The 69,764-nt window shown below is 40.1% G+C and overlaps 5 protein-coding genes and 1 long non-coding RNA gene across 14 annotated transcripts in view; 5 read left to right on the forward strand and 1 right to left on the reverse strand.

Moving 5' to 3' along the window:
* Window positions 1-4,169: 4,169 nt before the first annotated feature.
* Window positions 4,170-21,895, forward strand: LOC135109214 (low-density lipoprotein receptor-related protein 1B-like). Of its 4 annotated transcripts, none has more exons than XM_064020423.1 (17): window positions 4,170-4,683; window positions 4,803-4,985; window positions 8,252-8,450; window positions 8,786-8,890; window positions 10,119-10,292; window positions 11,636-11,755; window positions 12,216-12,329; window positions 13,474-13,593; window positions 14,195-14,314; window positions 14,744-14,866; window positions 15,173-15,295; window positions 15,741-15,857; window positions 16,313-16,423; window positions 18,873-18,995; window positions 19,633-19,749; window positions 20,026-20,146; window positions 20,527-21,895. In XM_064020423.1, exons 2-17 carry the CDS (start codon window positions 4,905-4,907, stop codon window positions 20,534-20,536), a joined length of 1,878 nt encoding a protein of 625 aa, XP_063876493.1. In that variant the 5' UTR covers window positions 4,170-4,683; window positions 4,803-4,904; the 3' UTR covers window positions 20,537-21,895. The 4 variants fall into 4 exon arrangements, with proteins under 4 accessions (XP_063876493.1, XP_063876494.1, XP_063876495.1 ...); XM_064020424.1 differs by having other exon boundaries at window positions 4,806-4,985; XM_064020425.1 differs by lacking the exon at window positions 8,786-8,890 and having other exon boundaries at window positions 4,174-4,683.
* Window positions 21,896-25,330: 3,435 nt separating this feature from the next.
* Window positions 25,331-28,736, forward strand: LOC135109221 (very low-density lipoprotein receptor-like). Its single transcript, XM_064020436.1, has 6 exons — window positions 25,331-25,588; window positions 26,186-26,312; window positions 26,655-26,780; window positions 26,981-27,091; window positions 27,726-27,848; window positions 28,247-28,736. Exons 1-6 carry the CDS (start codon window positions 25,526-25,528, stop codon window positions 28,258-28,260), a joined length of 564 nt encoding a protein of 187 aa, XP_063876506.1. The 5' UTR covers window positions 25,331-25,525; the 3' UTR covers window positions 28,261-28,736.
* A 263-nt stretch (window positions 28,737-28,999) lies between these two features.
* Window positions 29,000-38,166, forward strand: LOC135109220 (snurportin-1-like). 3 transcript variants are annotated; one of them, XM_064020433.1, is made up of 9 exons: window positions 29,000-29,333; window positions 32,482-32,643; window positions 32,869-32,959; window positions 33,115-33,261; window positions 34,171-34,359; window positions 35,162-35,247; window positions 35,520-35,701; window positions 35,997-36,109; window positions 36,452-38,166. In XM_064020433.1, the coding sequence occupies exons 2-9, from the start codon at window positions 32,489-32,491 to the stop codon at window positions 36,545-36,547; spliced, it is 1,059 nt and encodes a 352-aa protein (XP_063876503.1). In that variant the 5' UTR covers window positions 29,000-29,333; window positions 32,482-32,488; the 3' UTR covers window positions 36,548-38,166. The 3 variants fall into 3 exon arrangements, with proteins under 3 accessions (XP_063876503.1, XP_063876505.1, XP_063876504.1); XM_064020435.1 differs by lacking the exon at window positions 29,000-29,333 and adding an exon at window positions 29,340-29,495; XM_064020434.1 differs by lacking the exon at window positions 29,000-29,333 and adding an exon at window positions 29,346-29,665.
* A 473-nt stretch (window positions 38,167-38,639) lies between these two features.
* Window positions 38,640-51,168, reverse strand: LOC135109219 (ruvB-like 2). Of its 3 annotated transcripts, none has more exons than XM_064020432.1 (12): window positions 51,108-51,168; window positions 48,549-48,697; window positions 46,326-46,463; window positions 45,735-45,910; window positions 45,209-45,437; window positions 44,519-44,628; window positions 44,283-44,401; window positions 43,812-43,924; window positions 42,963-43,183; window positions 41,302-41,440; window positions 40,901-41,003; window positions 38,640-39,091 (listed from the first exon to the last, which is right to left on the reverse strand). In XM_064020432.1, exons 2-12 carry the CDS (start codon window positions 48,555-48,557, stop codon window positions 39,063-39,065), a joined length of 1,386 nt encoding a protein of 461 aa, XP_063876502.1. In that variant the 5' UTR covers window positions 48,558-48,697; window positions 51,108-51,168; the 3' UTR covers window positions 38,640-39,062. The 3 variants fall into 3 exon arrangements, with proteins under 3 accessions (XP_063876502.1, XP_063876501.1, XP_063876500.1); XM_064020431.1 differs by lacking the exon at window positions 51,108-51,168 and adding an exon at window positions 48,879-49,044 and having other exon boundaries at window positions 48,549-48,694; XM_064020430.1 differs by lacking the exon at window positions 51,108-51,168 and adding an exon at window positions 48,879-49,044.
* Window positions 48,734-59,273, forward strand: LOC135109218 (intraflagellar transport protein 81 homolog). Of its 2 annotated transcripts, none has more exons than XM_064020429.1 (15): window positions 48,734-49,099; window positions 49,750-49,897; window positions 50,730-50,863; window positions 50,993-51,173; window positions 51,314-51,469; window positions 51,677-51,872; window positions 52,303-52,466; window positions 53,106-53,189; window positions 53,590-53,709; window positions 54,573-54,779; window positions 55,022-55,211; window positions 55,975-56,099; window positions 56,692-56,840; window positions 57,246-57,374; window positions 58,768-59,273. In XM_064020429.1, the coding sequence occupies exons 2-15, from the start codon at window positions 49,790-49,792 to the stop codon at window positions 58,862-58,864; spliced, it is 2,040 nt and encodes a 679-aa protein (XP_063876499.1). In that variant the 5' UTR covers window positions 48,734-49,099; window positions 49,750-49,789; the 3' UTR covers window positions 58,865-59,273. The 2 variants fall into 2 exon arrangements, with proteins under 2 accessions (XP_063876499.1, XP_063876497.1); XM_064020427.1 differs by having other exon boundaries at window positions 49,753-49,897.
* An 8,676-nt stretch (window positions 59,274-67,949) lies between these two features.
* LOC135109216 (uncharacterized) overlaps window positions 67,950-69,764 on the forward strand; it is a 4,280-nt gene continuing 2,465 nt past the window's right edge. The window contains exon 1 of the long non-coding RNA XR_010272612.1: window positions 67,950-68,053. This is a non-coding gene — a long non-coding RNA (uncharacterized LOC135109216). The remainder of the gene's footprint in view (window positions 68,054-69,764) is intronic.

A 69,764-nucleotide genomic window follows, 5' to 3' on the forward strand; every position in this document is an offset into this window, starting at 1 on the left:
AAACTAAATATATTAAGTATAAAACTTGCTATATTAATGTTTCTTATAATTCTCATGTTTTAAAATTTTATTTTGAAAAGTTTTCTTAATTGCAAAATATTGTTGCATTTTTTTTTCAGGTCCAGACTGAAAAAAAAAAAAAAGCCCATATTCAGAAAGATTTTGGACTCAAACACTATTTTCAGAGGCCATACAGATAATAAGCCAGGTTCTCAAAAGTGTTTTTCGTGTTAAAAAAAAAAAAAAAAACTATAAAACTTCAACTTCAACTAGATTCAATAATTTCACTGAATAAAGTTCCCATCCACCGCCACAGTCTTGTTATGGTTTTGTTGCTGCTTCTTGTTCTTACTGTTTTGATATTACACTATACTTGATCCACAACTTCTTTATCAGTGACTACCTGGAGACCTTATGTGGTTGCTTCATCTTTACTTATCTTCGTAATCCCAGGTATAAAATGTATCAGTATTCTTAGCCTTTTCACTCCTGCGGTCTTTTTTATTAACATTGACAGCATTTCAGAAACTGTTTGAATGGGTACAGGAAGAAACAGAGTATGGGGGATTAATTTTGTCTTTTCTAGGCTACAAAAGTATTTAAGAGACTGCAGCACATAAGGCGGTGTCTAACAAGTCATAGGTAGATGCAGGGAAATATTTGTCTATCAGTGAAAGGGTTAAAATGAAGCTCGGCATTTTTTTCCTTACCGCTATTTTTTTACTTTTTTTTTTCCTCGTCGAACATTTGATATTTAAAATGAGAGATCAGCGTACAGCGGCAAGGGAAAAAATGTCAAGCTTCATTTATATTTTCTGAGGCATGATTTCAGCTCCAGTGAATAATTCTTGGTGCGTTATGATATGTAAGAAACGTCCTGAAAACATCTCCATTCACATCCGCTTCTGTATTTTTTATTTATTTATTGATTGATTTTTTTCTGAATGCAGGTGTTTCCAGGACATTTGTTGCATACCGCAATGAAGAATTTCTCAGTGGTGCTTCGGGTGACTCAACACACTCCCCCGCATCACTGAGGACGTGATAAGGAGGCTAATGGAGTGACGTCATTTATTTATTAATTTGCTGGTGATATTCTAATTTTGTTACCGCACATCTCTACAACCCACCGCTCCGCCTTGCCCCTGGAGGGTACAACGATGATTTGGCCAGGAGCACCTTTTGGTGTACATCGCATATAAAAATTGCGATTTCAGTCTCGGAAACACCTGGACATGGGTAACTTTTGACGGCGCATCTTTCTTATTTTATGACATTTCTTCGTCAGACTCACTGTTTTGTCGTATTTTGCATATTTAAACTTATCAGCATATGAACGAAGGTTTCTGCCTCGCAACTCTCGCAACTATCGCCTCATCACTACAGCTCGAGCTCGAGTGTGCAAAATGCGCGAATTATATGCCATAACTCACTTCATATACGGGATAGCCAGTTTTGGTTGACACCACCAGACTCTGCAGTGACTGTAGAATCAAGACAAGATGTATTGTAAAAAAAACTTGACGAAACAAAAAAGAAAATGATATTACGACGAGTTGAACTGTGAAGATATTAAAAAAAATGTTTATGACATGTTTTACTGATCGCTATTTTCAGCAGTTAATCATTGAATGTTGAAATATATCACACGATAGTGTGATCAGAATGCAGATAACGCTCCACATATTGAAAACATAGAGTCACTTACAGCAACATGTCATTCGCCGCAACCATCACGGCGGCGCGGCAATTAGCGTGGCGTGTGCAGGCCGGCTCCATATGACTAGATCTGCGACATTGGGGGAAGGTCCTTTAAGTTGCTCCGCAGCTTGAAGTACCCGTTGCCTGGTTCATTTACTTTCATCTTTTTTTGGTCTTCGTTTATACATTCACCTCCTCTTTCTGTGGGGTAAGAATACAAAAGTATATTCTATCACAAACACGAATACGGATACAGGCTTTGAAATTATGCGGATATTGCCCCATGCCGATGCGGATGCGGATATCCAGTGCATTTCCTATTTATTACCAGTGTTATACTTGACTTTTGTGTTTAGTCTTCACAAACAGATCAGTGGGCAGCGAAGCTTGAGGTAACTCACATTTGATGAGTGTCAGAGCTGAACGCTGTACCCTTCATTAACTGATTACGCCACTGATAGGCACTGTACAGGAAGGAAACACACACACACACACACACACACACAAATTCCTTATTATGCTTCTTATCAGGTGCTGTCTTAACCATGTCCTGTATGTGTCGGGGGGCGATGATGCATGTCAAATTAGATTGCACAAGTCAGGGATGAGTCACACCAGAAGGTAATGAGAGAGGAGTGAGACTGGAATGTGTGTTACAACGCCAAATTTCTTCCCGCCACTTGAAGTAATGTTTCTTCAGCGCTTCTCTCTCTCTCTCTCTCTCTCTCTCTCTCTCTCTCTCTCTCTCTCTCTCTCTCTCTCTTTTTCACTTTTTTTCTTCACATTTATGGATATCACCTTCAAGTTCTGGCATCTTAAGCGAACTCTTTTTTTTTTCACAATTTCTATTTCCATTGGCCAGAGTCATTTCTACATAAAAGGGGATCGTTCTTTGCTTCGTTGAATTCTGCACTTTTATTTAATGATTTCTTTGTCTTTCCCAGCATCTTTTTGTCCTTGTTTTCGTTCCTGTGAGGTTCTCACAGTTTCATCATAGTCTCACCATTTCAGTTTCATTATACGGTTTAATTATCATGTAGTAACCGGAAGTATAAAGACCTGTAAAATTATCATGGGGCCTGGCGATTATTTATGGCCCTGCTAGGGTCTTAGCTGTTGTGCTTTGTGCCTCAGTGTCAGGGATCCGATCTCCAGGTAGAGCGCCTCTGCTGGATAAGAATTTATCCTGTCGTTGGAACAATATTTTTGACGCTCCGAAAGGGAAACACGACACTGGTGGCAGCGGTAGAATCCTCAGGTGTAGTAGTTTGTCAGCCTGTGTTGGGAAGGAATCAGTCTGGCACAGCAAACTCATGATTCGACGACAGAATTTTGCTGAAGCTAGATGAAAGTGTAATCTCACCTTCCTCATCCACTACTATCATTAAGCGTTTTCCCTCTTCCTTGCGTCAGCTTCCCCTAGTCCTCCTCCCTATTTCCTCAAAGATTGTACTTTCGTGTGTAGCATACAGAGTGGCTCAGTCGCGTTGATAAAGAAAATGGAAGAGGCTGTTCTGGAACGGGAAACTGAAACGCTTAAGTTCCTGAAATCGAGGAAAAGTTGTGTTGAAACTGGAGGTACTCGTGCAGTTTATCATACATCTCCGTTTTTGTTCCCCCCCCCACTCTCTCTCTCTCTCTCTCTCTCTCTCTCTCTCTCTCTCTCTCTCTCTCTCTCTCTCTCTCTCTCTCTCTCTCTCTCAAGCAGTTTCATCCTTTTTTCTTTCCTGTACATTACCTCTTCTTCATGGTTTTCATCCTCCGTGAAATTTTTGTACAAGTTCATTTTCTTTTGTACTGAATTATTCTTGTTTTAGGGAGCCGCCGTGGTACAGTGGTACCGCACGCGCTTTGAGGGTAAAGTGGTCATTAGGTGCACGGGTTCGAATCCTGGCTACGGTCCGAGGGTAGGAAGGGTATCCACTCAGGGTAACGGTTTCTAAATGCCAAATCCTAAAGTCCTTTAACTACTACTGCTTTTACTACTCCATCACCACCACTACTACTACTACTAGTAGTAGTAGTAGTAGTAGTACTACTACTACTAGTAGTAGTAGTAGTAGTAGCAGCAGTAGTAGTTAATCCTAATGCTAGGATTAACTACTACTACTACTACTACTACTACTAATTATTATTAGCATTAGGATTAACTACTACTGCTTTTACTACTGCTACTACTACTACTACTACAACAACTACTACTACTACTACTACTACTACTGTCTCAGCCCTGAGAGACTAGGGAAAACCAGACAAAAGAAAAAGAAAAACCAATTATTCTTGTTTTACATGGGATTCGCAGATTTTTTGGTCCCGAGAAGCCAATCTTCTTCTGGTTCTGGAAAATCTTCATTGTGACCGTCGAATAATTCCGTTTGCTGTTGTGAAATCGAACGCCTGTGTGAGATGGTACATCAGACCAAAGGTAAGGCGTGTCTCTAGTGCAGAGGAGCCACCTTACGGAGGCTAGCATTACCTTTTCTACATCTCCGCCTTGGTGTTGAAGAGCCATACAACACATAACGTACCTTCCACTCCACCTAATCGAGGTCTGTTCAGGCGCCACAAGTCAGTAAGTGTCGAGATAGCGGTTAATGAGTACAATCTCACGGCATCGGACGCGTGTGGCACCCTCCACTGCTGCGACACACGGGTGAAGGCCTCGCCCTACATGCTGACCTGCTGCTGCAGCATATATGCGTCTGTCACAAACAGATAAAGTGACTTTTCCATCGTTTATAGGATTTGGTGTCAAGGTTTCAGTACGTCACAATAAATCTCTTTCCCTGAATGTTAGAATCAGACGATCAACAAGTGAGAGGCAAAGATGCAACATCCGTGACACCGTTAGGAGCGACAGCAAAAGAAGTCTATAAAGAGAGAAGCGTTGAGGTGCACTACTGGTCGCCCGCTGTCCGCAGTCCTGCAGCTCGCCGAGGCATTGGACGGCCGCCTGATGGTGCGTCACAAGGCGCGCGAAACGTAGGTAGAAGTATTAATTTTCTATATCACGAATGTTTTTACACCCACATGATTTCTGTAATCCACCAGATTTTATGCGTCACTGCAGTGGAGTTTCGTGGAATGTATGTACTTGGCAGCAGTGTTGAGCGGCGCACTAGGTGCGAGGGAGCGTGGCGGCGCGGGAGTGAGTCTGTTGGCTGCCACGACACCACCACCGCCATTACCACCACCACTGGGCCATGGCGACGCTGCCCGCCACTAGTAAACGGCTGCTGCTGGTGGCACTCTTCATAGCCACGGTCACCCAAGCTGTTGTTAAGGTAAATATGCGTTCACGCCTTACTTACCCTCGCTCCATAGCCGCGTGCGGGACTAGACTGTGTGTGCAGCAGCGTGAAAAGTTTTGCGTCAGGGAAGTCTTGAGATTACTTCGAAACATTTCTCTCAAATTTCCCATTTATAAGCATCACCACACAGTGGAAATACCAATCGCATTACCAGTTTTCATGCTGACAAGCGGGACTGAAATGATAGGAACATTCATCAAGCAGCAGAAAAGAGCCTTGGTGGCGAGTGTGGCAGGCGTGGCGTGTTGTCTTGCTCCAATGTGTGTGTGGCTCTGCACTTATCGCTTTCACGTGCTGGTTCACGTGACTCTCTTCCATGGTGGTGCCAGAGACGCCGTCGTTCATACCAAGGCCACTGATGCATTGCAAATAGTGGGACAGCGTAAGCAGCGACCATATCGAAGGTGCTGCAGAAGGAGGGCGAAGAAGCAGAGGGTCGGGGAACTGCTGCCTCAGGAGGCTTGTATATCCGAAACACCAGTTGCCACCACTTATGTTCCGGACTCGCCACTTAAGTACCGTGCCGTCTCTGCTACCACTTGTGTACCATGCCGTCTTTGGTATCACTTGTGTACCGTGCACCTGCAAGTTCCACTTATGTAACGGGCTGGTACGTCGTCCTCCAGTCTTGCCTCTTACAGAATGGGGATATTGGGTGAAGGAGTCACATCTTGAAGTATGGCCCTTTTGTTTTGATACAGAGAATATACGAGTACAAGCTTCTCTCGCCTCCGAAGAGTAATACTGATCTCGAATGTCCTTTGCCTCTCTCGAACCCTTAATTTATTTACCCCGGGTCGAGAGGCGTCCACCAATCACATACAGGTTACAAGTCACGTAGTTAATGAGAAAAGGAAATAGGAGGCGATAATTCGCGAATGGTGCGAGTCCATGTGTTTCCACACGGGACCGACACACCCGGGGAAATCAGGTGAGGTGCGAATGAACGATTAACGCGTTCCCACGTGACGATGCGGTCCACGTGGTCGTGTGCATAAAGTACATAAGATAATATATGCAACACCACCCTTTCTAGGTACTTTATGAGAATACTTTAGAAAACGCAATTAATGTTTTATTCTCGTATACCTTTATAAGTTCAACCTTCAGGCTAAACACATTGCACTCTGTACACTTGTGCTACTTCTGAAAGGAGAACAACATTGGCCCGCATCTTCAAACTTCTCGGCGTCTTATCTCAAATACTTTCAGCAAAGTTTAGCGGATGTCCAAAGATGTTCTCATTACTCTAATGATATTCTGCAAGGATTCTACAGTTAATGAGAAAAAACATTCATGAGAACTCGATGGGTAATATTCTGTGATCTTTGGAAATGTGAGAGAACAAAGTCTTTAGAAATACAGACTAGCTTCGCATACTTGCCAGAATGACACCGCGTTACTTCTTGCTCTATCACTGCGCACCACTTCTTCCTTTTGTTACCAAAATGAAGATGGTATATTTTTAAACAAAACCTCTTGTGGATATTCTCCTCGATATGGTTGCCTGCTGTTCCTGGCCCATCATGCCTTGTTCATTTCGCTCATTGCATGAAATAGGTTTAGATCCTCGATAAGAGAATTATCAAAAAGTGTCTGGCTGATAAGGATAAAGTGCTCCAGATTTACTGATAAAAGGTGTGAATTTTTAAGAGATTTCTTCACGTAAGGCTTATTCCGCTTGGATAAGATTTCCTGTCTGTTACTTCGCGGTCTGGTTTAGTCACGAGGCAGAACCCGTATTTGTAAACGCTTCTGGTTCCCATAAAAAAACTATTTTCAAAGACCACAGAAATGATTAGTCAGGTTCTCGTAGCTCTTTTTTTTTTCTTTTTTTTTTCTCTCCATTTCCGATAGAGAATCTTTGCTAAGCTACCTAGAATCGCAAAACTAGAATCGCAAAACCACCCTTGAAAACTTACAATGAAGTCCAGTAGACCAGAACTGGTTAACCTATTCATTCACTGCTGCTTCACACTCCTTGATCGCAAAACACTGTGAGAAATTTCTTTTATATCCTACAACCATCTCTACTCGTAAATATCATACTGGTTAACCATTGCAAAACCTCTCCCATTAATCCCATTTTCCTCTTTGTGGGCTCTTGTAAAGATTGTGCACTGCTCTTAGTGTCGTGACTTGTTGCATATCGCAGTGAGTTGAAAGTAGTCAAGATAAGAGTCCGAAACGTCTGGGAATGCGGTGCCACGTGTGACTTCTGTGCCTACCTGTCATTTCATCGTTTTTAAGAGTCTATCACCTGACTAATTTTATGGTATTATCGTCATCGTACGCTCCGTGAGACCTCAAAATATCGCATTCGTGTTCTCTTGCACCAATAATTTCAGTGTTGACGGTACAAAAACATATTAGAACCTCGTATACAAAACCTTATGGAAAGAGCAATAGCTTGAAAGTGGAGTGGCTTGTCCAAAGAATGTTAGCTTGAGGGTGGACGCTGAATGGCTTATCCCAGGAATGTCAACAACTGATAAAGTGAGAGGGGCGGATGGGATGGAGCCGAGATGCGTGGTAACAGTCTTATCGCTCACTTCGCGAAATGAGAGGAAGTCCCTGCCTTGACTGAATACTTGAACTTTGAACGTCTTGGTGATGGACATTGACACATGACCAAGTTGAGTTTTTATATGGATAATGTTGAAATTTTTTTAATGGTTCATTGGAGTGTAGGTATTGCTAACTACAATTCTTATGAGGACCTTGAACGTTATGATGATTTATGTGAAATGTACTCTTGGTGATATTTGGCTACATTGCTCTTCATGGGTTTTACAAAGACAGTAATACGACAAATTACTCTTACCGTTTTGCTGTCACTCACCACCCATTGTGCATTTGACGCTTGCATTGCCCTTAGCCAGGAATACATGTTCAGATTTTTGTTCCGTCCACGCGTTTAGGGCGACGAAGACTTGACGGTCGAAAGTGAGCTGGGAATACATACGTTTTCTCTCTTTTCTTCTTTTTACCCGCGTTTTTAGGATGACGAGGACTTGCCGGCCGAGAGTGAGCTGGGAATAAATAACTTAATTTTTTTCGTCCATGTTTTAAGCTTGACAAACACGTGAGGATTGCGAGCAAGCTTGGAAAACGTGCTATGATTTTTTTTTTAAGGCGATGAAGACGTGACGTGGAGAGCTGGGAATACATGTTCAGATTTACTTTTCTCTTCTCTTTTTTTCTTTCTTTCTTTCTTTCTTTTTCATCCACGTGAGTAGGGTGACGAAGACCTGACGTTCGAGGGGGAGGATGTGCTGAGGGCCAACGTGGAGCCTGAGGTGCCTGCGGTGGGGCTCCTGCAGAAGTCCGGTGTGGCATTGGTGCGGAATCGGCGGTACCTGTGGCCGTGGAGCATCGACGACGAGGACTATGGGAACGCGGCATTGGAGGACGAGGAAGGATCTGGCCTGTATCATGGTGAGCTGGTTGTCCTTGCTGTCATCACCATTTCTCCTCCCTCCTCCTTTCCCTCCTCTTCCTCCTCCTCCTCCTCTTAACGTTCTCACAGTTTTTCATTTTACTGGCTTGTCCATTATTATTTTTTTTTAATATTTTTATTCCATTTCCGAGGCAATTTTTTTTTCCCTCTCTTTTATCGGAACGAAACTGCTTTTGGCTTATGACTCATTCCTTTGTGTGTGTGTGTCTGTCTGTGTGTGTGTGTGTGTGTGTGTGTGTGTGTGTGTGTGTGTGTGTGTGTGTGTGTGTGTGTGTGTGAACGCGCAAGAAGTCCCTCGCCTTGCCCCCCTCAGAGTGCCGTGTGGGGTTCCCGTGTGATGGTGTGCGATGCATTCCCGCAAGCCAGGTGTGTGACAGGAAGCAGGACTGTGTGGACGGCGCAGACGAGGCCAAATGCGGTGAGTGTTCTGAGAGAGTGCTGGTGTCCGGGCCGGGCCTCGTGTTGTACCTTGACATGGGAGGCCGAAGGAAACCACATTTTCAAAAGTTTCTTCATTTATTCTAGTCTACTTTTCGTCTAGTTTCAACAGAGTCTAGTGAAATTTATAGGGTTTTCTGGGATACTTTTATGATTCAAGTGGTAGTTTAGTAAAGAATCGGCACAAGCAATGAGCCAAATTCCCGACTGATGAGGATGATAGGTGGAAATAGGTAGGTGTATTTCGTGCTGGAACTGCCGCGTGTAGGTGTGATGGCTTCATGCATCTTCCCTTATTTTCTTGTGTTTTTATATTCTTTTGGTCATCCCTGTGGCTCTTAAATCTTTCGCTGCTCTTCTATATTCTTACTTTGTAGCTTTTATGTTACGTTAGGTTAGGTTTGGGTTGTGTTAGGTTAGGTTAAGTAATGTTAGGTTAGGCTAGTTTATATTAGTAATTGTGATGAGTAGATGAATGTTTTTGTGATGTATGTATGAAAAGAATGAGTAATTGTAATGACAGGATTCGATTTCACTACAGCATGCTTTTGAGTTAGAGAATATTGAAGATTAAATTAGATTAGTTTATTTATTTATTTATTTATTTATTTATTTATTTATTATCATTAACTTTTTTTTAATAAGTATACGCATATTATATTAATGTATATTCCAACCGGTTATGTTTGATCTAATTCTACTTTGCTCTCCAGTCTTCCTATGCCAGAAGGGCTCCGCCGCTGCTTTGGTGGACGGCTGTGTTGTTAATGTGCTCATTGTATTCATTTTGTGCTCAGCCATCGCCTGCTTCCTTGGCGCTCTCACTCACGACTCACGCACACACCCACTACATCACCCTTCCTCATACTGGTGACATTACTGATACTACTACTACTGCTGCTACTACTACTGCTGCTGCTACTACTACTGCTGCTACTATTATTACTGTTGCTGCTACTACTATTACTACTGCTGCTACTACTGTTACTACTACTACTACTACTACTACTACTACTACTACTACTACTACTACTACTACTACTACTACTACTATCACCACAACGACCATCAGCATTACCGCTAGTACCACCACTACCACCACCACCACCACCACTACTACTACTACTACTACTACTACTACTACTACTACTACTACTACTACTACTACTACTACTACTACTACTGTCATTCTCCCTGCGCACCATCAGTTATTCCCACCCCTACCACCACCACCACCACGACCACCACCACCACTCCCAGGCGTCGAGTGTGCGGTGACAAGAAGCGGCCGAAGCTGTGTAGGGACGGCGTGACCAGGGCGTGTTTCTGTGACTCCGTGCGTGAATGTCCGGGAGGGGAGGACGAGGCTAAGTGCTCTAAAAGTAAGACATCATTACCATCACATTATCATCACTATCATCGTCATCGTCACTATCGTCGTTATGCATCTTGCTAGTTTATTTTCTTCCAATTCAGCAAAACTTCATTCCTTAGGTATGTCTCCTTCTGTCCATCTTCTCCATTTTAGTCCTCTGTCTCTGTTTCTCTTCTCTTTTAACTACTTTCCTATCTATTCTATTTGTCTGTTTCCGTCTACTTCAGCAAAACTTCCTTCATTATCTTTTCCCTGTCTAGTTTTCTCTCTGTCCTATCTTCTCTCTATCTATTCCTCTGTTTTGTCTTCTTTTCTCTCCATCTACTTCCCTGTCTATCCTGCTTTCTCTCCAATATTCTGCCTATGCTCCTCTTTCCGTCATTTAGTTCTCTTTGTCTTTCTTTTCAACATTCCGTTATCTTTTTCTCTTCTCCTTTCCACTATCTAGTCCTTTGTCTACGTTTCCTTCTGTCTATCTAATTTGTCTACTTTGCTTTCCCCATTCAGTTCTTTGCTGCTGTATTTCTATCTAGTTCTTTGTCTGCTTTGTAGTTATCCTGTCTTCTTTCCATCTACTTCTATCTACCTTATCTTTTCTTTATCTAGTCTGCCCTTTCTCCTCCATCTCGTTTTCCTTTATACCTTATCTTCTCTCCGTATCTCTCTATCTGCCTCATCTCATCTCATTTTTTTTATTTTTTTTTCATTTGCGGTGCCTGCTTCCACCATCCCTAACTTGCCCTTCCGTCCATCTTGCCCACCTGTTACCTGTCCAGCGCATGACTTGCCCTGCCCCTGTCCACAGTTTTCTTTTCTTTGTGGTCAAAACGCCTTTATCTCTGCTCCCTCTCTACCAAACTTTGTTCAAGATTCAAGACTCAAGTGTGCAGACAGGGACCCAGTGAATTTGCTGGTTATGTGAGAGATTTTATTGATTTATTTACTTATTTTATTTATTTATTTATTTATTTTTGTGTGTGAAGTTTGATGCTTATTTTATTTTATTTTTTTTTTTTGGGGGGGGTTCAAGTGTAGTGGAACGAATTCTGTTTTTCGATGTGTTGTAATGGACAAGCCAGTAATTAAGTACTTTTTTCTTGACTGGTTAGTATTGGACACACACACACACACACACACACACACACACACGTCATTCTGCCTGATCTTTTACGTTTACAGGCAAGATATGTTCAATCATTCACTCACTCACTCATTCACTCACTCACTCACTCTGTCCATCTCACTAATGCAAGAGTAGACTAGCATCTTTCGTCTGCTCAGCTGGTGAACTCTGGAACTCCCTGCCTGCTTGTGTGTGGTGCTAATGCGAAGTGTTTTGGTGTCCTTGAGGGTGTCGGAAAGGGATGTGGAGGTGCCGAGACGGAGGCTGCGTGAAGAATGCTGCGAGGTGTGACGGGTTCTGGGACTGTCAGGATGGCTCCGACGAGAGTAACTGCCCTGCTATATATAGTAAGAGAGAGAGAGAGAGAGAGAGAGAGAGAGAGAGTCTATATAGTGTGATTGAAAAATAATGCACAGTTTGCTAGGGACTGAAAAGAGATTTGATATAAATTGAATTGATATGAATTAAAGTAAGTGAATCATTTGCAAGTTCAGTTCCAGTGTTTGTTTTAGCGCGATATTCTGTTTATTTTATTTATTCACCTATTTATTCATTTACTTATTTATATTCTTATTAATTTATTCATTATTATTTTTGTGTGTATGTGTGTTATACGTAGTAGATCAGCCTCATGTTGAAAAAAAATAATAATAAATAAATAATCTGAACACGAGTCAGACACATACAGAAAAAATCTCATTTCGCTTGATTAGAAAATACATAGATAAAAGAATAAATAAAAACACAAGTAATATATGAATTACTTTTGGAATGACTGACAAGAAACACAACCAATTTTACTTCCAGGATGCAGGCAGGACGAGTGGACGTGTGGCGACGGCTACTGCCTCAGCCTGGAGTGCCGCTGTGACGGAACCAAGCAGTGTTTGGACGGTACGGACGAGGAGAACTGCCCGTCGAGTAAGTGACAAGATACCACTCTCTCCTTGCGTTCATTATACTATTACAGTTTGTGACTCAGTGTAAATGCAGTATTAACAGGAAGATACTTTCCATCCATCTTTTATTACACGCATGGCATCGGAACTTGTTGCTTCTTGCTAATCCTCGTAAATCTTTGTTAATCCTTTCACCGCTTGTCAATATTTCCCATAAGAATCTACAACCTTTAAAAGACTTGTCAACTTTGTACCTTAAAAAAATAATTTCTGTAGCGTAGATTGCATTAACCTCATATTCTTCTTTTCTTTATGTCCATCCAAATAATTTATTACAGCGATCTCAGTGTAAACAAAAGCCAGCAATAGTAGTAAGTGTTTGAAACTCCCATTATGATAACAGAAACACTCTTGAAGATGCCCATCAACCTGCAGTGCAGTCAAAAGTAGTTGAAATAAGTCGCTCAAAATCCCAAAGCAACTTGTATTAGAGTCTGATGAAAGTCGTTCCGTCAACTTTATCACCGCCATGTGCAACAATTTACAGCACCGAAATCTTTATTAGCACCGATATAAAAAGAAAAAATGAAAATAAAAGAATGGATTTAGCAATTTCTAGCCAGTGCCATGCTTGGAGGTAACTGAGGAGCTGGAAGAAATGTCTGAGAGTGGTTACTCATTAGGGAGAAAGCATGGCAGATAGCAGGAAAAGTGTTAAAGCAGCGAAACGTTTGAGGGTGTGGTGGTGTGGACTATATTCTGAAACACCTGTGCCGCACCTCCACTATTTCAAAATGCTCTAATTGAAGTTACACAACTATATAACGGCTCTTTAACGATTCTAGTAACATATTAACAAGATTTCTACATTGTTAAAAGGGAAAACAGTCTTGAGAACCCGACTAATTATCTCTGTAGCCTGTGGAAATAGTCGTGGTGAGAGAACAAAGTGTTTCTGAATAGTGGGCAGTGTCTCATGCTGGTGTGTTTGTGTCTGGAGCCAGAGAAGTGTCGGTTTCGGGTGTTCACGTGTCGGGACGGGTCATGCGTGGCGAAACACCTCAGTTGTGAAGGTCGTCGGGACTGTAGTGACGGCTGGGCGAGGTCAGCTGTTCCTCAGGTGTGTCACGGGACTTCTCATGAATGGTCATCTCTCCTCCTTACAGTTTGCAAGGCCGGGGAGTTTCAGTGCTGGAGTGATAAGTCCTGTGTCTCGGAGGCGTGTCGCTGCAATGGATACTGGGATTGTGCTGACGGCTCAGACGAAAGAGGCTGTAAAACAGCAGGTGAGAAATAGTTTTGATGTGCATCTTGGAACGTCACAGGAACGCTGGGAAGCTGATCTGAAGACGGGACAAATTTTTAGCCCGGAGAGGCGCCCTGGCCAGGGATTGGCATGGAGGTATAGAGCACAGCGCCTTATTAACGATCGTCAGCCCCTATATCATTTTCTGGGCCTTTACATTTCCGGCCACTTCCCTTATAGTCGCCCTTACCTGTGCGTTTATTAGTTAAGGTGGAGTTTCCCACGTCCAGGAACTGTTGGCGTGTTATCAGTGTTTTAAAGAAGGTTCTCTTTTCTGGAGTGTTGGTGCATTGTTGAGGAACCATCGCCATGGTTGTCCTGCAATTCACTTTACTTTAGACGGTGCACCTTATCGCAAACAACCTTGGATGTCTGCTGCTGTTTGTTACTTGTTCATATTCTTTTTGCCAGCGGTGTTAAGTAGACGTAGAGACAGATTGACTATGAAGTGCGTAATAAAGATCCAGTGGGTCCATCTGTCCAGTGCCACGCTGAACACATTTAACTTAGAACTGTTATTCTCTACTAGCGGTTAAGATGATTTTTTTTCCTTTTAATGTGTTCATCTCCCCTTCTTACAGTGTGCAAGGCTGGGGAGTTCCAGTGCTGGAATAACAAGTCCTGCGTCCCGGAGGCGTGTCGCTGTAATGGATATTGGGATTGTGCTGACGGCTCAGACGAAAGAGGCTGCAGGGCGCCAGGTGAGAGTTGTGTAGCCTTGTTGTGCGTGTCTTGCCCCTCGGCGCCTCACAGGAACAAACTGATTTGAAGGCAGGATAAGATTTTATTTACAGCAACGAAAGGCGCTCTGGCCAGGCACTGAACTCCGGACAGGGAGGTATTAAGTACAGCGCCTCAGACGGAGGTACTATTAGCGATCGTCTGGTCCCAAGATGGTTTTCCAGTCTTTGTAGTACATTCGGTCAATACCCTTGTTTAGAATGATGTTCCTTTACCAGTGTCTGCACGTGCATTAAGTTTAAGGAAAATAGGACTTGATCGCATTGTGGAACTGTTGAAATGTCATCAGTGTTGTAAGGGAGTTTTGCTGATATTGCTTTTTTCGCAGTCTGTTTCCTACCAACGATTATGTTTTAGTTATTCAGCCCCCCCTCCCTCCCGCCTTACAGTATGTCAGGCCGGGGAGTTCCAGTGCTGGAGTGACAAATCCTGTGTCTCGGAGGCGTGTCGCTGCAATGGATACTGGGATTGTGCTGACGGCTCGGACGAAAGCGGATGCAGGAGTACGCCGGGTGAGAAACAGTCTTGTTGTGTGTGTGTGTGTGTGTGTGTGTCTTGCCCCTTGGAGCGTCACAGGAACACTGGGAAACTGATCTGAAGAATACATTTTTAGCCTATGCTGTGCCGTGTCTATTTTGATCGATTGATAAAGATTTACTCAATAGGAGTAAAATGTGTACATTAGTCCATTATTGTACAGCTTTTCTCGAAACTGTTACTTGAAACTTACCTTGAAGCTCACCAATCGATACTTCTCGAAGCTTATATATCCCTTATGGTAACTTATTTTTTAATGTGTTCATCTCCCTTCATTATAGTTTGTAAGACTGACGAGTTCCAGTGCCAGAGTGACAAGTCCTGCGTCTCCGAGGCGTGTCGCTGCAATGGATACTGGGATTGTGCTGACGGCTCGGACGAAAGAGGTTGCAAAAGTACGCCAGGTGAGAAATGTGTAAACTTGTGCGTGTGTCTTGTCACAGGAACACTGAGAAGCTAAACCGAGCACGGAATCAATTCCTAGCCACGAAAGGCGCTCCGTACGGGAATTGCACCTTGCCACAAAAGTGTAGAGCACAGCACCTCAGATGTCGGAGCTATAAGCGACCGTCAGAACCTAAAATGATGTTCAGAGCTTTTTCCGGTCATAATACATATTTATGATTACTTGTACTTGTGTCTGCACGGTTATTGGTTAAGGGAAATACGAGTTGCTCACACCTTGGGAACGTTTAAATGTTGTCAGTGAATCCACAGTTGTCGTGTCGCTGCAGTGTTGAGGATCCGTTGCCTCTACTATCCTCCATCCCTTACTTTAAGCTCTTCCTTACCTAAGAGTATGATAAATATCTTTCAATATGTTCATGTCCCCTTCTTCCCTTTATACAGTGTGCCAGGCCGAGGAGTTCCAGTGCTGGAGTGACAAATCCTGTGTCTCGGAGGCGTGTCGCTGCAATGGATACTGGGATTGTGCTGACGGCTCGGACGAAAGAGGTTGTGCAAAAGGTGAGACGTTCATTGTCTTGTGTTTGTCTGGAATGTTCAATTGTTACCTGTACTTGTGACTACACCTCTTTAGGGGTAAATTTGTTGTTGCCTTGTCGAATTTGTCTGTAATGTTCAATTGTTACCTGTACTTGTGTCTACACCTCTTTAGGGGTAAATTTGTTGTTGCCTTGTCGAATTATGTGTAGCTTATATGAAAATTTGCTAATTAAAGTTGCCTTCGAATGTCCCTTTTTAACTAAGTAACTGGCAAACTAATTAAATAACTAACATACTAATTAAGTATGTACTAACGGGAAATCTATGCCCCTCTTAACTGACAGACTGACTAGCTAACTAACTAACTAGCTAACAGACTAACTATCGGATTACCGTACTAACACTTCACTTTTTATTTATTTATTCATTTATTCATTTTTCTTTTTCATGTGCTCGTCTGCCTTCCTTCTGCACAGTTTGTCAGGCCGGAGAGTTCCAGTGCAGTGACGGGTCTTGCATCGCTGGCGAGTGTCGCTGCAATGGGTTCTGGGACTGTGCTGACGGCTCGGACGAACAAGGGTGTGCAGGTGCGTGTTTTTGGTAACTCTGGGACTGCTGCAGCGCCTCCCGAAGCTGAATAAAATGGTCTGGTGCAAGCATAGAGTATAATTTCCCACAACACTGGTGACAAGAAAAGGAGTGATCGAGTGGCACAGAGATTGTAGTGCTTGTTGTAGAATTTTGCTCAGTGAAGTCGTTCTCTGTCATCCTACTTTTAGAGATGAAGTAAGGAATGTTGTACGTTGATGTTCTTAAATTATTTGTTTTCTGATGAGGACTAGGTTAGGTGAGGTTAGAATTATTTTCAACGGCTGCTGAGATTATTTTGTCGTTCTCATTTTTTTTTTTTTCGAGTGGTCAGAATTCTTTTCCTGTTACTGACACACACACACACACACACACACACACACATTTGAAAATCCTCATAACCTCCACACACACACACACACACACACACACACACACACACACACACACACACACATTTGAAAATCCTCATAACCTCCGCGAGAATGTTTTAAAAGTCATCCAGATGAAACACGAAGATGTTTTCTTAGTGTGCCATAGTACCGTTTTCTTTAACGCTTTGAGTCTTATTCACAACCACCTTTAATTATGGGAAAAAATTTTCAATCTCAAAATTACTATCTGATAATAAGGATTTGTTTTTTACTTAAAGAAGAACCATTGTAGAATTGTAAAATATTCTTTCGAGTTCGTAAGAGTGATGCGGAGATTATTTCACTTTTAAACGAAATAGACATTAAGAAAAAAAAAAACTGATTTTCATATTAATATTTTTCTAGTTTTGCTTTTACTTTTAATGATTGTCATTTGTAATGTTAGAGAAAAAATTTTAATTGCATAAATCTTTGAACTTTTCATAGCCGAAGCAATTGCTGTTTTCAAGAGTTTTCGTGGTTGTGCCTAGGTTCTGCCTAAAGTAATTTGGGATTTCAGAGGTGTTTTCATGGTTTTAATGGAAGTAGTGTTTTCAAGGCTGTTTTCTTCGTTCTAATGGAAGTAAATAAGGTTTCCAAGGGTGTTTTAATGGTTCTAGTGGAAGTAAAAAGGGTTTTCAAGAGTGTTTTCATGGTTCTAGTGGAAGTAATTAAGATTTTCAAGAGTGTTTTAATGGTTCTATAGATGGCTGAGCAACAATTCTGCACCGTCAATGGGAAACATATTCACGAGGACTTGACTAATCCTTATGAGAGAAAAATGAGTGTAAGAATTCAGGGCCTAGTATATCACTGGGAGCCAAAGTTGTCTTATGAAGTGCAAAGGAATACCATATATATTTTGTTCCAGATTATTGAAAACGACACTTAATCAGATTGGCAGAAATTTTTCCCCTTCTTTTTCAGTGTTATGTAAACTACAAGCGAAGAAGGAAGAAAAATGTAAATTACAAGCGAAGGAAGAAAATTAATGCCCCCGAATCTTTAGGTCCCATAAAACCTAGCGAAGAAGAAAACCCATTTCCCCGAGTCTTTAGGTCCCATAAAACCAAGCGAGACAGGAAGAAAATCAATCTCTCGAGTCTTTAGATCCCATAAGACATGATTCCACTCCCATGGCCATGATATGCATCGATGTGTAGGCAGCAGGTACTGTGCAGTGTCTGCTTACTTACCCGGCACGAAAAATCTATGTAAATAAAGATAAATAAATAAAATCGGAAAATATGCGCCAATTAGCCACAAGAAAAAAAAAAAATAAATAAATAAAAATAGCCACAAAGCCACGAGTAAAGAACAGGCACCTTGCAATTTGAACAGATATGCAATGTTGGAAACTTACGCCGTGGAATTAGCCTTCAGGAGACCCGTCTTTCATACCACACTGCCTGAAGAGCCTTGTCGCGTGAGGAGCTACAGCACATGATCCGTATCTCGAGACTCTTTGGCTTCTAGAGAACAATTTTCAAAGGCCACGGAGATGAGTAGTCGCATGAATGTTTTCCCCCCCTTATGATACAGAAGGCTTGTCAAACTAACGCTGGAGTCATGCAAACCTCCTTCAAAATCGCAATAACTTCCACTAGAGCATGTTGAAAGTCGCCAAGTTGAGACAGATTACAGAAAATGCAACTTTTGGTGTAAGATTCACGGTATATCTCCCTCTTTTACTCCTTTCTTCCTGTTGTGTAAGTTAAATTTCTAAGAGCAAAAAAAAAAAGAAAAAAAAAAAAAACCTTATCTATGTTATACTACGCCGTAAGGTTTAAGAATGCTTCCCTTATTCAGCAGCTCTTAAAGGTGATTGCAGATTCATACTATCTATTTTACTCCTTTACTGTTTTGCAAGTTGAATGTTCTTCGTAAAAACAAGAAAAGGAAAAAAAACAACAACTATAAATACTACGCCAAAAGGTTTGAGAATGCTTGCTTAATTCAGAAACTCATAATTGTTGCTTGGAAGAGTGATTGAGTGTTTGATAATCCGACTCATGTTCGTGTCCCCTTCGTACAGTGTGCCGGGCCGGGGAGTTCCAGTGCTGGAGTGACAAGTCCTGCGTCTCAGAGGCGTATCGCTGCAATGGACACTGGGATTGTGCTGACGGGTCGGACGAAAGCGGATGCAAGAGTACGCCAGGTGAGAAACAATCTTGTTGTCTTGCCCCTTGGAACGTCACAGGAACACTAGGAAGTTGATCTGAAGGCGCCCTGGCCTTGGATCGAATCTTTGGCATGGAGGTATAGACAGCACAGCACCTCAGAGGTCAGTATCATTAACAATCGTCAGTCACAATATAAATTTTCTGGGCCTTTGCACTTCCGGCCACTTCCCTTGTAGTCACCCGTACCTGTGCATGTATTAGTTACGGTGGAGTTACCCACGTCCAGGAACTATTGAAGTGTTATTACTGTTTAATTTAAGGATGGTTCTCTTACTGTGCTGTTGGTGCATTGTTGAGGAACCTTCGCCGTGATTGTCCTGCATCTCTCACTTTACATTAGACGGTGCAGCTTATCGCAAACAATCTCGGATGTCTGCTGCTGTTTGTTACTTGATCCTATTCCTTTGTGTTGCCAGTAAGTAGACGTAGACAGATTAACTATGAAGTGCATAATGGAGGTCAAGTGAGTCCATCTGTCCAGTGCTGCGCTGAACACGTGGGACTTACTGAGAACTACCTTTCGATTCCCTAATGGATATTTCTTGCACCCTGTTCCCTAATAAAAGTTATGATGAATCTTTCTATTAATAAGACCGCCTCCGCTTCGTTCAGTGTGCCAGACCGGGGAGTTCCAGTGCTGGAGTGACAAGTCCTGCGTCTCGGAGGCGTGTCGCTGCGATGGATTCTGGGATTGTGCTGACGGCTCGGACGAAAGCGGATGTATAAAAGGTGAGACATTCATTGTCTTCTGTCTATTTGAAATGTAGTTGTCCATACCTGTGTTTGCTACTTCAGTTGTACTTCAATCTTTTATCAATATTATCTTGATTTTTCACTTTTACTTTACTTGTTATTATTTCTGTTACATATTTACTTCACATTTCCTCATCTACTCATTTCATTATGTTGTTACTGATAGTTCGGATTGGCTGTGATTTTTAGTTAGTATCAGTAAATAAATGGATTGAATTTCACACACACACACACACACACACACACACAAAGCCCAAGCACCGGTGTGTATGAAAGGGGAGTGGCAGTGCGCGGACCTCTGCTGCATCCCTGAGTCGGGGCGCTGTGACGGCGTGTGCCAGTGTGAAGACAACTCCGACGAAGCCAACTGCCCGTACGTTTCCTCCCCACCCCTCTCTCTCTCTCTCTCTCTCTCTCTCTCTCTCTCTCTCTCGTATACCCATAAATCTTTGCAAACTTCCCTAAGTAAAGTATCAAGCAATAGCTTATCAAATTACTTATGAAAATTAGCCAAAGTTAATCATCATTGCCCATATTTCTTCCATCTCAGGGATCATTTCGAGACGGTGACTATTTGTTTCTGGGCAAAGATGTGATGCTTGTTCAAATCGTGATCTACACAGTGAAGGAATGAACGGTGAAATTAAGGAACTGAATTACTTTAAATTTAATCTAATCTAACCGCGGATGAAAACGCTAATGTTATTTCAATATGATCTGCATCTCATCCTCCTACTTCTTTTCCACTTGAAGCTACGGGTAAAACCTGGTGGTCGTGGCAGCGCTGCAGGGAAGCCTCATCGCGGACACCACGTGTGACGACTTCCATGAGTGTTGTACTCATGGTTGCAACTAACAATTCTGTACTAATCCATAGACGACGAACAATGCTGTACTGAATTATAGATGAAGAAGAATTATGTACTAAATTATAGACGACGAACAGTGATGTACTGAATTATAGACGACGAACAATGCTGTACTGAATTATAGATGAAGAAGAATTATGTACTAAATTATAGACGACGAACAATGATGTACTGAATTATAGACGACGAACAATGCTGTACTGAATTATAGACGACGAACAAAGCTGTACTGAATTATAGACGACGAACAAAGCTGTACTGAATTATAGACGACGAACAATGCTGTACTGAATTATAGACGACGAACAATGCTGTACTGAATTATAGACGACGAACAATGCTGTACTGAATTATAGACGACGAACAATGCTGTACTGAATTATAGACGACGAACAAAGCTGTACTGAATTATAGACGACGAACAATGCTGTGCTGAATTATAGACGACGAACAATGCTGTACTGAATTATAGACGACGAACAAAGCTGTACTGAATTATAGACGACGAACAATGCTGTGCTGAATTATAGACGACGAACAATGCTGTACTGAATTATAGACGAACAATGCTGTACTGAATTATAGACGACGAACAAAGCTGTACTGAATTATAGATGACGAACAAAGCTGTGCTGAATTATAGACGACGAACAATGCTGTACTGAATTATAGATGATAAATTCCCTACTAAATGATAGACAATAGGTTAAATGCAGCAAAAAGAGCGCAGACTCCTCCTCAGATTCAAATTCAATTGTTTTATTAGCCATATGAGCATGCTGTAAGTATATGTCTGATCCTATACAGCAGTTCATTACAATGATAATCACATTTATCTATTCTTATTTATCTATTTTTTTTTTTATTGACTTGCGATGCACAAGAGTTACATTTTATTGTAGTAGCTGATACACAATTATATACTCCTCGTCCTTGTCCTCGTCCTTGCCCTCATCCCATAAGAGCAGAGACGCACTGGTTGCCTGAAGTAGAAGAGGCGGTGAAGCAGGATTCTTGAGTAATACTGGGGCTGTTTCAATTTATATGATAAAGACAGCAAATTGAAATAAGAGTTGTTCTCGTCCTCGTTCTCACTCAACAACAAATGAGCATTGGTTTCCTGAAGCAGAAGTGACACTTAAAGAATTTTAGAAAGGTTTATGCCAATTATAAACGTCCCTGTGCAGGACGAAGGGAGGGAGGAAGGTGAGGGCAAGTTAAACATTTCTTGTTTATTATTTAGTCGATGTATTTCTCTTCACCAAACATTGTGATATATATATATATATATATATATATATATATATATATATATATATATATATATATATATATATATATATATATATATATATATATATATATATATATAATTTTTTTTCCTAAATGTAAGTATGGAAAAAATCGCATTAAATAATTGCTGTTAAGATCTTTTTATTATGTCGTTGAAGTGTGTGTGTGTGTATGTGTGTGTGTGTGTATGTGTGTGTGTGTGTGTGTGTGTGCATAGAGGCACGGTGCGAAATTCATTTGTTACAGGAGCAGGCCTGCGTGTGTATGGCAGGCTTGAGAGTTCACCCGTGCGTAACACTCCTGTGGAACCCTGGCCCGCGGATAAAGACGGCTAGATGCAAAACTAAGGATTTCGGGTTCTCATGGTGTTTTCTCCAATGATGTTGCAGAATGTTTGTTAAATCGTGACTAATATAATGAAAACAGGCTTGAAAACACCGATAATTTTCACTGCAGCCGATAAACAGTACTGGAGACATTAAAGGCATTAAAGGCAGCAGATGGGAGGTGGTTAGTTCTGGCGAGGAGATTAGTAAAATTCTGAATGAGTATTTTTTAACTGTCTTCATCCAGGAAAAACATGCAGGATATGCCAAATAGTGAACAGATGTTTAGAGCAAATGAGAATGAGAAGCTGACAGATATTTCCATAACAAAGGAGATAGTGAGACAGGAGATAGATAGGCTTAAAAAGTTCAAGACACCAAGGACCAGATGAAATATATCCCAGACTACTTACGGAATGCAAAGATGTTATTAGTAAGCCGTTAGTTTCTGTCTTTAGGAAATCACTTGAGTCAGGCGGAGGCAGGCTAATGTAGTAACCATCTTTAAGAAAGGAGATAAAATTTTAGCGTCTAATTATAGACCTGTCAGCTTAACTTCAATGGTAAGTAAAATACTGGAGTCAATAATAGCGAGGAACATTAGGGAGCATTTAGACAAACATAACTTGATAGATCAGTCACAGCATGACTTCACGAAGGGGAAGTCTTGCCTGACGAACTTGTTAAGTTTTTACAGTAAAGTGTACGAGGCAATAGATAATGGTGATAATTATGACATCTTATATCTGGACTTTAGTAAAGCTTTTGACAAGGTACCCCATCAGAGGCTCCTGAGAAAGGTTAGGGCACACGGGATAGATGGGAAAGTATTAGGCTGGTAAAGGTCATGGCTAAGCGACAAAGAGTTGTAATAAGCAGCTCTAAATCCGAGTGGGTTCATGTAATAAGTGGGGTGCCACAGGGATCAGTATTAGGGCCATTATTGTTTTTAATATATATCAATGACTTGGATAGTGGAATTAATAGTGATGTTAGTAAATTTGCGGATGACACAAAAATAGGTAGATTAATTAGGTCAGAATCGGATTCCATCGCCTTGCAGGCAGATTTAGATAGGATGAATGAATGGACGGACAGATGGTGAATGTAGTTTAATATCAACAGATGCAAAGTACTTAGTGCAAGTAGAGGAAGCCCACACAGTAGGTACACAATAAACATCGAAACACAATAAACATCGAAAAAGATTTAGGAGTTATAGTTAGCTCTGAACTCCGTCTAGGAAAGCATTGCATAGATGCCAGAAACAGTGCAAATAGGGTATTAGGATTAATTTTTAAGAGCGTTAAAAGTAAAAGGCCCGAAGTAATATTAAAGTTATATTTGGCGCTGGTCAGACCTCCTCTAGACTACCCATTTCTGTGCATTTCTGGTCCCCACTTTACAGGAAAGATATAGGTCTATTAGAATTAGTACATAAGAGAATGACTAAAAGGATACAGGAGATGAGGAGTATTCCTTACGAGGCGAGACTGAAGCTGTTAAATTTACATTCTTTAGAGAGACGTAGGTTAAGAGGGGACCTGATAGAAGTCTTTAATGGTTATAACAAGGGGGATGTTAGCAAAATTCTTAGGTCAGCAAACAGGATAGAACAAGAAATAACGGGTTCAAGTTTGAAAAATTTAGGTTTAAGAAAGAGATAGGAAGAAATTGGTTCTCAAATAGAGTGGTAGATGAGTGAAACGGACTCAGTAATCATGTTGTTAGTGCTAAGACATTAAGGAGCTTTAAGAGAAGATTAGACGGGTTTATGGATGGGGATGATAGGTGGAAATAGGTAGACGTGTAAGCCTGGTTGCTTCTTGCAGCTTCCCTTATTTCTTATGTTCTTATGTAGACCCCTGAATATTTAAGGATACGAACCATATACTAATTGTGACATCACGGGAGGCGGATAATTGTGATTAGTGGATCTAATACTAATATACTCAGCGTGATGGAAATGCAATACACGTGATGGAATATTCTATCGCACCTATCAATTTATTCATTACGGGATATATTTACCACCACCGGAACGCTGACACGAGTATTTGCAATATATTACAAAGATCTTGTTCCTGTTGAGATAACGAGGCACAATGATCGCTTTTATAAGGCAAAAGAATCAAACTTGATTAATTTGTGTGCTTTGAAATTCAGAGAGAGAGAGAGAGAGACAGAGAGAGAGAGAGAGAGAAATTACCGAATAGCTCTCCTTATCCTTAATCATCCTTATCTAAACATTGGATTTTCATTAGGTCTTAACCAGTTTCATTCGTCTAAACTCAAGTATTCCTTATTTTCCTCCATTTAACTTCCGCGAAGTTACCGATAAGTCTGGTCAAGCCATGAATTCGTCAACTGTCAACTGTCAACAAACTCGTACCCTCCCTCTAACCTTAACTCTTTTACTGCTGTAGTCATCCTTGTTAATTCTTAGATCATTGACTCTTGATTATCTGCTTACGTTCTCCACTATTCTGTCCACCTCACCAATGCAAGAGTTGACTAGTACCTTCACTCTTTCATCCCTTTTACTGACAAACTAGAATGCTCTACCTGTTTCTGTTTTTCCTCCTTCCTACGACTTGAACTGTTTTACGCGAGGAGTATCAAGACACCTCAAACTGAATTGGCGAAGTCTCTTTTTTTCTTTTCATTCTTTTCCAGCTGCTGTCCTTTTGGGAGTAGTATTACAAGCCGGATGCATATATATTTTCCTTCTGTGCCCTTGATCGGATTCCTTAACACGTAAAAAAAAATAAATAAATAAATAAAAAAGAAACATAATAAGTAGATAAAATGGATACGTATTGAGTCATGTGGTGCATATCAGTCACATTCACTGCACACGTGTTCTCACCTAAATATTTACGTTAAGGTTCGTGTTTTGCGTTCACTGATAAGATTTTTCTTCGTTATTTACACCCTCCTTGCCTCCTTGCCTCCTCCCTCCTTTCCCTTCTGTCCACGCCTCCCTCCGTCCCTCCTCTCTGCTGGGCGGGGGAAGGAAGGGGGTAGGAGTGACGTCAGGACTTTAGTGAGCGCTGATTGGCTGACGGAAGTGCTTTGAGGCAAGTAGCTTAGTGAACTGGTGTGTGATTGTGTGTGTACGTATATACTGTATGTTGAAGTAATGGTAGTGGTGATGAGTACTGTTAAAAGGTTTGTTAGTCGTTATTCGCACACCGCCTCAACAACCGCCACCACCACCACCACTGTCAGTAACAAGGATAACTACACCAGCCAGCCACAGCCATGAGGTTCCTGCTGCTGCTGCCCACACTCATCACCGCCCTGCTCACCCACGCCATGCCGAAGGTAAACCCACGCCTCTCCTGTACACACATTATATTTACTCTATTCTACAGTCTCAGATCTTCCCTTTTCCTTCTTTGCGTGATTGCTGCCATTCTTTCCACTGCATTTCTTTATCTTTACAGTGTTCAACCTCTTCGTGTGCGATTCGTGTCGTTGCTTACATTCTTTATCCCATCGTTGTTGTTGTTGTTGTTGTTGTTTTTCTATCTGACGAATTTTCTCTATCACCTTCTTCTCACACCTTCTCTTTCTCTTGTCCATCCTCCTCCTCCTTCTCCTCCTGTCTTTCATGATCTTCTTATATAGGATTCCAGTCATTCTCCTCCATGATCTATCCTTTTATTTTCTGTGCAGTGTTCCATTGTCCTGTTGCTCGGGTGGGACTCGATACATGGTTACGTGGAGTAGCCAACAGTCAGGCAGCTTAGCAAGTAGATGTGGACTCGCTGTATCTTAAATGGTACAGTTAAATAGTACACTTTTTTTTTTATGTCCACATCTCAAACATTCACGAAGCTGTCTCGCTACTACTGTCCGTCGGAGCAATGCAAGAGTTCAACATCGTGTATTCTTAATGTTTTTTTTTTTTATCTGCAGCTTGTCGACGATTTTACGTTAAAGGACGAGGATGCGTTCGAGAAGATCTTTGAGTCTGAGGTGGCGCCCCTTCAAGAGAACTCACCGCAGCAACAAGAGAAGGGAAGGAAAGAAGACAGGAATGTTGGTGAGTTGAGATGATACTGAAATAACATTATCATTTCCGTCCAAGACCTAGGTTATGTTCTGATAGATAGATGGGACTGGCACCTCTATGGGCCCACCCTCTCATTCACTCAAGCAACATCAGGTTTTGTCCAGAACTAAACAGTCACCGTTTTTTTTAATTAATACGCTAAAGTGATTTCTATAAAATCCACAAATTGAGTGTATAGACTATATAGAGTTAACACTAAACAGTATCCAGTCCTCCTTCCCCACCTTTGCGGTGCCTTCCCCTTTTTAATAAACCAGTCAGTCAATCTTTTCCCTCCTTCCTCTCCTTACGCCACTCGCCTCGTGCCTGCAGGTGGAGGAGCTAGGAAGTGTGCCAGCGACCATGTGTTCATCTGCGCAGGAGGAAAGGAGGTGTGCGAGGTGCAGCGGTGTGACGGTGTGATGGATTGCCCCATGGGGGACGATGAGGAGGACTGCGGTGTGTGTGTGTGTGTGTTGCAACATGTTATATTATTTCCCTTTTCATACATAAGACGCTGTTCGTGTTTTGTGATCATATGACAAGAACAACAATTACTACTACTGTTCCTCTTATTATTACCAACAACAACAACAACTACTACTACTACTACTACTACTACTAACGCAACCTCTCCTGCTGCTCCTCGCCATACCCAGACTGCATGGCGGGTCAGTTTCTGTGTGATGACGTCCGCTGCTTACCGGGGGAGTTATGGTGCAACGGCGTATTTGACTGCCAGGACGGGACGGACGAGGCCAAATGCGGCGGTGAGTGAGAGAAACAGTGCACAGCATTCTTAAACTTTTCCGCGTCTTACCTCTTCAACTTCTACCTGGTTATCTAGGAAGCTCCAGGGGCTTTCAAGAGTGTGTTCATGTTCCTAACAATAATTTAGTACGGATTTTGTATTATCAATGGGAAAAGCGTTCATAAAAACACGATTTAACTTTCTCCTCCCTCCCTCCTTCTCTCCTTCCTTCCCTCCCTCGCATTCCACTGCACGAACAGCCGAGTCCAGATCATCTTATCAGGTTATCGGAAATTACGCTACGAAACTGTAAGAACGAAACGTGTATGTGTGTGTGTGTGTGTGTGTGTGTGTGTGTGTGTGATGTAGCCAGACATTCTTTATTGCCTTTTTCCTTCTTTCCTTTCTTCCTTCTTTCCTTCCTCCCTCTTCGTTGTCCACCTTGCACCATTCTGGAATCATGAAAACTCCATTGAGAATCCATATATCTCTCACTGCGGCCTGCTAAACGTAGTGGAGATGGGACGTCAAGATGTTTGAAAATGCGCTCCCAGGTTTTAAGAGTCGTCTGTACCACTTCCTAACCATGCCACTGCTTCCACCCCTCACTTCACTCTCGCCTCCTTGAACAGTAACAGTTCGTCTGCCTACAGGTGATGGAGGAGGTTGCAATGGCGACCACAGTTTCATCTGCGCCAGCGGAAACGAAATATGTGACGTGCAAGTGTGTGATGGTGTGGTGGACTGCCCCACGATGGACGACGAGACAGGCTGCTGTGAGTAAGCTTGTGTGTGTGTGTGTGTGTGTGTGTGTGTGTTCGCTTGTGACATTAGTTTTTGTATTCTTGTTTTTTTTTTTTAGTTCACGTTGGAATTGCCTTTTTCTTATAAACTATCTGTGTGTGTGTGTGTGAGTGTGTGTGTGTGTGTTACAGTAGTATTAGTAATAGTAACAGTAGTAGTAGTAGTAGTAGTAGTAGTAGTAGTAGTAGTAGTAGTAGTAGTAGTAGTAGTGGCTTTGCTTTGACGTAGGACATACAGCGATATGCATACATTCATTATAATGTATGTGTCCTCTTCTCTTCCTATATCTTCCTTGTATCCTTGTCAAACTTCATCACTTCCCTCTCTCTAATGTCTCCTTTCCGTTCCTCCTCTACATGTTCGGGTTTAGATTGGGGATCGTAGTGGTTGGCGTGCTGGAGACTGGATGGAAGCAATTATTCATCAGGAGGAAATCGTGTGAGACGCATGACGCTGTATCATCCCTGCCAGAGACTTCTCCGCTCCAACCCGCAACTCTCAGCAAAATGCACAACAGCCGCTGACTCGCACATAATTATGTTCTTCGTAGTAGGCCCGTATTCTGAAACACTTCTGAAACATCCTTAGAAACCCGTGTAAGTTCTGCGCCGCCAATAAACTCAATACTCTCTATACTTGAAGTTGCACAGGTTTTTAAGGGAGTTTTACGGTTCTAGTGGCAGAAAAGATTTATGCATTATAAACAGGAAAAACTCTCTTGAGAACCCGACTTATAATCTCTGTGGCCTTTGAAAATAGTCGTGGTGAGAGAGCAAAGCGTTTCTGAATGGTAGTTTTGAAGAATCCTTAGCAGTGTTCGTGTCCTCAAGTGATATAATAATTATTGTACTATACCACTTCTTAAGTGTGACATTAAGAAAAAAAAAAAAAAAAAAAAAAAAAAATAATATATATATATATATATATATATATATATATATATATATATATATATATATATATATATATATATATATATATATATATATATATATATATATATATATATATATATATATATATATATATATATATATATATATATATATATATATATATATATATATATATAACGTTTGAGGTGCCTGATTATTCTAACCACGAGGATTTAATCCCTATCTTAGACTTGTAATAAATCGTTTTTACCAGCCGCGAGGCGAGGTACTGTGGTTCCACTCTCTATAAGTGAATAGTAGTATATATAGATGAGCGAATGGTGAGAGCAAGAAGTGTGTGACGTGAGAGTGAGCGAAAGAAACAAAAGAACAGATCAACAGGAAAAAAAACAAACAAACAAGCAAACAAAAAAAAACATACTAGATCGCGCGAGAGAGGTACCGTTGTAATATCTAACCTTCTACGGTCCACCAGGCCCAGAGCAATTCAGGATCACGCCTGTGCGGCAGTGCTTATCTCCCTGTGATCCCAAGTCACTTATAGCGCTGTGGGATTTCTGTGTAAGTATATTTATTCATACAATAATGTGGTCAACAGCATAGCATTAATGTTGTGTTCGCTCCTCACGACGACTCGCTGTCATTCGCCTCACACGTGCCTTTCTGAAGACAAAACAACTGCCACGCCTGTCAGACTCGCCAGGGCCCTTTGGATCGTCCCAGGTCTGAAAACACGGAGACTCAAGACCATACATTAACTTCTCTGAGTTTCCAGAAAGAATTGATCATCGTGGAGTATACTGGTAGAAAGCTAACAGATGCAAGGGAAGCTGTGAGGCGTGTGAAGAGCCACCAGCTCCAGCAATAGTGTTTCAGTGTGTTGTGGTGGCGAGGTGTGTTGTGTCTTGAGTTCTTGTCGAATCTTACCTGCTTTGGCTTATGTGTGCAATTGCAGTGCTGCTATGTACCGGTTCCTATGTATTCCTTTTTTGTCCCACACAAGGGTATTATTGTATCAACTCCCAGGATGGGAGATAAAATTAAATAAGATATTTTTCATCGGTCTTTATTAGTAAAGTGGCTGGAGTTATTGTCTTGAAGTTAGTTATTGTCCTGAAGTTAGTTATTGAATTTAGTTATTATCTTGAAGTTAGTTATTATCTTAAGTAAGAGTTAGTTGAGATCCTTAGAGTCATACTGTACCAAGCACTGTAAAAAAAAAGATAATAATAATAAATAAAAACGAGAAAATTGTCTCCAGAGTTTGGCAACATTTAATCACACATATCAGGAACTAAAACAGATATTCCATTAAATTTTTGTAACGTCTCTGCTATCATATTCTGTCATGGTCATTACAATAATGACGACAGTAATAATGTAGTGATGATTAATTTGAATATGGTGATATTGAGAATTTCAACATCGAAAGTAAAAATATTAATATAAAGTTTATTAAAGTTAAAGAAACAAAAGGAAAATAGAGTTGTATTGCATTATTATTTTGCATCAGTGGATAGTTGTTCTGAGTCATGGTCGGTGTCTTAATCCATGGATGTGTTGGGGTTATTGGTGTCAATGTTAATGTCAACCTTAGCAGCTGCGGCACCTGCTTCTCATCCTGAGTTTGGTGAAGATCTCCTCCCCTTCACCACTCATAACTCATGGCAATCACATTTCAATGGTAAAATAGTACAGAAATGATAATGCTTGCATCTCCACCCGAATATAAACAGTCTGTCACCAGTGACAGAATTGTGAATGCTGATTGGCCTGGAGGATGTCTCCTGCATTCTCATAAGCTTAGAAGTGCTTGATGGCAATATGCAGCCTGCATAGCTAGCTGTCAATGGCTGAGAGTTCTTTACACTATGTGAGTCCTTTAAAGAAATGCTTGGTATCTTATACATCCAAGCTGTGGGCTCAGCTCGAGGCTGTGCAGTGCAGGGGTTAAAGTTAAGCCTAATTAATGGGAATTTTTACTTTATTGTTAAATGCATTCTGTACCTCTGACTTATTTGCCAGATAGAGGAATGTTTGGGGAACACAGTTCTATACTTGTACTTAAGTCATTTTTGGGGTTCTATGGTGCCTCAGTTATTATCTTGAAGTTAGAGTTATTGTCTTAGATTTGGTGAAGTTAGGTGTGGTGAAGTTAAGTTAAGGTTAGATTTGGTTATCTTAGGTTAGGTTAAGTTCAGTATGTGAGGTAAATTTAGTCAGTTAGATTATATTAGGTTATGTTAGGTTGCATTAGACTATGTTATATTAGGTTAGTTTAGGTTGAGTTAGATTAGGTCAGGTTGAGTTAGGTTACATCTACTTAGGTGAAGTTGAGAGAGAGAGAGAGAGAGAGAGAGAGAGAGAATTATGAAAGTTGCTATTTTGGAGTATTTTCATGTTTTGTCATTTATCATATAATCTGATAACATCTGTGTTTTTGTTTTTTATAAAAAATGTGCTCATTAAAATCTGTAGACTTGAAAATGAAGCTGTGTTGATGTGTGCCACTGAGTGACTAGAAACTTTGCCAAACTACTTTTTGCTTTTACCATTAATTTCTGAGCAAATAGAAGAAAATAAAAAAAAAATGGCCAGCACTATGGATGGTTTTCTTTGCTGTGCAAACCAAACAGTTACAACATTTCCTCCTATGCATCTTTCATTATCCTTGACCTTTAGGCACTATTCACATACCGCCAGGATTGGCTGCCACTAATTACCTCCCATAATTTGCAATGGAACCTTTCATAAGAGCACCATAGTGGTAACCACCACCTAAGTGGCACACTCCTTGCAACCAGTGTCCTCCACTCTTGGTGGCTGCTACTCTGTTGAACATTGTTTCAAATGGGAGCTTTCACATGAAGCCACAACTATTGTTGTCCATCACTTTTCATGTTAAGCCAGAATTTGAAAGGACCAGACATTTGCGATGGAGGGGGAAAGATAGTGGAGAAAGTGAACACAGATCTTATTTTTGAAGTAGAAAACAGCAATTTGGCATCTACCCACTGAAGATTATAGCAATGAGACTGAGAGGAGAAATGCATCCTTATGAAGCTGAAAAGCTCCTCAAATAAAAGCTTGCTCAAATCAAAGATATTAACCCTAGATCACTAAACTTGTTTCCCAGTTACACTATCACTAAACTCGGGTTTCACACACCCATTTTGGAAAATTGAAAATGGTCATTTATGGAAAGAACCGGTGCGTGCAGCGGAGAAATGTGACTTGCCTTTGTCTGAGCTTGTGAAACACTGAAGGTACTGAAAAGTACAGGTCCGTTGTCACATGGGAACATCATGTGATCAATGTGACCACTAGCCCCAGGTGTCTCACACCCAAGATTAGTTCTCTAGAGTTAAGTAATTTTTTTCTCATCGGCATGTAATTCACTGTAAAGTGTATGATGTTTACCTCTGTCCTTTCTAGATTATAGAATCTGATGCACATGTATTTTCCTGGTCAACAAAGCAAAGAGAAACAGCTCCTTCACTGATGCCATTCTTTTGACTGACAAGCATGAGAAGGGATAGCATGAGTCATTGGTGGTCACTTGTAGCTTGCGGTTACCCTGACCTTTCACTCTTGGGTGACCAGTGGCTGCCATGGTGTCATGTGAAAGGAACCTTGAAACTGAAATCTTTTAAATTGCCTTATAAGACAAAAGCCATAATTATAGATAATTTAATTCCATTCTTTATAGATCCACCATGGAAGACTTACTGTCAAATTTTGGGGGTGTTGAGGTCACACCTCGGCCCAACAACCCCCATGCTGAGCACCCTCACTTTGCCCTCTACAAGAACAAGACGACTGGTTCATCTCAGGAGGAGCGGCGCAAGATGGTGCTGCATGCCAGGAAAGAGTGAGTCCTGATCACACCTCATTAGAACCAAACTGTATAGCCATTTTAATGCTATTGAAATTACGTATAACCAAAGTCTATCTGCCACACAGCTGACCTTTTGCCAAACAAGTGGAATGCCACATGAGAAAAACTGGAATAGCCAAAATACTTATTTAGAATAGTTTACAAATTTTTACTAATGCTTGACTGGATATTGACAGTTAACATTGTTTTTACCCTCAGCGCCCGCTATGACTTGCTGTCCCTGGTGCGAAACCTTGAAGGGGAGAGTGAAGTGACTGATGACTCTGAAGGTGATATGGAGTATGAAGAGGTAAGTTGAATTTGCTTATGTTGATGAAATTATTGATAACTAGTGTATTGTGATAATTTTACTTATCTTGGGTGTGGAATTGGCAATCAGCTAAACAAAAGATATTATGTTAGTCATACAAGATTGCTGGTTATTGGTGGGAAAATTCTCCTCAGGTGCGCACATGTTATGCACGTCCCAAGAAATTCAGGAACTTCTTGATGCTGAGTGAGTGGCTGGTGGACGTGCCTGAGGATTTTGCCTCTACCTACCTGGCTGTGCCCTGCCCTGTGGGGAAGAGGTGCCTTGTAATGTCCTCTAAGGTGAGATGAATGTTCTTTTCTCAGTCTTTGCTAAAATATCATCATCATTTTTTAATGTCAATATTTTTACTTATGAGATTCTCTCACTTTTTGCAGTTTTAGGCAGTCTCTTCTTTGGTGTTCATTCTCCTCATGTGATCCTCCACTCACCATCTCTAGATCTTCTTTGATCCAGGGCAGCTTGGATGTGTTTACTCATTATTATTCAGTCTTTTCTTTTGGACATTTGAAGTTCCTCTATGTGAAATTAAATAATATGTATAATTAATAATAGAAATGCCTTTTTTTGATTCTTCATTGTTTTATAAGAAGCACAAGTTCATGGCAAGGGTTTGTAGTCTTTAGAGTTTTCTCCTGTGTAGGAACAGATGCATAGATATCTTTGGGAATTGTTTAACTTGCTGTTAGGACAGGACAATCTTAATCATAAGCCTCCATTTTAAAATCTGAACTTTAAGAATGATGATAATGTTAAATTGTACAAGTTCTGTGTCATGAAGATACTAATAGATTGATACCATGTTCTTTATTGAGGCCTCACATTTATTTTCTGGTCTGTATCATGTGGCAAGTCAGCACCATGTGTGCTAATCATGACTTGGAATATTTGAAATTGTTAAGGTCTTGTCACATGATCAGTGAGTGAGTGTGGTGGCCAAGAATACTTATCAGCAGTCTCACTGATGAGTGTGATTCATTTGGAGTTTTGTATTATTGACAAACCTGCTCAAGCATGGATGATGCTTCAATTCCACTATCTACATTATCAGTTTCCAAACATTCTCCACTCCTATATGGAATCACCACACTTGTCCACTGATCTTGCAACAGTGATTTTACTGATGTGGTGGTGGTGGTGGTGGTGGTGACGGTGGTGATAATGGTAAGCTGAGTGTACCATTCTGTCAGGGCAGGACTCGAGTATATGCCAAGTCAGGTGTGATGGTGAAGGAGTTTCCATCCATGCTGCCAGGAGGGAACCGTCGTATCTGTTCCCGAGGCTTTGCTCTGCTGGACTGCATCTGGTCTGAGGTGAACAAGATTTACTACATCCTAGATCTCGTCATGTGGCTGAACCAGTCCATCATAGAGTGTGAGGTGAGGAGCTGTCTGATCTCTTATGTTACCTGCTGGTTGTAATTATGTAAACAACTGATTGACTGAGGAATAGACTGTGGGGATGGTGGAATAGATAGAAGGGAAGAAGAATAGTTGGGTGGATATAAATGATGTTGATGAATGGTTACAGAATTTGGATTGAATGTTTGTATGATGTTGGGAATGAGAATGTTAATGGAATGTTTGGTGGTGGTGTTAGTGTGGGATGGATGTTGGGCCTGGAAGAAATTAAAGAAGAGAAAGAATGATGGGATTATGTATTGAGCAGAGAGATGATGACTGGGAAGATCTTGAGGATAAAGATGCTTATAAATGGGTGAGATAAGAGATAGAGAGGTAGAACATTGATACACTAACAGATGATGGGCGTCCAGAAATATAAAGGGAACATTGTTAAATACCCGTGTTTTTAAATGAAAGATAAGATATTTGACTGTTGCATTGCAGGAGTAAAGTTATGAATGATTATATGGTGGATGAGAGCCAGATGAACTGTATGTGACAAACTTGACTGTTGCATTGCAGGAGGAAAGTTATGAATGATTATATGGTGGATGAGAGCCAGGTGAACTGTATGTGACAAACAAGTTATTGGTGAGTTGGGTAAAGAAGGTGATTGTATTAATAAAAACTGGGTATTTAGAATGCAATGAAATAACAAATGTGTTAAGGTTTATAAAATTTAACTTAATTTTCGTATGCATGTACCCATTTAGTTCATCTGATCCTCATTTGGTTTTCATTTCACAGATCTTCCTCTTCATCTTTTGACTTCTTGCAGACATTGTTCCGGTTTGAGTGGCTGCGGTCCAGGATAGAGGAGGAGGGCCAGGAGGTGCAGGAAATATCAAATCTCAACCCAGTAAAGTAAGCTGAGGATGAGCCCAGTTTGGGGACATCTCTTACATTTAGTGCTGCAGATGGGGTCATCAACTTGCACACAGCATATATAGGAGCAAATTTGTCTTGCATAGAGAGAATTGTTACATTTTGAAGTTGTACATAATGAGATCTTAGTGTATCATTTAGTCTATTTATATCTTTATTCCTTATTAAATCTTCACCATAATGCATGGAAGGACATTACATCTTAATTTTATTAATGTAATGAAGGCATGCATAGGCTTTTTGCATTGCAGGTTCCAGAGAGTGCCTTATTATGACTGTTCCCCGGAGAGCTTACAGAGGCTGATGGCAGAGGAGCTTCCCTTCTCAGTGCCGCTGGATGGCGTCCTTTTCTACCACAAGGAGAGTCACTACACACATGGCAACACTCCCCTGGTGGGCTGGCTCAAGGGATACATGTTCCCTGAAATTCTGGGTAAGTTGTTGCTTTTGAGAAAGTAATTCTCTCTCTCTCTCTCTCTCTCTCTCTCTCTCTCTCTCTCTCTCTCTCTCTCTCTCTCTCTCTCTCTCTCTCTCTCTCTCTCTCTCTCTCTCTCTCTCTCTCTCTCTCTCTCTCTCTCTCTCTCTCTCTCTCTCTCTCTCTCTCTCTCTCTCTCTCTCTCTCTCTCTCTCTCTCTCTAAAAAAAAAAAAAAAAAAAAAGGATGATCATTTAGGATGAATTTAGATCCCTGAGACCAAGTGTTGATGTCTTCTTCATCTTCCTCCTCAGGTATTCCTGTCCCAGACTCTGTTCTTCAGGAGAAGCCACTCAAGTATGTCAACCTTCCGTCTCACATCCAGTATGGGCAGCAGAAAAGAAGTGCCAAGAAAAGTGAGGAAAAGGTGGGTGTTCAGCTTTATTGCAAAAGTTAGACTTGAAGTGAAAAATTGTAACTAAGAGCCATTTCAAACATATCTTATTGCGAGTACTGTTGTGCTCTAAGTTTGTCATAGAGACCAAACATATTTTGCTGAAACTGTCATTACACACTGTTTTCCTCTTGATGCAAATTTTATGTTCATAAATGTGGCAAGTTTGTATAGTGTTTGTATATATGATTCGTATTACAACTTTCATCTTCAGTAATCAGGGGCCTGAATTGCATCGTGTCTGTTCAATTAAGATGCTAATACCTTTCAAGTATAATCATCATTTTAATTATTCTCTTAATTGTTGCCTTATAGATGGAGGTTGCCTCAACTAAGTCCCCAAAGAAAAATACAAAGAAAGCTGGAAAGAATAAATCCCAAGAAAATGAGATGGAGGTGTCTGGCACTTAGGTTAGTATTTGTTGGCAGAAGATTTCTTCATCTCATCATCATCATAATAATCGCCACCATTGTATCCTGTTGTTGTTGCTGCTGCTGCTGCTGCTGCTGGTTTTCCATTGGTGCCAGTCTCATATTTATACATAGTGTAAATCAGTCAGTCTGTTGTCTGTAAGGGCTCTATGGAGTACACCTCAAATCCCACTGAGGTTTTGCATTGTACCTTGAAGTTTGAGTGTGTTGGGTTCGGTAATACCAGACCTTGTTTATTTAAAGTGTAATTATATTTATACCATGAAAGAAATTCCCAAATTTTCACATCTTTTTTGTAACAGTATTGGATAGAATCAGGCTTGGATAGAATCATCAACCTCCCACTGTCAGCTGTCACCTAGTACAGACACAGTTGAAGTTTATTTCTTTTGTTAGGCTCCCTAGTTTGCCTCTTAATGAGTTTTCTCCTGGTTATATGTGATATTCAGACAGTGACATATTAAGGATGTTAGGATACTCATATAGAAGTTAAGATGGTCTGCCTGAAAAATGACTTATTTGTTATTTTAATTCATAAACAATTTTTCAACTTTTTGTCATATGTCACACAAGCCATTTTCATTTAATAGTGACTAAATTTTAGATGGAAAAGGAAAACTTATTTTATCATTGGTTAGTTGGTGCATTCATTCATTTAGAAATTATTCTAACTGACATTGTTTCATTCATCATGTTTGGAAAATGGCTTGTTGCATAATGGATATATGAATGTAAGAATTCTTAATTCCTTGATTCCTCTGTTTCTAAAGTTGTTACTACCTCTTGTGTTGTATGAATTGCTGTGGGTTCATGAGGTTAGTACTGTTGATGTTATTTTATATGACAGAGAGAGTGGAGTCCTGCTCTTTCCCTGTTGTTGCCACCTATGCTCAGACATTGCTTTGGATTGGTCAGATAGAAAGGACTGACACTCGTTTACCTTGAATCCTTCCACTTGAAGTAATTCACTTTGTTTTTCAAAATTTAGTAATGCCACAGTTGGCAGATCCAGATGTTTTTAATCAATCATGTTTTTAAAGCTTTTGGTTAAGTAGAGTATGTAGACTTGGGTTACATCTTTGTGGAATTAAGTTGGATTTGAAGTCTTCCTTTCAACTTGGCAGTAATACTCATGCGAGTTGCAATCTCAAAGTTGAGACAATCATTGAAGAAAATGGGAAGAAAGAAAAAAAAATTATATTCCAGATGCTTTTTGACTGGGAGAAATGATGCTATATGATCTGTGAGAACTTTTGAAAAAAACATGAATGAGAATATAAATTACTCATGTGAATAGTCCAGAAACTTTGCGATTGCATCTTGTTACATCCTGAGATTGGGGTTCACGACTCTTGAGAACTAAATATCTTGAAGTATTTCTTCTTTTGTATACTTTACTGTGTTTACCAGTGCAAAATACAACTTTTTGCCAGATATCAGGTATCCTTGTGGTACTGGGTAGAGGTGTACTAGTGGATTCTGATGCTATTGAGGTGAGTGTCTAACATCCCACTTTATATAATTAATTTCCAGATGCCTCCAGATGTATTGTGGTTGAATCATTATTTAGGAAGCATGTTGAATAAAGTAGCTTCTTACTGAGACACTAATTGATCCTATAATATATCCTAATGTAAGAAGGTTGCTGCAAATCCAAGGGTTAGTGTAATTTTTTTTGCAGCTTGCCTTTCCATACAGGCTGCTTAGTGAATGTAATGTGGAGGCATGTGAAAATTAAAGGGTAATTAGAGTATCTGCTGTGTTCCTTGTTAAAAGGCCAGTCATGTTATCCTAAAAAACAACTTGGCTTTTTGCTATAATCCATGGTAAACACCTTCAAACTATTACTGATCAGTCTCACTCTTGGTGGATATCCTTGATTAGTTTCTAGTAAGGGACAGATCAGTAAGTAATGATTAGTCCAGTAGAATGGGACATTGTTGAGTAGTGGGTTTGTAGTATCATGGATAATGCCTGTAAATACTTTCTTATTCTTGAACTTAATCAGAAACCTCATTCACTGCTTTTTAAATCTGTAATAAGCTCCAACCACAGAGATAAGGAAGAAACCTTAAATTGTAATTTGTTTATTTAATTCTGTACTGAGTAGTGACTTACAGCACTGCTATTCACAGTCAACATGTGTGACACAGGGAGTTCACTGACACAAACAAGGCAATGTTGCTCAAGAGGTTTTATGATTCAGACAGAGATAGGCTGGGTATGAATCCTGCTGCTGCAAAAGAAAAATGTAGCATTATAGGACTTTTATAGTTTCCAGAATTGTTTGCAGTTTCCTTCTTGAATGTTACCTTGCATGTGCAGGAAGTGATGAATAGTAAAGTAAAAAAAATATGAAAGAAATAATCTCATAAATACTATCAGGTATGCTTTATTAATAATGAATGAATGCAGGTTTGGTTGATGGCCAACTCCCATGGGGAGCCACACAGCCTCTCCAGGTAATTCCTGCTGGTCCACTCATGTTGTAGACTCAGCTTGTTTCCATCATTGTATCCGTTCCTGAAAACAACAAACATTAATGATGACAACACACACAAGGTAAGAATTAATTATAGAGAGGTGGAAGACTAGGAGGGGGTGGGGGAAATAGAGGGAAGAGTGGGGAGGAGGGGGTGGGAAATACAGGGAAGAGTAGGGAGGAGGGGGGAACAGAAGGAAGAGTAGAGGAGGGGGGAAATAAAGGGAAGAGTAGAGGGGAGGGGGAATAAAGGAAAGAGAAGAGGGGGAAATAGAGAGGGGAGGGGATGGGAAGAGGGAAGAGTAGGGAGGAGGGGGGGAAAGAGGAAAGAGTAAGGAAGAGGGGGTAGGAAAAGGGAAGAGTAGGGGGGGAGGGGGGAATAGAGGGAAGAATAAGGAGGGGGGTAATAGGGGGAAGAATAAGGTAGGGGCGAATAGGGGAGAGTAGGGAGGGGGAGAATAAAGAGAAGAGTAGGAAGGAGGGAAAATAGAGGGAAGAGTAGGAAGGGAGGAAAATAGAGAGGAGTATGAGAGGGGGGAATAGAAGGAAGAGAAGGGGGGTTAGAGAGAAAAGCAGGGAGGGTCTCGTCATAAGTGTTGGACTGGGGGATCCAACACTTACGGTGAAAAAGGCATGGTCCTTCAGCTTCACATCTCTGATTCATAGCATCCCCTCAGCATGCCTTGGGGCGTGTTAGAAAGCAGGAACCTGCCACAACTTTTTCTGCATCCTGCTGTATTATTGCGCAATAATTGTTTATTAATGTGGCTAAAATGAAAGAGTATTCATCTGAGACTATTGTGCAGATCATGGGCCTCAAGGAAGCAGGTCATTCAGTTTGAGAAATAACTGAACAGTAGGCAGCATCCAGGACAAGTCAAATGTTGTCACTGCAGTTCAGGGAAGAAGGGAATCATGATTATGCCTGAACCTAAAAAACAGTCTGGGAGCCCCAGAAAGACAACTAAGAGGGATGTTACTGTCTAACATGTGCAGTCGAGTCTGATATCAAGACCACTGGACGCTTTAAGACAGTAACAGCTCTGGGGCTCCCAGAACGTTTTTAAGATTCAGGCATTATCACAATTCCCTTCCTCCCTGAACTGCAGTGACCAACACTTGATTTGTTCTGGATGCTGCCAACTGTCCAGTTATTTCTCTAACTGAATGACCTGCTTCCTTGAGGCCCATGATCTGCATAGTAGCATCAGGAGAATACTCTTTCATTTTAGCCAAACAGAATGAATTATCACAATACATTATTGTGCAATAATAGGCCAGGATGTGGAAAAAGTCACAGCAGGTTACTGCTCTCCAACACGCCACGAGGCACACTGAGGGGAAGCTATGAGTCAGAGGCGTGAAGCTGAGGGATGTGGTGATGTCCTGGCAAGGGCTGATACTCTTGGCTAAAATGATTCACTCTAATGAGGACCATGCTTTTTTTGCTATAAGTATTGGACTCCCCAGCCAGGGGGTCCAATACTTATGACTAGCACTGTATACATTCAACACCAAGCAAATTCTGTTGAGTCACAATCAAGATAATTCATGACGCATCATGAATTGCCACTCCAGTTTAACACTGACTTGTATGGGTCTCAAACTAAGCTGATTAGTTCTAGCAGTATATTTGAAGACAACAGCAGACTTGCTGTGATTGACATCAAAAATAGGTCCAGCTGTGTGTGACATGTGAAAATGCATCTAATGTAAACATTTTTTTCAGGCACATACAAATCAATGTTAAACTGGAGTGGTGATTCATGATGCATCATGAATTATCGTGACAATTTGACTTGCTTCATGTGACTCACTTGGTGTGAACACACCCTTAAGCTATATTTTACCTTCATCAAACATAAATTCATCCTCATATTCTTTCAGGAATTTCTGGGATCTTTGTTCATCAATGAAAAGCTGATAAACTTTCTTCACATCAGGTATTGTTATCTGAAATAAAGATCTCATTTGTAATAACAACCTTCCTTGTTCATATATTGTGTTATTTAGTCAGTTTATTATTACCAGTTCTAGTTGAATAAATTTTATACACAGCAAGCCAATAATTAGCAATAACATGGAATTATGTTCCACTTAAATGTTCTGATCATTATAGCTTTGAGGTCTTTAAAATATCCTGTTTTGTACTGAAATTTGCAATCCATAATTCAACAAAAATAATTTAACAAGTGTGTATGGAATGGAATGTGTTTCATTCTGATTATTAGAAGGCACCACCCAATATCACCTGTTTCTCTTTCCTCTTAATAGCAACAAGATTTGCCAATGTGATCAACTGGATGGCGTATCGCAGGGATGTCTCCACACCAATTTTGGTCAGCACAACCAATGCTTCATCTTGAATTTCACAGTCTTCCTCTTCACATCTGAAAAGAACACTTTTGACTGAAATTCCCTTTGTGGATTCTAATACGGAGGAACCTCGGTTACCAAACGTCTCTCTTTCTGTACAACTCTGTTTTAGAACAAAAATTTTAACTCATAATTGCTTCAGTTGCCGTACCATAATTTGGTTTTCGAACAGTTACCTGATTTCAAATGCTACAAGATATAGCAAAAGCTGCCATTTATTATAATTCATAAATATTATATTATAATCTATAAATATTTTCTTAATTTTTATATATTTGGAGGAGAGACACACACAGTAACACAGTAATTCAATCTTTGAAATAAATTAAAAGTGATCCTGTTCAAGAACCAGGGTTACCATATCATGGAATTTCGTCTGCTAGTGTGGATATATTGTGACATTTGGCAGATGAGCATGGAATAAATTTCTGTGTTCACATCTTCCAAGAAACTCTGTGAATATGAAAAGAAATATGTACTAAAATTATGCAAAATTTGTGTTAACATATATTATCATAAGTGTATATATATAACTGTCAAAGTAATGTTAACTTCCTGAAATTAGCATACATTTCTCCTTTTATAATTAGTAGTGGATTCCATGTAGGTGTAGAAAAACAGACATCACTGAACTGGCAACACTCAACATTCCACACAGTGTTGTGTAGAAATACGGTAACCCTGTGAAAAACCTCGATGTAAACAAACAAGGTTTGGCGCTCAAGAGTAATCCCGAGCCTCCTGTGGCTCTCTCTATGACCTGCAAAGCCATCACTACTGCACAACTGCATTTTCCCAGCAGCAATATGTCTAAATGTTATGATTACCTTCATTTTGGCAGAGAGTGAGTTACTCCTGTGTTGCTCTGTAAAGATTCCATCACTTGATTGACAGAGAATGCCTGCATGGTCTAAACAATATCTTGTGATGAGTTCTGTCACTAAGTTCATTCAATGCATCCTTTCTGGATAAAAAATTTCTAAGCTGATGTTGTGGAGCAGCCATCTTAGCAGCGGGAACATCAGTCATTAACCGCTAAGATATAGTGAACCAGTGTCTAAGGATGGATTAATCTATTTTACATTGATTCCTATGGGAAAAATAGTTTTGCTTTTCAAAATTTCAAATTTCGAATGGCATTCAGGAATGAATTAAGTTCGAAAACCAAGGTTCCACTGTGTATTTTATTATTAAGAGAATATGAATCTCTACTCATGTCTGTCTTTTCCTTGTCTGAACCACGTAGAGATAAAGAGGTTGTAAATTAGGGAGTGGAACAGCTGAAAGAAGAAAGTGGCTACAAGTTAATATTCTACACAATTCAAAATTCATTCTACAATGCAAATACATATTTAAACCTTGCTGTATTTCATTATCTTCAAAGCCCTTAATAGACTAGGCATTTCTAATGCACTTAAACAATACACATATGTACCTGTATGCATAAATAGATCCAGTACTTACTCAAAACAAACATAAAACACAAAATTTCTACACTGAAGTGGAAAATAAATACAAACATCACAAGATACTGACCGGATTTTTAAGATTTCTTTGATTTCCTTCTCCTGGTATGGAACCGTCTTGATGATGATCATCCTGTCCAGCATGTCAATGGGTATGCCATGGGGGGACATGTTCTGGGTGCCTCGGATGCGGGTGATGCCTCGGTTGGTGGCCACAATCACTACAGGGGCCATGTCGTCTTCCAGGGCTCGGTTCAGGAAGGAGAAACACTCAATGTCCAGCATGTGTACCTGAAAAAATGATGGTCTTGTTTAGATAAAGTGCAATTTGCTGGACAAAAAGAAGAGGAAGAAGAGATGGTACACAATAAGTAAATCAGTTACATCACTCAAATCAACCATTATACCTCTAGTAACATATGTTGACTTTTACTAGCAACAAAACAGATTATGAAATTACTACTTACATCACACATTCTTATTTTGCAAATGGGTAAATGATAGGAAACAAGTCCTGCTACATTATGCCACTTTTAGCTATAGTGAAATGGCAATACTGATATCATAATGCAATATTATTTTGCCAGCATATTTCACATATAGCTAAAAACATCTACAATTCCAGCTCTAAACTAATTCACAGTTGAATTATTTGCCTGAAGGTCTGTATTTATTGCCAATATAACTAAATAATCCTGTAAGACACACTAGTTATGGAGGAAAAGGTGTATACTTCACTTAGTTCTGCCTTGAGTAAGCTATGAAGTGATAAAAGATGACTCAGAGGCATAAATGCACATAGAAATGTAACAATGACAGCAACTAAGTGTAGTCTTCAGACATATATAAAGATATGTACAACATAAAGACAACAGCAAACCCACATGAACAATGCTGTGGTTAGCAGCATGGCACTCACCTCATCCACAAAGAGAACACCGGGGACCAGCTCTGCCTTGCCTTCTTCCCGCCACTCTGCTACTTTGGCATTGATCTGCTGCCGCACCTCTCCCTTGATCTCACCAGTGTCCCCTGTGGATTCATCAATGAAGACTAAGTACAACAAACACTGAAAGGCTGCATGTTCGTGGAAAGCTACCTGTGAATAACCCAAGTTTGATGATCAAAGGAAAATTTTAAGAAGTGCAATTCCAGATAGTGAATGGAAACAGAGATGCAGATTACAAGAGAAGTTAAAAGCTTGCAGAGTAGCATTAAAAAATAATTATAAAATTCTGCTGCAGCCTATTCTTACAAAAAATGAGAAATGTGTCATATTGGGGTCCATGAAGTTGAAGATCCACAACACTATGTTCCATCTAAACAGCACCCAACCAAGAGCTAATCTGGGTCGTGTCTACTTGCAGTTCACACACACACATACACACACCTGAGAAGAGTGCCAGGAAGCCTTGAGTTCTGTTGTTAATGACATCTATCTCGTGCAGTGTGACAGTGTGTACCACTTCCTTCCTCTTCTGTAATTCTCCTTCTGGACACTGAACAAACCTATCAACAGAATTAATCTTCAGGCTCTGGATATATCTTTAAGGCCAGAGATGTTTAAATTCACATTAACATGGCACAAAAAATCTGCACATAACAGATTGAACATGAATGCCTCACCTGGTCTGGGGTCCTGTGGCATCATAGTCACGCGCCCGTGTGAATGAACGACCCAGCTTGGTGATCTTGCCAGTAGCCTTATCAATGGTTATCACATCACCAGCCTGGACCTGTGGAGAGAAATGGAGTCATGTCAGCTACTTGCAGGTCATGATGGCATTTGTTGGCCTAGTTACATTTTACATTCACCTATGGCAAGCAACATACCATTTATCTAACAATACTGATTTCTTGATCATCATCATCAGCGGTGTTTTGGCAGGTGAACACTATTGGCAACCATTTTCAAAGGCACAAAGGCACATCACTTGATTTATCTTTATATCAGTCAATCTCATAAAACTGCAACTATTAGTACATATACTATATCTTTATTCTTATAACAAGATAATGCCTCCACCATTCTTTCAAGTAGACTACATTCTTTCATATTGGTTGATAAATACTTGCTCTTTTTTTTTTTTTCAAGATATACACGAGAAGACTGCTTATTGATAGAAAACCTGAAAAGCATTGTTCATTAAAAGAAAAGTAAGAAATTAAATCATAAAGCACATTAGTTCCCAGCTATCCTGATACTTGTATTTACTCCTTACTTCCTTCCCTTTACCAGCTTGCATATCACTCCAACCCACACTCACTTCCTTACTCCAGCTCCTATCCCCCACATCACTACACCCTTGTCCTTACCTTCTCCTTTGTCAGGGACTCTATCAACTTGTTCCCAAGGTCATAGATTGTCTCCATCTCTGTGGTCTTGAGTGTTAACTTGCCCACCTTGGCGCCAGTACCTGTGGCAGGCCGGTCAATCTGCACCTCCACCACCTCACCCTCAATGATCTCCGTCTCCTCCTTGATGCGCACACCAATGGATCGCCTGAAGGCTTGTGTCAGCACCTCAGTCTTGGACATACCCAGACTGGTGTGGTGGATGTAGCAAAGGTCACACATAGGTTATGGTGGTAAACACACACACACACACACACACACACACACAGATTACTTGAGGAAGTAGAGAGTGCAAAGAATATTTAAAGAAAAAAAAATAAATGATAGTATTAAAAATGGGAAAATGAACTTCACTTGGTCTTGTAAAAATCTAAATAAGTAAAAACAGGCAAATACACGCACACAGTATGGCCACAAACACTCAAACCTAACACACATAACCCTTCACTATGTACACAACACACCTGCATACCCCCCTGGATCTCACCTGTATATTTCTGAGGCAGAGATAGCTGTGAAGGGAGTGTCGGAGCCGAGAGACTGAGCCAGACCCAGAGCAATGGCTGTTTTGCCTGTCCCTGGCTGGCCGGCTATCAGTACTGCCTGTCCTGCCAGCTTGCCCTCCTTGATCATGTTCTGTACTACTCCTGCTGCACGCCGGGCCTGCCAATAGTGAAATAATGATGTAAATTTGGTTAATAACATACAATATGTTATTAAGAGTACTTTCTTCAGATACTGGGAATGTAGTTGAGAAAGTTACACCTATATCTTCCATGAAAGTAATATCCTCAGTAAATATTGATTGATAGTATGTATTTTGTGCTTGTCCAGTTGCTTTCTCTCTCTGGCCCATATTCAGAAACAATTCGCTCTCTCATCACAACATTTCAAAGGCCACAGAGATGATTAGTCAGGTTTTCAAGCGTTTCTCCTGTTCTTGGTGTAGAAATCTTGTTAATTTCTCACTACAACCATAGAAACACTTTTAAAACCTGTCACTTCAACTAGAGCCTTTTAAATGTAGTGAAGGTGAAGTGCAAAAATGTTTCAGAATATGGTCTCTCTCTCTCCTCACCTTGATCTGGCCCACCATGCCCTGTGCCGAGGCCTTGGGAGTGAGGTCATCGGTCAGTCCCAGGCCCCGGATGTGGGAGTGAGCCCCAATGCGCTCGATCTTGGTCATCTCATGCTCCTCACTGGCTGCTAAGCTTACCTGTGGAAGGGAATGTACAGTAATGAAGAACATGATGATACCACCCTGCATTTTTCCACATCTTTCATAGACGTCCAACCCTTCAGGAAGTAAACATTTCACGCAAGGAAGCTACAGAATGCCTGACTTCTGATCTTTCTAAAATTTCTGATTGGGGCAGAGCAAACTTGGCATTGTTCAATGCCTCAAAAAACTTAATTCCTCCATCTATCAACTCGACACAATCTTCCAGACTACTATCCCCTCTTCTTTAATGACACTCAACTGTCCCCCTCTTCTACAATGAACATCCTCAGTCTGTCCTTTACTTATAATCTGAACTGGAAACTTCACATCTCATCTCTAGCTAAAACAGCTTCTATGAAGTTAGGTGTTCTGAGACGTCTCCACCAGTTTTTCTCACCCCCCCAGCTGCTAATTCTGTACAAGGGCCTTATCCGTCCATGTATGGAGTATGCTTCACATTTTCAGAGGGGTTCCACTCATACTGCTCTTCTAGACAGAGTGGAATCAAAAGCTTTTTGTCTCATCAACTCCTCTCTTCTAACTGACTGTCTTCAGCCTCTCTCTCTCTCTCATCGGCGAAGTTGCATCTCTAGCTGTCTTCTACCGCTATTTTTATGCTAACTGCTCTTCTGATCTTGCTAACTGCATGCCTCCCCTCCTCCCGCAGCCTCACTGCACAAGACTTTCTTCTTTCTCTCACCCCTATTCTGTCCATCTCTCTAATGCAAGAGTTAACCAGTATTCTCAATCATTCATCCCTTTCTCTGGTAAACTCTGGAACTCTCTGCCTGCTTCTGTATTTCCACCTTCCTATGACGAATTCCTTCTAAGAGGGAGGTTTCAAGACACTTATCCTTCAATTTTTGACTACTGCTTTGGACCCTTTTATGGGACTGGCATCTCAGTGGGCCTTTTTTATTTATTGAATTTTTGTTCCCTTTGGCCAGTGTCCTTCCAACATAAAAAAAAAAAAAGATGTATGTTATTGTTCACATACATACATTTGAGGGCTGGTTGCTTCCCTGTGTCTGAAATTTTGATATGAAGAATCTATATATATATATATATATATATATATATATATATATATATATATATATATATATATATATATATATATATATATATAAAGTGAAACAAAAGATTTAAAACAATAAAATTCATGCATCCAAGAAACTGTTTGCAATTCATTATTAACAAACTTAAAATTACAAAGACCTAAAAAAAAAAAGTTCAGAAATTATAGTAGAATGCACTAGTTGAAAACAAAAGTATAGAAGCTCTGAAACAATAAAATTCATGCAAAATGTTAGGACAATAATATTCACGCATTTACGGCAATGTAATGAGAAACTGCCTTCAGTAAGTGTTTAGCTGATCTGTGGTCATTAGAACATTGGTCCCAAAGTTTTACAAATTGTCCATGTTGCTGGCATATCTTGTTTTTTTTGGTGACGTCCCGTCAAATTAAGTCCATACTGCCAACCTTCAACATCATTATTTGTTGTGACACTCCTTGCAAACGCACACCAAGCGGTGGGAGGCCACACCTCACATCTCAGCTACGTAGTAGTAGTGGCAATAAAAATGGCCAGAGTTGGTCGTTCAGAATGATCAAAATTGGTATTTCAGAATTATTCAAGATGACAGTTCGTGTTGGTATTTCAGAATGGTCCGAGTTGGACCTACCCTAAGACAAAGACCCTTCTACTACGACCACAAAGCATACCCTCTTGCTCCAGGCAAGACACACGCCTACCACAGCCACATGACAGACCCTCCTACTACTAAGGGAAACTACAGGGCACGTGGCAGTCCATACATAACAGTTTCCTTCTACTATCCCTTCCCATGAATTTGTCTTACCACTTACAAGCCTCTAGATAATAATAAAAAAAAAAAAAATGCCCGATTGCTAATTCCACATGGAGCAATTGGGCAGTCGGCACATTTAAGACAGTACTCAAGGCTACCCAGTTTCTGTTTGTGCTGCACCGGTCCCTGGTTCACCTTACTACTGCAAACGACCTCAGGGTTTGATATACTAACGTAAAAGGACAAAAATTAAGAGTAACTCACCCCCGCCATGGTGCCGCGTGCCACTCCTGTGTTGTGAAGGCGGACTGAGCGCTGATTGGCTGCAGCACCGGGACGCTGTCCGCTTATTGGCTCACATTGGGTCTCGATCTTGGTCGGTCTTTGCAACGGCTTGCTACATTTGTGTCCTACTAACATAATAGAAAAAGCTGGTAGTTATTTGGATTAATATAAAAAAAAGTCCGTAAAAAAAGCGCGTTAAATATCGCACAATATCATGAAAAGTAACACTAATAACCCAACAGAACAATTTTTTTTAGTTAGCTTTACACATGGCACTAAAAACAATACTAATTACTCTGAATACCTTACGTTTCATGTTTCGAGGATTTTTAACTTCCAAAGCAATCAGTTGGGTGCACATATAACCATTCCGTAGATTAGTTCTTATGAAGCTGAAAACACAGGGAGGAAGCTGGGCGTCACCGTCACCATGACAACGGTACACAACAGAGCGACACATTGTAACATTCCAGTGCGCAGAGACAACGAAGTTGGGCAACCTTTACTGCAATAACTTCAAAACTACAATAGTGAGAATGTCTCGACTGCCATGAGAGAGAGAGAGAGAGAGAGAGAGAGAGAGAGAGAGAGAGAGAGAGAGAGAGAGAGTCGCAGATTAAAATAACTTAATCACCTTCACGAGCCACCAATATTTTACAAACTGAAAGAGTGCATCCTATTTTGTGTATGGAATACTTTAAGCAGAAATAAATCTCTCAAATTATCAAAAGTAATGGTGTACACTCATATATGCCCCTATTACCTTTACAACATAAAGAGAAGAGCTGTGGTCTTATTTTTTATTGTTTCAAGGAGAATGACTTTGCTGCATCCTTCTTTACTTTTAAAAGGAGATAAAAAAAATGCCTTATTTTTTTTTTCAAACAAGACATTATTACCGCCTCATTTTCAGTTGTCATTTGTCTGGTGTGTAAAAAAAATTCGCCTGATCTCTTAGACTTGAACATTAAAATTTCACTCACTGGAGAAATGTATAGAAACTTTGCCTAATCTTTCAAACAGATCATTAGCAGAATTTCCATCTCATTTTCAACTGTCAGATTCTGGTGCTGTATTTTACCTTCATTCAAGCAGGAGAAAATGTAAAGAAAACGTGCCTTATCTTTAAAACTAAACACTTATCTCATGTTCATCTATTACACATAACTCTCGCATCTAGCAGATTTGAAGTGCTGGAAACAGGTGACTGACAAGCAACCATGAGTGAGGAAATCAAGTTTATAGTGGGTGAGCTGAACAAGCCGCCCTACAGTCGCAACTACAACCTCATCTCCTTTGACAGCCTGAATGCAGAGTCTTTGCTGCAGGTGGGTGGGCGGGTCATTGGTTCTCCCTTCTGTTATGTCATGTAATGCTGGTGATGCTCTTGTGTCTTCCCCAAACTTCATTAACAGAATTTCCATTTAATTTTCCGTTGTCAGATTCCGGTGCTGCAGTTTCCTCTTCTATTGTTTACCGTACTGCTACTGATTCCCTACTCCTTCCCCACTTTCCTTTTCTATTTTCATGTGCTCCTGTGATTGTCGTATGCCTTCCCGTCCCCTCCTGAAGGAAAAGGAGGAGGAGGAAGAGGATTAAGAGGAGAAAGAGGAGGAAAAATATATTATATAAATTGCTTGATATGTAGATTACAAGGAGAAGAAGGAAAAGAAGAAAACTATGTATTAAGATGCGCTTTTTTACCTATTGATTATGCATTTTCTTTTTCTTTCTCTTTTATCTGTCTTTCAATTGTTTCAGTCTTCTTGTCACTCTCTGCTTCTGTTTCTGTTTCTGTCTACATCAATCAATCTGCCAGTCAGTCAGTCAGTCAGTCAGTCAGTCAATCTGTCTCTCAACTCACATGTAAATGTAAATTTGAGCTGTAGCCTTTGCAATGGCAACTCTAAGAAACTTGTATCCTTTACAGGCTTTCTTGGTCTTTCTGTTTCTTCTCCCCCATCTTCCAAATGTGCAGTACTTCTTTGCTTTCTTCTATTTCAGTTTGGGTGGTGGTGAATGTGCAGTCCCTGAGTGTTTTGTTCGCACATTTCAGGTCCTCAACAAATGTATTCACCAAGATCAACTCCAAGAATAAGCTGGAGGTGGTGGTGAACAGGAAGTCCCAGAGTGTTTTGTTTCCACACACATACATTTCAGGTTCTCAATGATGTATTCGCTGAGATTGACTCCAAGAACAAGTTGGACATTCGGGAGGAGGAGCCAGAGCAGATGGCCGTCAGGATGCTGGGGATGCTGCGGATTCTCAAGTACAAACCTCCAGATGAAGCAATGTGAGTGTGTGCAGTGTAGCCTGAATCTCTCCCAAGGTCTCTTATGTTTACACTTAACATATGAACCACTACAGCTCACCAGCCTGGGAATTGTGGCTGTAGCATGCACTGTTTACCATGACATTTCAGGAACAATTTCCGTCAAGGGTTGGTATCTGGGGACAAGCACGTCATCTACCCCATCCTGATGTGGCTGCTGCAGAGGATGGACGAGCTGAAGAAGAGAGCATACCTGGCCAAGTACCTCGTGAAGCTAGATGTTCCTGCGGAGATGCTTGGTGATGCAGACGTGGCTGATGTGCATGCTAAGGTATGGCTAATGACTTCTGGGGGCAGAGAATTGATGATATATAAGTCTATAATTTAACATTGCTTTATAAATTACCTTAAAAACTGTGAATGATTTTTAAGAGTATTGAGATATTAATTCAGTCTTCACCTTTGTTTCAGTACGAGGAACTCATTGACCAGTTCAAGAATGTGCACCGGGAGTATGAGGCACTGCGGACAAGTGGGTTCTCTACGGCAGAACTGCGGCGGGACATCACAGCCATGGAGGAGGAGCGGGACCTGGTGTTGCGCAGGATTGAGAGGATGAAGCAGAAGGTCAGCCACTAGACCAGCCACCTGAATTGAATTATAACTTACAATGAATCCTTGTTAAAACTCACACTGAATCCTTATTAAAATACAATGAATTATTATTACAACACACTGAATCCTTATAAGTAAATAGATATTTATAAATCTATGCATAAGTTGTATGTGAGACCCCAGGCAAATAACCTCACCCTCTCCACATCCCTGGTACAGGTTGAAGGAACCCCAAACAATGATGCTATGTTGATATCAGCACGAGGTTTGCGACAGGAGAGGGAGAAACAGAAGGAGATGGTCCAACAGAAAGCCAACCTTCAGGCAGCCAGTCAGTTGCTGGAGCAGAGAATATCCCGTCTGCAGGCACAGCTCAAGGACATCCGCAAGGCTGGCATAGGCACCACTCCTGAAGGTGAGGTAATTGTTGTCACCACCACTATACTGTCAGAAAGATGTACTGTTATGTTCATGAGTCATCTGTGTTTGTTTTCTTGCTTTTATGTTGTTGTGAATAGAAGTCATAATGAAGGAAAAGCTGAACTGACATTGGTGATGGTTTTCCTCTTTGGTTACACTTTTGCAGACTCAGGATTACTTTCTAACTAGGTGCTGACTTTTACATTTGACTAACTCTCACTACTGACATACAAACATACAGTATTTCATTCATTTCATTCACATCAAATAGGAGAGTCAAGACTTATCTACTGACTGACTGACTGACTAAATGACTATCTAGTGACTGACTACTTTTGACTTACTCTTATGGATATGCAACCACACAATACACCTACATTCATTTCCTGAACAACATATAAGACAGCCTAGACTCACTCACCCAGGGTTGCTGCAGAGGCTTGAGGAGGACATGAACGTGAACAGCTATATAGTGAAGGAGAAGCTGCCCAAGGAGGTGGCAATGAGGCAGCGGCTGGTGGAGACCCTGCAGCGTGTGGCAGCTCAGCCAGCCATGGGGCAGCAGGAGATAGACCAAGTTAACAAACAGGTTGGATGTTTATCATAAGTCATAGTTCAGGTGTCTTCCTTCAGTATAAATGTGTCTGTCATCATTAAATGGGCAATAAATAACGTCTGGCTTCAGTGAACTTAAGTATTTGATAAGTCATTGGTACTTGGCGAAAAGATGTGTATATAATCTCATAGGTGTCAGGTAACAGGTGTCTGCTCTTATTGAAATCATTAGACTCATTTCTGCTTCATTAATTCCAATATACAAATGTCAACTTAATTTGTCATACAAAGACACATGTATTCATTGTGGTCAGTATAATGACATGCATATCTGTCAGTTATATCAGTCCATAAAATGTTTAACTTATATTAGATGACAGATTACCATGTGTGGTCTCTTTGGATAGTAAATAAAAGCTCTCTGCTCATGCCACTGATAAGATTGACTGAAACTTATTATGAACCTTGTTTTTCCTCTTGATTCTAGACTAGAAATAGAACTCCAATGATGAATAAACTTGCAGCAACAACATAACAGTGATGATGACAGAAATTATATAAATATTTTTTTATCTAAGAGGGGCTCTGGGTTAATACAACAAAAAGTTACAAATAAAAAAGGCCCACTAAGAGTATCACTGAATTATTATCTCATTATTGCCATGCACCACAGATTCAGTTCCTGACCAGTGAAATCAACAACTTGAATGAAGCACGCATGAAGGAGGTGGAGGAGGATGAGAGTCCAGAGAGCAAGGTAAGCAGTGTGGAGGAAGGAGTTGCATCCTATCACCTCTGTTGTTGTTGTCATCTGAGTGAAGATATTACTTTGAATGGAAGAAGAGATGGTTGGTGGTGGGCCTTACTATTTGTTTACTTGATGAATGTAGCATTAATTTTCCTTACAATTAGTTAGGGAAGCTTACAACTTAATATTGTCACTGTAGAAGTAAACATATAAAAGAGCAAGTTCAGTCTCTTTACTGCACTTTTAGTTGTCTTTTACAATGTCTAGGGATTACAGTGGCAGTGCTCTTGCAACCCAGAGGCTATGTGTAACCAGGCCACCATACCTACCACATGAGGAAATGATAATGAATAATGTATCCCTAAAACAATATTTTCCTCAGTGACCTCTCTATGTTTCTTCCTCTCAGGTTGGGAAGCTGTCATTTTTCCGTCAGAATGCTGCCATCATCAACAGGAAGAAGGAGCAGACGGCTGAGAAGCTGAATGAGCTGCGTGGTGAAATAACAAATTATCGGGAGGATATGAGGGTGAGTGAGGGGTGTGGTTGGAGAGCAGGAGCAGAATGCATTACAGAAGTGATAAGGAAAAAAAATAGATGGTTTGGTCACATAGTAAAAAAAAAAAGAACACCAGGAACTGATTAAAAGATTAAGAGCTTGGAGAAAACTGGCTGGGGGAAGAAGATCAAGGGGAAGGCAAAGAGTGAGATGGAGGGATGGGAGCCAAAGAGGAGGATGCAAGGAACAGAAACAACTAGAGGAGACTTGAACATGGCACCAACCCATGATTCCAGTGAAATGATGAAAAGAGAAGGGGGAGGTGTTCTAATCTGATGGAAGGCAATGTGATTAAACAATCCTGATTTTTCTTTAGATAGCCATAAAAAAATAATTCCTTTGATATCCACTAATATTATGTACAGGTGGGGTTAAATCAATCACACAGACTGGATTATGTAGAGAAATTAAGTGGCTAAAAAATTTCTTGCGTAGTACTGCAACAACTAAGGTCATATGACACCAAGGATCATGTGGAGATAAAAACAAAAATGACTAGGTAAAGCACGTTAAATATCACCAGGTGGACAGCAGAACAGTAACAGGTGAACCAAGGGAGACAAGGAAACCCACATGGTTATCCTTGAGTGCTGCACCTGGTCCACAAGGCTCTGTTGCTTTACAGTCCAACACTCCTCAAAGACCACATTTCTTACTCAATTTCTAGAACATGGAAACAACTAAGGCAATTCACTGGGGAGAAAAATCAGCATAATACTCTAATCCAACCATAGGAGTACTATATGTAGCACTCTGTACTCAGGTGTAACTTGAACCAGTCTCCCTTGTGGTTGTGACATGGCATGACCCTCTCCTTGGCTGGCATTTTTCAGGAAAAACAAGAGCAGCTGAAGCAGTTTTCTGGAGAGCAGGTGTTGCGTGGAGAGGAGTTCAAGCGGTACGTCAACAAGCTGCGCGGCAAGAGCTCTGTGTACAAGATGAAGCGTGCCGAGCTGAGTGACCTGCGGGCTGAGTATGGCATCCTCAGCAGGACTGAGGAGATACTCAAGGCCAAGGATGCACAGTTGCTGGAGCAGCTGGTAAGGTATTAGAACTTCCTCATACAATTATTATTTGGCAGGTTAATTCATTTCACCAAAGCCTGACATCACATTTATACATTGCTTTTGTTGCCTGATTCTTTAACAGAATGCAATGGAAGTTCAGATGGGAGTGTCAGCCTTCCTCATACAAATATTATTCATAATAGATTCCTTTACTTCACCACAGTCTAACATCTTATCTATACATACACTGATTTTGCTGCCTGGTACTTTAACAGAATGCAATGGAGGCTAAGATGGGAGTGTCAGGTTTCCATGAAGCTCAGGAGAGCATGGAGAAGGTGTCCTCCATGAAGGCCACCATTGATATCCGGAAGGGAGAGACTCTGGAGGAGATGTCCAGCATGGTGATGGAGCTGAACAGGAAGATTGCCGAGAGGAAGGCACATTTAGCTCCCATCATCAAGGGTGAGTTATTGCTGGTGATGATCTACACACCAAGCTTCTACATAACACTTCCTGGACTGCAGCTTTGTCGTAATAAGCAATAAATATCCACCATCCACACTCTTGTAGGTGCCACTAAAAGTCTTTACAATCTAACAATACACTTTTTAACTTTGCCATTTTGAATATAGTGAGCATGCTTCTTGTCATCTTTAAAGAGAAGTAGCCTTATGCTGTGCTGTGGCGAGAGAGAGGAATGGAGGTGTGATATTGTAGTGACAGGACAATCAAGGCTGACCATCTATCTGGGCCTTGGTGATCATCTTGATCTGATTGGTAGAATGTTGCTTACCATGAGTGTCCTGCCTGATGTTCATTCCCTTTGGTGATCTCTCATGGCCTGTCCTCTGATAAATTCCTGTCTTTCTGTTACACTTTGAAAAAGGACATTGCAGATAACCAGTACTTCTAATATTGAATGGTTAAAGAACTGAATCCTATGCTTGCAATGGCAGATGAATGGAATAGACTCAGTAATCAAGTTGTTAATGTTGAGTCATTAAGGAGTTTTAAAAGATTAGACAAATTTATGGAGGATGACAGGTGGAACTGGGTAGATATTTTTAATAGAGGGACTACCATGTGTAGGCCTGATGGTTCTTGCAGCTTCCCTTATGTTCTTATTTTCTTATGTTCTTATGTAATGGCCTGGGATATCACGATAGGTATGTTTGGTGCAGCTCATATCTGAGCAATCCGATACATTCAAGTGCTTCCTCTGCAGAGCTTCGCCCACTGAGGCAAAAGATGCAGGACCTGACTGTGGACTACAATGAGAAGAAGCACTCCTATGACTCTGTGGCAGCTGGACTGGACTCTAACATGGCTAAACTGGAACAAGAAGTCAAGGTGTGACACCATTTTTTTTTTTCTTGCTCCATAGCAAAGCAATAAACCAATTTACTTTATTTTATGATTTAGCATCAATCAAAATAATAATCTGCCTGCATTGGCATTTTCAGACAATTTACAGTAGTTCTTTATTTAGCTCTCAGTTACCCTCCATTAAAAACAAAAGAATAAATAAATAAATGCAAATAACAATAAATAAGATGAGTAAATCTATAAATAAATAAAATAAAAATAAATGAAGATAAAATAAAACAAATAAGTATATATAATGTATATGAACACGAATAAAAAAAAAAAAAATAATGAAATAAAAGACAAAGTATAAATAAATATTTGTAAAGTAACTGGCTTGCAATTTTCAACCAGTTAGAGGGGATGAGTTTTGTGTAGCTGGTGACTTTATAGCAACAGAATTTTTTATTCCAGAATCTTATGAAGACTATTAAGAATCTTATCACAGTGAAAGGCAGTGCATGAGCTTTGTCCATAGTGTTAACAGAAGATTATGTTTGCCTGTGTAAGGGTAGGCATGGATACTACTTTATTTGTACAACATCAATGCATTTATGTGTTCCTGTGCACCTCCCAGGGTCTGCGAGATGAAATAATAAAGTCAGAGACTCAATTCCAACTGCAGACAGCTGAGAAGGAAATCATGAGCTTCAAGCAGCAACAAGCGAGTGATGAGATCAAGCTGTACCTCTCCAATGATCCCCAAGACAAAAAGAAATCCCTAAGGTGAGAATGCAATTTTTCCACGCAGGAGTAGCTTCTCCTCCCGGATTGTGTGCCATACAAACAAAATTCAATTTACAAATGTAAGACTCACAAATTTTTTTAAATTATTGACAAAATAACTGTCTTTTTACTGATCTATTAAAACAAAATTCCCACCTACAAATAAAACCCTAAAAAAATTACTTAAGAAATCACACACACACACACACACACACAAAAAAAAAAAAAAAGTATGGTTGATATTAATTTACAAGAGAAAAAACTCATTTGCAAAGTGAGATTCACCCGCACAGTACCACATGTGGTGCAGGAGGCAGGGATACTCATTACAGCAGTCCACATGCAGGGATAAACATGAGTGTCCCACACAGGAAGAGCACACTTTCCCATGAGTCTCTGTTACAGGGAGCAGCTGGTGACCAATATAGCAGAGCAGGAACGACTTGGGCGTCTCCTGCGGGAGGATCAAAAGGCAGCAAAGGACCTGGTCCAGACATCTGCCAAGCAGCTTGGGATGTGGCGGGATGTTGTTAAGTACGCTCCTGGTGTCTCTGTACATGGCCTGGTTTGGTACAGGTCTTTTTTATTCCCTTCCACTCTCAACTGTGTGTCTTATTTTGTTGGTGCAAGTCTCCTTTTCTTCTTTCATGTTTATTTATTTATTTATTTATTTATGTTTCATGTCATGTGCCTTGTTTGATGTCTCCTTTTTTTTTCCCTTTCACTCTTAATTCACTGTTTTGTTTGGTAAGTCTCCTTCATTTCCTTTCATTTTCAACTTACTGTCTTGTGTGTGTGTGTACGTGTGTGTGTATGTGATTAATTATAAATACATAGTTGTGATGCACATCAAGTGTAACTTTCATTATGTATGTATGAAGATGTGTGTGTGTGTGTGTGTGTGTGTGTGTGTGTGTGTGTGTGATTCACCTACAGTTATCTGATGGTCACCCAGCCAGCTGTTCCCCTACGGAAAGAGCTCAGAGCTCATAGTGACCAATCTTTGGGTAGGACTGAGACCACTGACACACCACACACTGGGAGAGTGAGGTCACAACCCCTTGGGTTACATCCCATACCTACTTGCTAGTAGGTGAACAGGGGCTACACATTGAGAGGCTTGCCCATTTGCCTCACTGTGCTCGGGATTCGAACCCGGGTCTTCTTGGTTGTGAGCCGAGCGTGCTAACCACTACACTACGTGGTGTGTGTGTGTGTGTGTGTGTTTATATATTTACATAGTTATGAAGTTGTACAGGAAAAGTACTATGTTTATATTGACATATGTGTGTGTGTGTGTGTGTGTGTGTGTGTGTGTTGTGTTTATATATTTATATAGTTATGAAGTCGTACAGGAAAAGTACTATGTTTATATTGACATGTGTGTGTGTGTGTGTGTGTGTGTGTGTGTGTGTGTGTGTGTGTGTGTGTGTGTGTGTGTGTGTGTGTGTGTGTGTGTGTGTGTGTGTGTGTGTGTGTGTGTGTGTGTGTGTGTGTGTGTAATTTATTCTGTGGCCAGATTTTCAGGTGATATGTAAGTGAAGATTTCCCAATATTCACGTTGTAGATATGGACATTGGAGAAGCTTTTCTAAATGATTAAAACATTTTTGGGTCAGCCTTGACTGTCGTAACACTGCACACAGATGCACACATATGTACACCTGGGGTACTGATAGGGCTGAATAGAAATGTGTTAAATTCCTGATACTCCACACTAGCTTGGAAATCACCACCAGTATAATCAGCAGGCTCAGAATCACTAAGCTTTATCTCCTCTAGCTCACTCAGAATCACTCCCCACTACCTCTTCTAACCCAGATGCAGAATCACTCAGCCTCTTCTAACCCAGACTCAAAATCACTCAGCCTCATTTCTAACTTGGACTCAGAATCACTCATCACTGCCTCTTCTAACATTTCATTCAGACTCCTGGAGGTGAAGAAGAAGTGTCTGGAGGCGGCTCGGAATGGCATGGGAGTGATGACCAGGAGCATTGGTGGGGAGGCCTTGGTACTGACGTAAGCTGGCCACTGGTGCTTTGAAGGGTGCTCATCTATACTGCTGTTGGCCAACCTTCTTGCTAACCTGAAAATTGGAGAAAAAAAGAGGACGTAAACTTCAGGAGCCTATTATGACCTATTAGATGTGACAGTAATGTGATATTTTCAATTTCCTTGAACTCAATAGCCATTTTCACTGTCAGGAACACCAAGGAGGGATTCCAAACATTTTATATCGTACAGTGTTAGTTTCAATGTAGGTAAATATGTAATGTCCATTGCTTTGATCTACACTGAGTTCCTGAGTCTATACTGAGGCTTTTCTTGTTCTTGTTCCTGTATGGGTTAGTTCTTGCATGGATGATTTTATTCTTCTAGCAAAGTTTAATAGTGTATATCATAAAGGTGTAAAGGTGTTTTCCTGATTAACATTTCTGTGTCTGATTCTCTCCTGCCTGTTACTCTGTCAACTCTACCACTATATTTCCAAAGTGGTTGTCTTTTGTATCACATATTCTGAGTTTTATGAACAGTTTTACATTACCTGTACACATCTTTTCTGTGTGTTCTTGTGTGGCTGTGTTGCACAACACTTTCTACTTATTTTCATGTGCATCTTAACTGTCTCCATAGCAAAATTATGTAAAAATATTGTAAATCTACAGGGAATGCCACATGTAAGCCCAGTGGCTTTTGTAGCTTCCCTTATGTTGTTTTAAATAATATATATATATATATATATATATATATATATATATATATATATATATATATATATATATATATATATATATATATATATATATATATATATATTCTTTCACACCTAAAATCTAAAAGCTGAATAATAAAAAAAATGAGATAAAAAGTTAACAGATGTCATCTCAAAAACATATATGCATTAGGCTTTGTACTTAGATATAATCCTTCTTTTGCCTTATGGAACAATGCTAGTATGACTTGAACTCTGAAGAGGGAGATTACAAGACATTTATTCTCCAATTTTGGATGACCCTTTGGACCTCTATGGACCTTCTTTTTTTTTTCTGTTCTTTTGCCCTTGGCCAGTGCCCCTCTTACATTGACCCATTCACTGCTATTTGGTACATCTGCACTTAATTACTAACCACTCTGGGACATTTCCTCTTGTTCTACAGCCACCTCCAAACACTATACTGGCTAGAAATTGCAAAATCTATTATTTTCATCCATGTCCTTCTCCAAGGTGCTTAAAAAGATTTTATTCATTGTTTTTAGTGCTGTGAATTATTGCATATTGCAGTGAAAGGGTTAAAAAGAAAGAAAGAAAACAAAACTATTTCAATGATTACTTAGCCTTGGTGTGGCCATCATGGTATGTGAGACAGTACTTTAGTTAAAGGGAAGTTGCTTATAGTGAAGGCATGTGGGGCACACCTGAGGATACTGACGCCACCTGCCAGCCTGATAACAGGGGACAGGACAGCACCAGACACATGAGTGAGCACAGGTGAGGGATAATTACAAATCTATCTCATGTTTCTTGCTCTCGGCTTCACCAAACAATCACACCCATGCTATGTGTTAAGGTTCTAGGTCAGAATAATTATTGGAGATTTCTGCAATGAGAAATTCAATAGTTAAATAAATAAATAAATAAATAAACAAGTAGTAGATAGAAATAATACTAGTAACAAATAAATAATCACATTAACTTAATAATAATAAATTTCATGATGACAATAATAATGATGATGATGATAAGGAGGAGGAGGAATATGGTGATGATGATGATGCTTATATTAATACTACTACTACTACTACTACTACTACTACTACTAATAATAATAATGATAACTGTAATAATGATAATAATAGTAATTATGATAACAGCTGATAAAATAACTAATAATAACAATAACAACAATGACAACAACAACAGCTACTACTACTACTACTACTATTACTACTACTACTACTACTACTACTAATGATAATAATAATAATGATAACAAAACAACAACAGCAACAATGAAAATAATAATAATAATAATAATAATAATAATAATAATAATAATAATAATAACAACAATAATAATAATAATATAATAATGATAACAATAATGAAAATAATAATAATAACAATTAATAATATTACTATTACTACTACTACTACTACTACTACTACTACTACTACTACTAACAGTAACAACAACAACAATAATTTAATTTTATTTGAGGATATAGGCAACTCAACAGGTATACCATAAAATGGAATACATTGTAAACATAACAGGTATGAAAAAAAAAAAACTATTATCTTTATTCTCAAACTGCGGATGTGGTTGTCGCTAGGATTGTCAATGCGGATACGGATATTGCACTCACTGCCCATGCGGATGCGGCAAAAGAAAAAAAAAAAAAAAAAAAAATGATGGTCCACGGATGCGAATGCGGATATTCGATACAAGTTTAGGGCAGCCACCAAGCACATATAACGTATGCCTGTGCACAGGGTCTTGAAGCACAGCAGTTGTTTCATCCTCATATGAACATTTCTATCACTAAGTTTAGTTCTGCATGTTTGGTCATTCATTTACTAACACACACACACACACACACACACACACACACACACACACACACACACACACACACAATGTTCATAATTACCCTTTGCTTTTCCATAATAAATAAACAAAAAATATAGCACTGTCCGTCGCTGTCGGCTGCGGAATTAAGCCAACGTTAATTTCATTGGCTGACAGGAACATTGGTGGGGCTTCTGGGTCGCTCATTGGCCGGAAGGAGTGATGTCTTGGCGTTTCAGTCGCCCATTGGCATATTACTGTTCATGAGCTTGCGTAATCTCGACTGGTGAGAAAAATCTCCCTGAGGAGATTTTTCCTTAGATTTTGCTTTTTAAGAGGTTTTGAAGTATACTCACTGAAAAAAAAAAAAAAAAAACAGTCCTTGCACATCCTCCGGCTTCTAATAAAAAAAAAAACAAAGAAAAAAAAAGATCAACGCTGTGCTGCATTCCTTGCTTGCCTCGCAACAAATGGGGCTACCTAGGCACCACAAGTGTTATGCAGATTAGGATGGTAATGAGCTGGAGAAGTGGACGCATATGATTACTTGACTTATACAAATTTTAGTTATCAAGCAGGTGTTCAAGTGAGTATCAGCAACAAACTTTTCATTTTTAAACGTTCGAGAACTAAGTTAACTTTTTTTTTTGATGGCCGCGTGTCACCTTTGTAATCTTTGGCATTTCGGCGCCATATGTCGATTAGTTTTAAAAGGTTAGGGCTGAAAGTCATGGGGTTTTTATGTTATTATTATTATTTTGTTTTTTTTTCATGATTCTAGCAATAGTTTAACGAAGATTCTACAACATCAATTGGTAAAAAAACACTCATGACAACCCAGTCACCTCTGTGGCCTTTAAAACGAGAGATCAAGGCGTTCAGAAATACGGACAAAAACACCAGCGCATAAGGAAAGCTGAGAGGAGCTAGTGGGACTATATGCGGAATTAACTTGCATCTAAACTTTCAATTTCTGTCAAACACGCAAAACGAATACATAAATCAAGCATCTTATGAATTTTATAAGAATTTTGCTTAAATGTCTATTCCTGAGATTATTTTCGAAGCATGGAAAGGAAAACGAAAAATTATTTACTACTTATACTTTACTCTTCACGAGGTTTGGGGAATGAAAGTACTTACACTAAAAAAGCTGACGGGCTTATTTAATGAACCATGGTACGCAGGTGTGTGTGTGTGTGTGTGTGTGTGTGTGTGTAAAACTCATACAGGTGCCCGTAACATTTCGATGAGTCCACATTTTCTGCTACTCCGTTACCTACTCATAGTGGATTAATACAATGCCATTCTCAGTCACACCGTAGCTATTTTGTCAAGGATCCTGTGACGTCAAATCGAAAAGAAGAGTATATTAAAAGTAATTCTGGTTCACAATTACTTCTAACTTTCCAGTACCTCTCTAGCTCTCAGGCAACCACATAATTTTCTCCTGCTAGACTTCAAAATACGTCATCTTGCTGTCATTGGTTGCCTTGCTTATCTTTTCTAACTAGTGTGTTATGCGTGAGATTGTGACTAAGTTTTTTCATTTATTTATTTTTTTTTTCTGTAAGATAGGGGATATTTACGATATTAACTGTTTGGAATCTATATCTTATCGTAATAAAAAAAAAAAAATTCCCAGTTTACGGATCCACATTAAAATTCCATCAAAATAACGTATACATATCAGCAACAGGAGAATCTTTGGTCCGACAGTAGCTTTGACCAGGTTACTCTATCGCTTCCAACCACAATATCCCACAATATCATATAGGAATACAGCGTACGACTCTTAAGCAGCTGAGATTAAAGGCGCGCGAGCAAAGGGAACACTTTCTTGCTTGTGGCTGAACAGCTCCAAGTGACTTTAGGTCTGCGAATTACTGGATGGTGTTGATGAGGTTTTCAAAGGCAGTTGAATTTGTAAGGATGAATGGAAATTGAAATTAACATGGCTGCTGGCACCGAATCTAGCTCAAGACGAGGGGGCAGTCTTGTGTGAAAGTTCTAGTGGATGTTGTTTGTCTCTGTGGTGTTTCTACATGACATGAATCCTTAGGTTGCTTGGGCAAGTCTGCAGCCTAGTCATGGCTGGGTAGTCGTGGTGTGAGGTAACGCCTCGTGTGAATGTTGTTGGCTTTGGTTCTGAGGATAATGGAATGTATCAGAATAACTATAATAACCACTAATCACTGGTTGTTGCTAACATAATCACAACACAGACTTGTTAACTGAACTTGCTGTGATACCAGTCACCCTAATGTATTTTCCAGCAGCTATTTTCTAAGGCGGTGGGCTAGTGTCCTGTAAACCTGTCATGGCCAGGAGAGTTCTTAGGAGTAGACATCAAATGTACATCGATAGATCATTCCTTCACAGAGGCTGGACCAAGTGACAACTTTCGTTTAGCCTAGCTTCTTTTTTTTTTTTTTTAACAACATTTTCTAGGATAGAAGTATAAACATATTTACACAGCGAATAATCATGTTCTATATCTTGTTCTTTACGTTTCTTTCAGTATTAATCGTTTGTTCAAATGAGAATATTCCTTGAGTCCCGGTCACGTGCGCATCATTACATGAAAATCCCTTGACTTATTTAAAAAAACATTTATTCACCTTTTAAAACGCAGATCGTCGGGACGCAGGTGGAATTCATTAATAACTCACAACACCAAGGATCGATGGAGCAATATTTGTGTTCACGCAACACGATGTACATATGTAGGTCACGTGTGTGTGTGTGTGTGTGTGTGTGTGTGTGTGTGTGTGTGTGTGTGTGTGTGTGTGTGTGTGTGTGTGTGTGTGTGTGTGTGTGTGTGTGTGTGTGTGTGTGTGTGTCCACGGTTCTCTGGCAAACTACGACTCAACCCAAGGAGTATATTCAAGAAGTCTTTCTCTGCATTAGCGATCCTACTGCCGAATACCGTGTTGTATGACTGAACGTCTGGAATGTTTGTAAGGGTGGGCTTGTTTTTGTTGTCCAGGATTAACGATAATGACTGCTGCCAGTTCATGTGTATTGGGTAAGTACGGTATCTTTTAGGTAAAATGGAATCCGAGTAAAATTTCTATTAACGAAAATAAAAAATACCGCTCATGTTTATAATCTTTGAAAAAAAAAAAAAAAAAAAAAAAAAACGGCCGTGTAAGGGTTAACATGTATTATGTACGTATGTCAGTATGCAAGTTATGATGTAACATGTGAATTCAACTGTAAGGCTGCAAGACTAATAAAACGAATATTAATATTATTTACGATTACTACACATAATATTGCGTTTTCATCACTCAGGCATGTAGGGGAGAGTGGGGCACATTGAACAGGGTTTTTAGAATTTCTTCTGTGGACAAAAATCTGTCACCCTGAGTTTAATCTACTACATACCATGTCGAACTACATACCATGGTACTACATACCATCTTTTATGCTAATATTTCTCTTCAATAATATTTGTTGTATCACCATTTCCTAGGAGTGAATTTGGCAACGGAAAAATATTTTTCAAAGCGGCTCAATGTGCCCACATTGAACCTTGGTTACACGGCATTTTTACTCTAATCACATTTGTAGGTTATTACTTCAAGTCCATAGAAAATTACTAAATTCACCTTTGCAAATCAAATGATCTTTTCTTTGGTTACATAGAAAATACTAAAAACATTTCCTTTTAGTTACATTTTATTCATATTTGTCTTCAAATTAATAAAAAAAAAATAATAAATTCACCTCTGTAAAAAAATATTTTTCTTTGGTTAGCTACTTAAAACTACAAATATTTCTTTTGGTTACGCTACATTCATACTTTCCTGACATTTGTATATAAATCCACAGCAAGCTGTATCATGGACTGCATTCTTTTCATGCCACCAGAAGCAATGGGTTTAGGAAGGCACATCACAATATCATCTTCCAAAACTTTCGTCTTGTCCTCACAAAGTGGTTTGATGAATTTTCCTGATTGGCGATAAAAATCGACATCATAAGAGGTTTCCCTTTCTTTTGTGAATACTTTACCTATCTGACCAACATAAAATAACCACTTATTCTTTGATTTTACAGGTGTGAATCTTATAAGAACAAACTCTCCAACTTCTGGCTCCTTTCTTGCCTGTTCCTCTGCTGGAACCTCTTTGAAGTCCTCTTCATATTCACTTGATTCCTCCTGTATGGATATGTTTACAAGTTCATTATCTGAACTTTCTTCGGCAACAGTTAGTCTCTTCTTTTGCCTTTGATAACTTTTCTTCATGCTTCCTTATGAAGCATTTTCTTTCTCCGGATTGCTCGTGATTACCTTGGATCCGACAAATTTAGTTTTGCAGCCTTGTTTCGTGGATAGAACTGATAATTTTCACTTTGGTAGAGGTCGCAAACCTAACAGTTCTTCAAAACTTATATGATGATACAGTCTGTCACTTGGACAGGATTCCTAGTCAATGGTCATTGCAGAAACTGCTGATGATGTAGGAACATTCAGGTCTCTGAGGATCCACCAGTTCTACTCCAACAGTTATATTGTTGCTTTGATTAGGGTTAGGCCAATATCAACCTACGTTCACCTGTACGGAGGAGTACGCTGAACCATGTTCAATGTGCCCCTTCTTTAGTGGTTTAATGTGTCCCATTTTTTGCCATTTGAAAAAAAAAAAATCAGTTTCAAATCCTGATATAGGTCTACTCAAATCTAATAAAGATGTTTTTGTAATCTTTCTTTATTATATTATCCATTTCAGTAGTTTGATTAAAATCATCATCTACATAAATATTATAAGCAGGATCGGTACTCACCCTAAAAACTTTACTTTTTAGGTTCAAATTTTAGATAATAGCCTTGAAACACGTCCTCCGCCAATGAAGGCTGGTATCTTACTGGGGACTGAGTGAGTGTTGAGTAGACGGTTCTTACACGGGAGACATCTTCGGGGAGGAAGAAAATACTAATCCTGGAAAATCAAATAGTTCAGTTTGTTCAATGTGCCCCACTCTCCCCTACCAGGTTAGAATTTTCTCAATACAGTAGGGTGTCCCGCGAGTTAATGTACATACTTCGCGATTTGATAGTTCAAGTAATTCTAAGTCCAAAATAGTCTGTACACATGCTGTGTTTTGCTTTATTTTTCGATAAATTAACGTGTAAGTTGTATGTTGGAGGAACAGCTCGCTTGTTGGGTGGGCCTCCGCCTCCCTCCCTCCCACCTCGAGTGACGCCGCGCGGCATAAAGTGATAATTTCTTGTGTACAATCTATGCAGTAAAAGCTTTACAGGAAACAGCAAATGAGAGATTAAATTTCTGTTTGTGTAATTAAAGAAAATGTACAGGTAACCCAGCAATACAGTGTTTGTTAAGTGCTACTTTTTAAACATACATGGCAATTCACTGCAACTGTCACCCACCAACACCCAGTTGACATCTTGACAGCTAAGTGAAAGGCCTCGTCAATCAGCTTACTGTCAAAGTGCATCTTTTTGCTACGGTGAAGATGTCTTTTACTGTCAGTAACACTGAGTGTTCGCACATGGTGTTCATGTGATGATATTCATGACATGATATTCCTTGTGTGATGGGAATGCCTGGGCTGCAGCAGCAGAATACAGACACAGGTATCCAGACAGAAGACACACAGATGACAGTGTTCTACATAGTGTGTCAGCATCTCCGTGAGAGAGGATGTTTCTCTTGTACTTCTGCAGCAGCTGAACGAATAGGAGCAGGTCATGATGGCATCATCCGGATGACAATATGAAGCCCCACCATCAGTACAATACAAACACAAATACACAAATACATAAATTCACGGAGCATAGCATTACTTGACCTGACTCTGAAAAAAAAAAAAATTTAAAGGGACATTTGCAGGAGTGGCGAGAAAACCGGGCAGTCATGAAGGTGGTGAGTTGAGTCATGGCCGGCTGGAGGGAGCCCAGTGGTCACACGTAGTGGGTTCGGTAATCCAGGTTCTGAGAGAGAGAGAGAGAGAGAGAGAGAGAGAGAGAGAGAGAGAGAGAGAGAGAGAGAGAGAGAGAGAGAGAGAGAGAGAGAGAGAGAGAGAGAGAGAGAGAGAGAGAGAGAGAGAGAGAGAGAGAGAGAGAGAGAGAGAGAGAGAGAGAGAGAGAGAGAGAGAGAGAGAGAGAGAGAGAGAGAGAGAGAGAGAGAGAGAGAGAGAGAGAGAGAGAGAGAGAGAGAGAGAGAGAGAGAGAGAGAGAGAGAGAGAGAGAGAGAGAGAGAGAGAGAGAGAGAGAAACTGGCATTACCTGACGGGCACCTGTAGCTATTCAACCCTCCCTCTGTTCCCCTCTCTGCCGTGTTTTCAGCCTTATCGCTGAGCTGCTTAAGAGTCAAAATCAGTTTCCAAGCATCACCTGACGGACACCTGTAAGTAACCTGACCCTCCCTCTGCTCCCCCACGCCGCCGTGATATGATCCTTACCGCTGAGCTGCTTAAGAGTCAACACCAGTGTCTAAGAACTATCTGCTAAGTGTAGCTACGAGTGCTCCCTCCCTTTCCCCGCACTGTTGTGTATAAAAGAGGGCGAGGAGACAAGGATAGTCAGCTTGCTCCAGCGACAGTCCACCGAATCGTGACAACGTCCTCGTCTGGTGTTCAGTTCCTTCGCGAAGAAGATAACACTAAAGGTGAAACTTTTCATTGGACTCAGTCTGTTTTTCTCATTTTGAATTACATTATGAATACATACATGTATTGATGATGTTAGATTTGAAGTTTTTACATTCTACATTGTAGCTATTTTGTTTTTCTGATTCTAAATGAAGAGTCCATCCTCTGTATTGGGTGAGTGTTTATTACACTTGCAGGTATATATTCATTCATATATGATATGTATTAGTTATATATCCTGCAAGTGTAAGTGATAAACACTCACGCAGTACGGAGGATAGGGTATACTTTTAGGATAGGAAATAAAACAAATATATATAAAAATAAAGCAAACAAGCTGCGGTATGAAACGTAAAAACTGCAATTCTATCATTGACTCACGTATGTGTTCATAATGTAATCCAAGATGAAACGTACAAAGACTTAGGGTTCAGTAAACAGGCAAACGATGAGAGATTCATGAAGATTGCGTTCGGCTTTCAAACAGTTCAATGCTACTTGATACCCGAGCTTGTTTATCCTTGATTCCAACTCCTTATTACAATGGTTCGTCTTCTTGAACGCCTTTTTCTCTCATCTGGAATATTTTCAAAGGTTACAAAGATAATATTAAATTCTTACATACGTTTCCGGAAGTAAAGACACAGAATCTCTGTTAAATTATCACTAGAATCATGAATATACATTTAAAAATCACAATAGCTTTCACTAAAACCTGTCCGTTCGATGTTTTGAACACAAGTATCTTACTGGTGTTATAAAAACCTAACTAAGAGCTCACATTCCTCCGCAATTTAACTTCAGCATTTTTAATGATCAAGGTCTGCACCAGTTCATTTGAGCTATCCCTGTCTCATCGTGCGTACAAGTATGTCAGCAAGATTTACAGAAAATTACACTGTTAGAAAAAAATAGTGTTGTCCCCCAAAGTATTAACAAAAACTTCAGTGACGTATAAGCAGAGGGAGACAATAACTGTCTCGTTGCTCCTGATTATTCTGGCTCAATTTGAAATTATATGCTTTCATTCAGTTCATCTAGTTCACGAAGCAATGTGATGTAAACTCACATCTCAGGACACCATCACCGACACAATGCTGTGATTGTGAAAGCGTTTAATTTCAGTCAGCTGTAAGCGATTGCATTCCCTATAGTCGTGGATTTTCATCTTACTTTGCATAAAGATCTTCATGCACACACACACACACACACACACACACACACACACACACACACACACACACACACACACACACACGTATTCTCGTCCTTTCTTGTTGGTCATGAATGGAAGGAACGATGGGTTATGAGGAGCTTCCATCTTTACTATCTGACATTCTTAAAGATTAGGTAGTATAAGTTATATGTTTTTCCTTTTATTTGTGGCGGGCCATTACGAAGGTAGTGTGGATTAAGTAGGTGGTTGATGTGACAAGGCGGATGTAAGCAAAATTCTTAGGATCAGCAACCAGGGTAGAACAAGAAATAACGGGTTCAAGCTTGAAAAATTTAGGTTTAGGAAGGAGATAGGAAAACATTGGTTCTCAAATAGAGTAGTAGATGAGTGGAACGGACTCAGTAATCATGTTGTTAGTGCTAGGACACAAGAGAGATTTAAGAGAAGATCAGACAAGTTTATGGATGGGGATAATAGATGGAAATAGGTAGGTATACGAGTATTTCATACAGGGACTGCCACGTGTAAGCCTGGTCGCTTCTTGCAGCTTC

The sequence above is a fragment of the Scylla paramamosain genome, chromosome 18, assembly GCF_035594125.1.
Source record: "Scylla paramamosain isolate STU-SP2022 chromosome 18, ASM3559412v1, whole genome shotgun sequence".
Classification (NCBI taxonomy): domain Eukaryota; kingdom Metazoa; phylum Arthropoda; class Malacostraca; order Decapoda; family Portunidae; genus Scylla; species Scylla paramamosain.

Excerpts from the sequence above, each read along its gene's own strand:
- LOC135109220 (XM_064020433.1), top strand. The coding sequence starts at position 32,489 with ATGGAAGACTTACTGTCAAATTTTGGGGGTGTTGAGGTCACACCTCGG. Across the intron at positions 32,644-32,868 it reads GTGCTGCATGCCAGGAAAGA|CGCCCGCTATGACTTGCTGT; the intron begins GTGAGTCCTGAT and ends TTTTACCCTCAG. Across the intron at positions 34,360-35,161 it reads AGTCCATCATAGAGTGTGAG|ACATTGTTCCGGTTTGAGTG; the intron begins GTGAGGAGCTGT and ends GACTTCTTGCAG.
- LOC135109218 (XM_064020429.1), top strand. The coding sequence starts at position 49,790 with ATGAGTGAGGAAATCAAGTTTATAGTGGGTGAGCTGAACAAGCCGCCC. Across the intron at positions 49,898-50,729 it reads ATGCAGAGTCTTTGCTGCAG|GTTCTCAATGATGTATTCGC; the intron begins GTGGGTGGGCGG and ends CATACATTTCAG. Across the intron at positions 50,864-50,992 it reads AAACCTCCAGATGAAGCAAT|GAACAATTTCCGTCAAGGGT; the intron begins GTGAGTGTGTGC and ends ATGACATTTCAG.
- LOC135109219 (XM_064020430.1), bottom strand. The coding sequence starts at position 49,029 with ATGTGTCGCTCTGTTGTGTACCGTTGTCATGGTGACGGTGACGCCCAG. Across the intron at positions 48,698-48,878 it reads AAATCCTCGAAACATGAAAC|TAGGACACAAATGTAGCAAG; the intron begins GTAAGGTATTCA and ends CTATTATGTTAG. Across the intron at positions 41,004-41,301 it reads TTAAGAGGAAAGAGAAACAG|ATAACAATACCTGATGTGAA; the intron begins GTGATATTGGGT and ends TCTTTATTTCAG.
- LOC135109214 (XM_064020423.1), top strand. The coding sequence starts at position 4,905 with ATGGCGACGCTGCCCGCCACTAGTAAACGGCTGCTGCTGGTGGCACTC. Across the intron at positions 4,986-8,251 it reads TCACCCAAGCTGTTGTTAAG|GGTGACGAAGACCTGACGTT; the intron begins GTAAATATGCGT and ends CCACGTGAGTAG. Across the intron at positions 11,756-12,215 it reads TAACTGCCCTGCTATATATA|GATGCAGGCAGGACGAGTGG; the intron begins GTAAGAGAGAGA and ends TTTTACTTCCAG.
- LOC135109221 (XM_064020436.1), top strand. The coding sequence starts at position 25,526 with ATGAGGTTCCTGCTGCTGCTGCCCACACTCATCACCGCCCTGCTCACC. Across the intron at positions 26,781-26,980 it reads GGACGATGAGGAGGACTGCG|ACTGCATGGCGGGTCAGTTT; the intron begins GTGTGTGTGTGT and ends CGCCATACCCAG. Across the intron at positions 27,092-27,725 it reads GGACGAGGCCAAATGCGGCG|GTGATGGAGGAGGTTGCAAT; the intron begins GTGAGTGAGAGA and ends GTCTGCCTACAG.